Source organism: Solanum lycopersicum, chromosome 3, assembly GCF_036512215.1.
Source record: "Solanum lycopersicum chromosome 3, SLM_r2.1".
Classification (NCBI taxonomy): Eukaryota; Viridiplantae; Streptophyta; class Magnoliopsida; order Solanales; family Solanaceae; genus Solanum; species Solanum lycopersicum.
The window spans coordinates 65343370-65413518 of record NC_090802.1 but is presented as its reverse complement, the minus strand read 5'-3'; the positions used below and the strand labels follow the sequence as shown (position 1 = coordinate 65413518).

Below are 70149 nucleotides of genomic sequence, written 5' to 3'. Positions count from 1 at the left end.
CACGTAATTTTGTTTATTTACGCATTTTTTTCTAGCAAAAATTGTTGCTAAATGTGAATTTGATTCTCAGACAAAATAGATCAATGATTAAAGTTGACGAAGTTAAAGACAAGCTAAACTATTATTAGTGGGATCTCTGGTCAGGTTCAAGATAAGTCAATAACTCTATCCTATTTGCCGGGACTCAATTATTGTAACATTTCCGTGCAATATTATTCATAGATTAAAGTCATCATATAATTTTTATGTTTCTATCATTAAGCAGCTTATATTCTGTTTACTAGAAGCGAACCTAAAATTTAAAGATTTCAGGTGCAGAAATTTAGCTGCATTTAAATTTCGATCTCAAAGATGATTTCTATAGCTTACACCAATAACACAATGACATTCCTATGTTTTTCATTTGTGCATTGTTAACTACATTGTACTTTTTGTCAGTTTTTCAAAATATATATACATAATTTTCTCAAAGTTAACGGATGTATATGCACCCCTCCTGTGGGTCCGCCTCTGATTGAGGGGTAGAGACTATTTTAGAGTAGTCTAAATAGTCTTGGCCTGGATTGATCCTTTTTTATCGCTCTACAGAATACTAGTAGAGTAGGGGCTCTCTTGTTGTTCCATATATATGTGGGACGATTTGGGCCTACTATTTGAGGGATGGAGACTCTGACACTGTAAAATAATTGAACTACTATAGTTTACTAAGAAAAGAAATTTGTATTGTAGACACAAAACATTTTTGATCTGGAAAATTTTGTTTTGTACAAGCATGCACATACTATGATATATATTATATATATAAGGATGCATGTCTATCTCTACAACTTTTGGAATATAATAGGAGCACCATATTGTGGACATAAGAGCATCAAAATAGTAGGAGCATGTCGGTAATTTGGAGAAAGATCAAAAGAAAACCGCTGCAAGATCATAGCTATTGCTAATTTAGCTTGTAACACTGCTAAATTTTGGCCGACGCATCGCCGCGCGCCGAGGCCAAAAGGCATGAACGCCATGGGGTGTTTTGCTGCTTGTGCTACTCCTAGACCAAATCTTGCTGGATTAAATTCGTTAGCATCTTGTCCCCATAGTGTTTGATCGTGATGGATTGCTATAATTGGTATAAGGAGTTCAGTCCCTCTAGGTAATGTGAAATCCCCTAGTTGTGTATCAACTTTTGCTCGTCTAATTGCTGCCACTGCTGGTGGATATAGCCGCACAGATTCGTTAATTATCATTCCTAGCTGCATAAATCAAAAGTTTTTTTTATTTTAGTACAACAAACATGAGAAGACATCTCAAGACTAACACAAAAAAAATATTAATCTAATTAATATGTTTAATTTCTATACACAGATCTTTAGTTTTCTTTTATCAATCAATTAATTAAAGATATATTATGTGTCGAGAATATAACTTTAACAGTTTGAGCTTTTGGATGATATGATTACACACTTAAACGTAATAGCAGATAAAGATTTTGATATCAAATTTCACCAACAACGCCCATGCCAAAAAAGAATTTCCCTTCTGATAAGTAATATCTTATGTATAGGATTTATCAATATTAAATGAATGGTACATGATTATTTTTAATCGAGTGAACTTTTGAGGTAATTACTAGCTAGTTAAGTGAATGGTGAAATTTGATCATTCTAATTTTCTTGTACTGTAATAAATATTTAAAGAAAGAATTTACATTACATTTATCTTATAAAATGTTAAATATTTTTACAGTTTTGGTGGTCAGGAATATAAGTATTACCTTGATATAAAGTTCCCTTTATTTAAACTTAAAAGCTTTAATGATTCTGTCTTAACATATAAGACAAAATACAAAAACAAAGTGAAAAAATTATCTGATAGAAACATTCACCATGCTCACGAGGCAACGAGTATTATTAATTATGTTATCAAAGAACAAAATAAAGTTGGTGCCTTTATACCACATGCATTAATTATATTAATGTTTAGTTTGTTTAATAAAATGATAATTAGGGTGAATAAACAAAAATTAATAAACATACCGTCTTAAGCTTTGAAATTTGTTGTTTAGATGGAGGATCACGTGCTCCACAGACAGTTAAAACTTCATCACGTGCTAATTCCTGCCACTTAGGATGCATGGCTAGTAAAATGGTGGTCCACGTCAGCAAATTAGACGTGGTATGTTTGCCGGCAAAGAAAATGGTCTTGCATTCTTCGACAATGTCATTAACTGTGATAGTATTTCTATATTCATCATCACTACCTGCTTTGATCATCACTTCCAATAAATCATTCGGACATTCTTCTGACAAAACCTCTTCTTTTTTTCTTCTTTCTTCAATCAGTTTCATCAGAGATTTACGCACTTGTTTATCCAATCTCCAACATATTCTATTCTTTTTACTAGGCAAAAACCTGTCCAAACACAATACCAAAAAAAAAATAAAATTCAAACATAACGCGTTGTTATTCTCGACGATTGTTACAGAGAGATTTAACGATATAACGATATAGACCTGTATCCAGGGATGAATACTTTTTGATAAGCTTCGGTGGCATAAATCATTTGTTGTGCTTGTAACTCAAAGATGGCTTTACCATCTTCGTAGCTGTTTCCAAACACAATACGCGTAATGACATCTTCTGCTAATGTTGAGAACATTTCTGATACTTCAATCTCTACTTTTCCGCTGGCGTTTGACATTTTTGACCATTTGTCTAACATCTCCTTCATGCTCTTTCCCATCATGGGAATCATTAGCTATTATATGTAGGAAAATGATAGATAAATAGGAGTTGAATTTTTCTTTTTTAAATACAAATTGAGGTGATTGTACATAAATGTAGAATTAGTTATAAGTAAAAAAATAAAGTTAAGTTTTTCAAATGATCACTCAGTTGATATAGTTAAGTGATCATCAGAAAAATCAAGTACACTAAAAAAAAAAACCATAGTATTATTATTAGTTGAAATTTAAGACTTACCCTGAGATTTTCTATGTAGAATGTAGGAGTAATAATCTTCCTATGGTGAGCCCATTTTTCACCTTTGAGACTAAGCAAACCATCACCTTCAAGCTTCTTGACAAGGGCTGGTGACTCATTTTTCTCAAAATTATCTGATTTCAGGACGAATATATCCCTAATTAAAGCTGGATCAGAAATGGTGACACGAGCCGTTGGTCCAAACCATATAACAAATATTGAACCTGATACACACCAAAAATAAGTTATTTTAAACTAAAAAAGATGTTAAGTACTTGACAAAAGTCTATTTTAAGTTAGAAAACAAACAACGTAAAACGTTATTGGCGTGAATATATACTCCAAAACTCAGCCAATTTGAATATATCAATCCAAACAAAGGATTGCCAACAGTTAGTTAATTAGCTTCCAAAATATGCATAGAGTGATAGAAACGGAAAGAAAAGTTGAGATAAAGGAAGCGTTAAAGTTTGAATCTAACCTCTCACATTTTCCAATTCAGATGATCTGATCGTGTAAATATTTATACTGGCGATATAAATTTGAAAAAGAATAGGTACGTACCATAGATTTTCTTCCAATGATGGTAGAAGGGGAGAACATTGGGAAGAATGTCATGAGAGGTAAAAGTGGAAGGCCAAGATGGAGTAGTGAAACTTGCAATTTCTTTGAGGTTACCAAAGAGAAAATGGTATTTAGGACCTGTGATACCTTGCTTCTTGAAGTGTTTTTGAATTATTTTTGGTGTCCACCAAAGATGAACAAATGCTTTCTGTATACACAACAGTAACACATACAAAAATAGAATAACACATAACCATTGAAAGCAAAATCCTTCCATATGAACCACTGCTTGATAACTATCAGCTAGCAATTGCCTCCTCTTTTGGCTGGCTACAGCTTTTCCTAGAGAGAGAGAGAGAGAGAGAGGGCTCTTTAATTTGTCTCTCTTTGTTTATAAGATTACAAAGTGAAATATTGAGGTTGTCCAGTTTTATAGCTCAATATTCCAAATCAATTAAAAATTTAGTTATATATGGAGTTTAGTGAGGGTACGTCGTAGTATGTCCAAATTACGGAGGTTGTTCACAATAGACCTTTCACTCGGTTAAAGCATATAAAATAATATAAAAATAAAATAATAGTATTAATATTAAATAATACGATACATAAAATACAAAAAAAAAATGAGTAATTGAATTTAAAGTATATATCTACGAGTAATATATAATATATAAAATTTTGAAATTAAAAAATTGCTTACTATGATAAACAAAAATTATCTAAATATATAAAATATTCTTATAGTAAAAATGTATATAACTTAAATTTAAACTTAAAACAATATGTCTGTCCCAATCGCATGCGGGAAGCCGGGTGCAATTTACAACATTATAAATGATCTGAGAAAACGTAAATTTTAGCGTAAGAAAGACAATAAGGAATGCGAAAATAAACCGATGGAAAATTTGATTTTAATGACTCGTTTATTTATTAAATCAATTTGTTTTGATCTATTCATATTTCATTCGATAGTGTGAACTAAGTGCAGCTCAAATCGTTTTTAAAAAATACTTAAGTGAAATTTTAATTTCATTTATTTTTATAAAGAAGATTCTTAAAAATTGAATTAACGTGATAGTTAACTAGTTTATGAGAAAATCAAATTTGGTTAAAGTAAGAACAAATTCAACTCAATTAACTTTTGTGAAAACATTGAGTAATAGATCAAAACTGTTCAAATTCAGTCTAAGTCGTTTTAACAAATTTAGGATGTAATCCCAAATTTAAGCAATGTTAACAAGGGGCACGCATTGACCCTAGTTCCAATAGGGGGTTACGTTCCGCATTTTCAGAAAGATCATGTGATTCTTCATCCTTATGCGTGCTAGTAACACAGTAAACAACTTTTTATGAATCATTTCATTTTTTTAATAAAAATATATGATCAAAAAGGATATATATAGACAATAGATATATACGAAATATAACTCAATTAGTAACTAGGGGGTACTCCACATATATATCTCTCAATCATTTTCATTTCATTCAAACTATTACGATGACTTTAGACCTAACTTATTATCCCCCACATATATTATTGATCACCAATAAAAAATAATCCCTCGAATAAATTCTTTACCTACCTAATTAATTAAAAGGTTTTGAACCCTGTTCCTAGAATATAATAGAAGGCAATGTTTCAAGTACCGTAAACAAGAAAAATATACTACTAATACTAGCTATCACAATTATTGATCAAAAGAGATATCACTTGCATTTATGCACGCAAAAGCAACTGACATCTACTACTACTATACAGTTCACTTTCACTTGTAATTTATCAACTTTTATATAATTTGGAATTTGGATGGTATAGTGTGGGGTTACATGGAGGTAATATCAAATTTATAGTCAAAATGCGGGACCATTCATGTGGATATATATACCAAAGTTTCACGTGGATAAATAAATCTTTCACCAATATGGGTTTTGGTGTAGTGGTAAAATTGTTTCATCATTAATCAAAAATTTTGAGTTTAAGTCCGAAATATATAAAGAAAATCTTATTTGAAGCGTTACTCTTTAATGGACTCTGCGATGTACGATCCAAATTTGATCAAAAATTCAATATGAGCTCCGAACATCGAAGAAACCATGAATTCCAGTGACATTATGTTTTTTTCTCCCCTTTTTTACGTTTGAGGCAACACACCCTCTTTTCTTCCCTGTCTCCCCAAAATCCATAGAGCCAATGCTGCTATAAGTAATAAGCCTCAGGGGCGGATTAAACTCTTTCACGAACGAATTTTCGGGAATTTAATAGCTTTTGCTTAATTTTTTATTTTGTTATATAAATTTAATTATTAATATGAATTAATTTGAGATTATTTTAGAAACATAAGAACTTCAAATTCTAAATTTGTCTATAATAATTAAGTCTCACAGGAAACTACAATTATTACGTGTATCCATTCTAAATAATTTTCATTGATCAATTATTTCATTTAATAAGCCTCACAGGAAACTACAATTATTACGAGTATCAATTCCAATTAATTTTGATTGATCAATTATTACATTTAATCTCATTTGAAACCCGCAACAATAATACTTAGTATCAACACAATTCTCCTACTATTTCGTTCTTCAATTTTTTGTTACCACATGTGTTGCTTACGTAGCGGTTATCATATTATTTTATTATTATCATTTTTTTCCTTTCTAAATTAATGGTATTGCTTTCTATATCACATCATTTCATTCTTGTTGTTATTTCTAACTTTGCATACCTTTTTCAAACTTCTTTAAAATGATTTACTCAATCTAAAGTCTATTAAAAATAACTTTTCTATCTTAATAAGCTAGATAATAATAAGATTGCATATGCATACTCTATCCTCTTCATACGTCATATCTACAAAGTTACATTGCACTAAATATGTTATTGTTCTACATATTTTCTACCGCGATAAATTTCAAATAGGACTAATTAAAGTATCTAGATAACGTATAAGACCTACACTAAATGTACAAACATGATATGATCAAAACATAATTAATCTCAACTAAATGTACTAACATGATCTCAAAAACTTAATGTCAAGTTGTTTTTCGATTAATTTAAATGCATTCATAGTGATTAATTTGGTTGGGAGGAAGAATGGGTTTTTGGTTTTGGAAGTTTGCACATAAATTTGGGCACATGGAAAAGAAAAAAAAGGCTGTATTTTTTTTAATTAGCACTCGATGTTAGCGGGGGGGATATGCCTTGATTGTAACAAAGCATAGGTGTCCCACTCTATAACGTTTCCCTTAATCTTGTCTTGGTAGTAGCAAGCCATGTTGGGTCCATTTACTTCTCATTGGTCCAACTCTCCATAATGTTCTTTTTATCTCCTACATCTCATAACTATTCTATACTTCCCTAACGAACTATGTATCTTCCTTTTGGTTTCTTTCTAGTACTAGTACTACTAGTAGTTGGAGATTAGATCCTTTCAACTAATAAGATAATAGTATATGGCAAGATTGGGAGAGAAGAGATTATTTCTCCTTTTTCCCTATCTTTTGGTAGAGTTTGTTAAAAGATGACTAAATTGAGATATAATCTATTAAAGCCACTTTAATGCTTCGAATGAATTACCATTCAAAAGAAGTTGTTACTTGTTGGGATCGTATATTATATTGCTCAAGAAATACAAAGATAATTCTTGTTTCATCATAAGATTAATAGTTTTAATAATTAGGTTATGAGTGATCATAGTAAAAGTTAGTCACGACTGATAAATGACAAAACTATAGGTTCAGTACATAATATTACGTCATATCTCTTTTGGGGTACAGAGGTGATCACAATGGGTGCTAAGAAAAACCACCCAATCCAACGAGTCCAGTCATTAGTTGATTTTTCATATAGTTATTCAACTCAACATGTCATACTTAAAGTAACTCTTTTTGTACAAATTAATTGAAATCAAGAAGAAAATTGATAACTTTTTGAGATATTAGAGTGACCAACGATTTAAGAAATCAACCCTTATCGTAGCAAATAATTCACTTAATTAATAACTTAACTTAAGTACTCTAAGATTATTTAAGACATAATAAATATAATTCAATGAATAAAATTGTGGTTTCTCTACATTTTCAAATTCTAATTAATATGCAATTGTGTTGAGTGGAAATGAAACAATGCATATAATACATGAAAGTGAGTTGTAGACAATGTAATAAGTAGCAATTCCTCCTCTGTTGGTTTGACCTGAGCCTATTCAAATTTTGGACCGTCAATACGTTGTTTTGGAATGTGATGTCACATGCTAATTTCTAAGCATTTGGAGATGTCACCTTTGTCAAATGGAAGTGGTTACTACATTAAACATGTGAAAACTATACCTATTTGCTCTTTTTGGGTACTTTTTCTAAATTGAGACCTTGCAAGGAAACAGTTGTTACTTTGAGTTCAATTTGTAAAAACAACGTTAAAAATAGCATAGGACTTGGTCGATCTCTAGTTTTGTATCTGCCAATTTCCACCTTTTCTTTTTGTAACTCTGACCCACTAAGTTTCGACAGGCCAATGATCAATGTTCCCTATTCTAAAATTAAACTAATATATGCAATATCTTTTCATACCAAAAAAAAAAGTAAAATGCGGAAGAAGATGAATCTAGTTCAATAGAATAGTTATTGCAACAATTAAAATTGTTGGGTTGCTTACTTGATAAACGAAAAATTAAAAAAAAAAACACATAAAACATGTTGTGTATAGGAATACGTTGTGTTATTTTTTATTAACTTAACGTGTGTCTATGAAATTTAACTAAAAACACATTGACAATAATACGTACAAGTTAAAACAATGTGAACTTTATATATTGTCACTTGCATCATTAACGTTATTTTGGGGTGACATATGTGTAAATTGGACCAAGTTATCCCTTTTTGGGGGGTACAGTATCCTCTCGAGATACACTTTTGAGATTTCGCTAAGTATAATATCATTATTGATTAATTTAAATTTATAACTCCATATATATCTATAAGCAGGGGGGAAGTTTTTATAGGCAAAGCTAGAATATAAAATATATAGATTTGGAATTCTAGTCCAGTGGATTTTAGATTTATGATTTGTTGTATGTACAATATATAATTAAGTTATTAAGATAAAATATATGATCTAAATGAAAGTTATTAAATTCGACAAAATATGTAGATTGGAATGTACATTCTACTTATAATATTTCATTTTTCAGATTCGAAATTATCAGAATTCTATCTATTTCATCGTATTATCCCGCGACGGTGGAATTACTTTAGTGAAAGAATGACACACATGATGTGTATGAGACGCAAAACATACGTTAATTAGGCATGTAAAGAATATAGTGCTTGTTCCTTTCATATGAGCAGGAGAAAGCTGGGAGCTCAACCTAATAACCTAACACATTCTACAGCTGTACTTGACGAGACGTGCAGACTATAAAAAATTTCTAGAAAATCCAGGAATTTCAATTTATCAAACAAGTAATATTTCAGGTACAAACTAGTCAAGAATATGCACAATTAAATTTTTTTGAAAATCATTTGTCACTTTATTTTTTTCTTATTCGATGTTCGAAACTTACATTAAAATCTTAATTACAGAATTCAATCTGAACTGAACGCGCACGGTGGAATCCTCATAAAAAGTAATAACCCTACTAATGCACTATAGCATTATTAAGTGAAAATTATTATGCATGTTGGCCACAAACCAACAAGAACATAACAAAGGACAGCATGGATAACCTATAGGAGTGTACGTGAGAAATCAAACAACGAAAAAAATTAAATTAACACAACAATTAAAAATTTAATAACGTTAAGGGTAAGGTTATTGTTAAAAAATTTAAAAATTTGGAATAAAGTTGGAATATTTGTCTGTTTCTACCGACCAGGGTAACAACTTTGTTTTTGCATCATGTTGTCCCAATTTCTATGTTGCCTTTTAATTATCACCTTTCTCAAGATGTCTAAAAGTATTTATTTTTCTAAAAAAATATTTTAAAATCTTTTACATTTAGGACCCTTTTACTTATTTCTAGGCAGAAAATTTGATAATTAAAAGAAAAAATGCAAAGAAAGCTGCTGTATATCTGAATGTTTTGTCTCATGTAAACCATCCTTGCTGTAATGTCTCTTTATTTTAGGCCGTGTCTTCTGGCCTGGAGAATTTAAATAGTTTTAAATTTCTCAATTAGTTTGTAATTTTGCATGAAGCAATAAATTAATATTGATGTTCATTTCTTGTCTATGCTATAATTTCACTTGTTTAGATACGTACGTTAATAAAGATAATTCACTTCACGGACTAAATTAAAATACTTTTTCTAGATACGTATACTAAAGATATCTGTTTTCACGGATAAAAATAAAATAATTAAAACAGTGCAAATTTGATTAAACTGATTAATCAATTATTCTAAGGAGCGTGGAAATTATAAGTTAATGGAAAATCTTTGTGAAAGCATCAATATTATATTTGTCAAATAATTAAATAATTGAATTTGGTGGATGTTTTTTTTTTTTTAGCCTTAGGGGATGAATTTGACCTAATCATAGGGTCAAATAGAATTTGAAAGGGTGTAACCAATTAATAACAGTCCACAAAAGACTCAATTGTCCCTTGTTGACAAGAATTAATAAGAAATATTTTATGGCGATTTAACACAAAAACTATTAAAGGTTGCTTCGAAATACAGATAAACATTTTTTCATCTAGTTTCTTGTCAGCGTGTAATCTTTTTCCTTATGAAACGATATATTAAATATATTTATGTGAATTTAAACTTTAATCAAATTTTAAAATGAATATCGAAACGAGAAAAGAGGTAGAGGGACAAAAAGAAGGAATGTAAGTGGTTTGGAATTTGGAATGTCAAATATTGCGTGTTATTATTCCCTTTAGTCCCCGCGTTTCCGGGAAGCCCACTTTTTATCCTTGAACATGCTATTGAGTAGTATTTTAGTATGACTTTTTTTTTAATTGTTATTATCTTTTATATTTGCTATATATACATATTTTGAAACAGCAATAAAAAGTTCTTTTTCTTTTCCAATTCGTTATGATTAAAATAGGGGTCACATAGTGGGGATTTTATATGAGAAACCATACCCCAAATTGTCAAAAGTGGAGCAGTATTTCCACAAACTTTGATCTATAGATACTTTCCCCTTTGGCATTTTTTGGAGTCGGAAAGCAAAAGTTGCGTATGTAGCTATAGGAGTTGACGTTTTAAAGACACAATATTGTGCCTTATCACTTCTTTCTATACTTTTAATAAATTACCATTGAATTTGAGCGAGACAGATTCAGAAGGGTATATTCATATAAATTCAAATACATTTCCTAATTCGTTATAATTAATGTTCTCTTATGGAAGGTGTAAAACAAATACTATAAATATTTTGAAATAGAGAAAGTAATGCTTTAAAGGCTGGAAGTCATCTTAGCTTGTGCGGAAACTAATTTCCGATTATTAATGGGTGAATTGTTGAAAATATTTCTTAATAAATAGTATAGATTAATAATATGAGATTACAAAGTTACATTAATTATTTAAAAATTTACTTGTGATGGTTCTTTTGTAAATGATCTTTTTTTAAAAAAAAAATATGGCAAGTTATTATAATAATAATTTAAATTTGTATGAGAAAATGTTGAAAGTCATTTTAATTGAATGATATTTAAAATATAGACAAAATTTAAATAATAACTATAAATTGCGTAAATTAGCCATATGAAAATGTTGCAAGGCCCATAGGTTTGGTTGGAATTGGGATGGTCTTTAATATAAATAGTTCATGGACACATAACAATTGGACCGAGTGTAACCATTCGGCCCATGTTTAAGGACTTCGCGGGCTATTAAATTGACCCGAGTCTGAATAGAGAGTCCAGGTTTCACTTTAGGCAAAACTTGAATGGTTTGATTCTCTTTATTTTTCAGTCAAGGATTTGGATGGATCAACTCTGTAGCTGCCGAAGCAACATGCCGGAGAGACGACTTCAGCTTTGGAACACGGTAAACTGACCGCCATTCAGCCTTTATATTTTTTCATTTTCCCGGTGATTCTCGAAATCGCAACTTTCCAAAAGTAGTTTGTTTCCATGTCTCGGAAGTTTAGCTTATAATTTTTGCTTCTCGTCAAAATGAATTGTTTCAGTTCATTGTAAATTTTTCCGGTCGATGTTCGTATGCAGTTATTTTGCAAACTGAACACTTCGCTCAGTAGGCTAAATGCATATCGAAATCAGTAATACTTTTTGTTAGTAGAAAATGAGATTATGTAGTGCTAGACGACTAATTTGTTCCTACAAGATATTGAATGGAAGATGTCCAATTAGAGCAATATGCATATTGAATTTTCAAATAGCTAATCCAACTAGTTTAATGTTAAGATGTAATTGTTGTCGCTGTAACAGGTTTTAATCAATTGTTTGTTATATTTTTCTTTTTATCGAGGGAATAATGCTTGAGTGTCTAAATTATATAAAAACTAGCTCTGCATTGTTCTGGTTCAGAGTCATTAAATGTTTAATCACCATTAACATGTGTATATTGTTGGATTGTTTTGGCCGTGTGGCTACAGAGTTTTTAAACTATACGTTCTAACTAGATAAATCGAAAAATTTCTATTCCCTTCCTAAGAGTGAAATGGTGAGGATCCTTGTTTGATTTTTTTGAATATCTCCTTCCTTGGATTAGTACTATGACACATATATAGGAAGCTCAGTTTGAAATTTGAATGAGATTTATCTTTTCTTTTTTTTTCAAATTCAAAATTTTAGTAATCCCTTTAGATACGTAGCAGGAGTAGCTTGTTAAGAAGAGTAAGTGCTATTGTGTTGCTAATATATAGAGAGTGTACATTCCATTCATCATTTAAAGCAGCGTGATAGTTCTGGCTTCTACTTAGGTAGTGCTGTTGTTGTCCTTTAAATTGGCATTGCTGCTTTGCAAATTATATTGCTATTGAAATATGCATGGCCCAACTAGATTGTTCTATGATTTTTTAGAGAGCGTAAACCTATATCCTTTCTTAGATCTACCAGGCTTAAAGACTTTCAGAGCATTTGCAGTATAGCCTTATAGGTGCTGGAGTCCTTGGGCTTAGTAGCTTTGCAAACATTGCTTAAACGGGATAGGATGCGTCATGGTCACCAAGAGCATGGATATTTCCACTGAGAGTCGCTAATTTCTGTTGTTATCTTGTTGAAATGGCATATGCATTGGGGAATTGAAGAAGAAACTAAGGCCATGGTGGCAGAAATTGACGATGAGGCTAATGATGAAGGTTAGATGTTCACTCGACCTGGAAAACTGAGTGGATCGAGTTCCACAGCCTTATGCTAATGAAGCAGCTTCCGGCTTTGATAATGACGGAGCCTATCCTCCTGATCTACGTCTTATGACTTAGGTAATCTATAGAAACAAGTACTTCAATTTCTTCTCTTAGTGAATTTTGGACCAGATCAAGTGAGTTTCAGTTTTAGATGGCTGAACATATCAATAAGAAAAGAAATTTGAATTAACTTGCATTATCAGACCACATATATCAGACTGGAATAGCAGTTTAGAATGGATAAAGCATAAGGAAAAATGTGTGCACCCGTTGCTTGATATTTTAACTGTACTTTGTTAAGTATGTGGCAATGATTTGTTTGGAGTCGTCTCTTCTTTGGAGTCTATGATAGAGTTTGCCAGTTTGAATTACCTGTATATTAGAAAATAAGGAAGATAGAGTTTTGATTGATCTAATTTAATATTGACAGCGGGAGCAGATTCATGAAGGTAATTTTATTTGATTTCTTGAAATTTTGTAGGTACATGTAAGATATGAAACCGAAGACTAAATGATTTAAACCTTCTAATTTCTTTTGCAATATGGAGAAAGGATCATCTCTGCTATAGCAAACATTACATGGAATAATAACTGATTCCCTCGCATAAGCAATGCTGTAAGAAGAAAAGAAAAGGTGATGCAAATTAAGTAATAACCATCAAAGCTTCTATATTACTAGTAATTAATTGATCTATGTAATTTATGGATGGCGAACCCCAACTAATCTCATATCATCAACCACAGGACCACACAAGGAGCCAGAATGATCATTCTTCATGTGGTAGTATGTGCTCAAGAACCTGACTCTGGTGCGCTCAGTTACTGCGGTGAACCGAAGCTTGGCCCGTTTGAATCCTCCTTTACCTGCAGATTCATAGGGGACTCGCAAAGTGATCTTTCCAGCAAATGCCTCTATAAGCATAGACCCTTGGCAGGAATTGCTTGCATCTCCAACTGAGAACATAAGGTCATACACTTTTCCCTTTTGAGTCCTCACTATTTGTGCTATTGCGCTTTCTCTTCCAGCCACAAGCTCGATGGCGCGTTTGCCCTCTGGCACGGTGAAGTGTTCAGCATCAATGTATTTTACTGCCTTGAGAGATTCAATCATCCATCCAGGCAAAGGTGAGTGATCATCCTCGATGTTTGGAGGAATTAGAACACCCCAGCTTGTGTTGGGGAAGATATATGGACCCTCTTCAAAGTTTCCGTTCTTCAACATGTTGCCTACTTTCAATTTTATGCATTAGAATTTAAAGTTTAACTTTTAGACACATAGTATAAAAGTTTTACATGGCCCTCCAACTTAAATGCACATTGACGAGAGAGGAGGGGAAATTACCTCTTTGTCTATGTGGGTTTTTTAGAGCTTTGAGAGCGATGAAATCAATGAGTGGGCCACAAGCTGGGTCCTTCTCAACTGCTGGATTGTGTAAAGTGATTTCAATCTCATTAGCTTGAGCCAAGAAACCCCATGAATAGGAGTCCCAACCATCACTACTATACATAGTCTGCATAGGAAGCATTCCCCAGTCATTAGGTTCAGTGTTAGGCGACACCGACACATTGAGTTTCTCTTCTTGAGCACAAGTCCTAGCAAAGTTGAAAGACAGAGAGTAGAAAGACCCACTAGTGACATTCGTGACTCTGGTCTTGATGGAGGCGTCTTCCCCAAGCCTAACAGCGAAAGCTCCTTCAGGCACGGGAAGCAACATATCACCTTGTGTTTGTCCTGATCTAATGTATTCTACATAGCCTGATATTTCCCAGTGAGGTATTGCGTGTGGGTCTGTCACTTTTGTGCCCTTCATTTGTGATGCTTTTGGACCTTGCTCGAAGTTTCCATTAGGCAATAATCCTGATCAATCACAAGGTCGAAAGGTTACATATATAACCAATTTCAAGTAAGTGTGGATTTATAACTTGCAAGACATGATAAATGACCTATTACAGCAGGTATAGCTACACTAATATGTGAATTTTTTTGTGTTACCTGTGTATATAAGTTTAAGATTATATCATCAAATGTTCTTTAACATATCAAGTAGACCTTGCTAGGTCGTTAATTGCCATTGGATGATCACATCACATGTCGTGTTTCAGTAATCACGTGAACAAAGTAAGAGCAGATCATTAGGTACTTTTGTTTTCTCATTTTTGTGCCCTATTAACTTCATGTAACATGGCTTGAATGAGGAATAAACCTAAATTGGTAAAGCTTACCAGCTATGTTTTTCAGCTTGGGCTACTGCATATCAATTAGAATACTATTTTTTATGTTGAAAAAAATCGAAAGTGGGGTAGAGAATATTGATGTGACAACTTGGTGTCGGGAGATCGGTAGCAACTGGCAAGGCTCGGATCTTCTAATTAAATAAGGGAAACTTACATAAATATACCCTATTAAGAAAATATTTATCATTTATAGTAATAACAATTTTTCCACTTAATCACTTTTAATATATTTATAATACAATTTTAATTCATATTACAGAGAACAGTTTATAAAACACATATAATATAAAATTTAATACATATATATTGCATAATTCACTTTTAATACAAATCTTTCCTATTTATCCCTATTTAGATAAGTAATATTTGAAATTTTTATGTAATCAAGAAGCTATATTAAATAGGTACTCTCTCTATTCCATTCTAGTTAGACTTTTTTATTTACATGCTCTTAAGACATGGTAAATAAAAAGGACGGGTTTACCAATTTACTCCTTGAAGAAATATTTTTGGAATTCCACAAACTTGCTTACAATATAAAAAATACATAAGAGTAAATAGTAATGGTAAAATGAGAAAAATTTATTGCCCCAATCCTCTAGAGCAGTTATTATTCCGATTCCCAATTCTGGAGCAGTTATTGCCCCAATCCTCTTAAAGATTCATGTGCAAAGAGCTGAAACTTATTCACGAAAACAGTACCTCGTATGAATATATAACCCCTACATCTATCTTATCTTTGAAGTAAGTAGGATTGTCCATAGAAAATTGACTTTAAAGTAAGTAGGATGGTCCATGTTTATTTATTTAAATTTCACCACCCATCATACTATTCTTTTCTTCTTCGTACAAGCTTTTACCATAGATCTTCTAATAGACAGCTCAACTATATATATGCCACTCATTTTTACAGTAGATCATAAGTTGATTCAGAATTGAATAGACTTTTTTCTGAATGAATGGCTTAAGATTTTCTCATGGCTATAGAACTTAGCTCACACCTAAAGTTTAGCAAACACAAAAGTCCAAACGACTAATAAGCGAGTAAATGAAGAAATGCAAGCAAATTTGCATGTAACAAATACTTCAAACACACAGTGACAGGAATATAAATTAGTGAACAAGGGATTCAAAATTTTTTTATCATACATAGCAATATTTGTTTTTACCATCTCACTAGTATGTTAAAGAGGTTACTCAGCTTATATTAAACGGGATTCTTTTTCTTCCTATTTTCAAAATATAATTTCTTACTATCAAGTTAAAGTAAAAACATACCGTCTTGTACAGATAAAGCAACATTTATGGTGGCAAAGAGCAGCACTATATTCAGTATTCCCATTTTCTTCATTTTCATATACTTTGAAAAAAAGAGAGGAAAAAGGATATGTCTGATGAAAATTCACATATGCTCGACTGCCTTTTATGAATTTCTGTTAGTTAAATGGCCCTTTAGATTGGAAGAATTTACAGTATCTGCCACCAGCATGTTGCTATTTCGTAGCAGGTCCAAGGAAGCTAACAGATTGCACGTGCACTTCCCATGCTGAGGAACAAAGACAATTAAGAAAAACATAAATTAATTAAATAAAACTAATCAATATCCTTAATAATCGTAAAATGTTGGAATATATTATGTCTCTATTCATTTTTTTTTAAAGGAATATATTATATTATGAAGGTATAAAGGTTTCTGATTTCCGTTAATATTTTTAATTATAAAATTCTTTCATTTAAATAACAATAAGATGTCCAATAATGTTTGATTTAAGCTGAAAGCAATCTAGGGAGATAATTTTTTGGTCAAGCATCTTGCACGTTTAATGACAGCCGTGATTTGATCTTAGGCAAATGGAATATCTTGAATTAAGTGATACTACTATTATTGTTGCGCGCTTATATATAATTTTATTTTACCTTTAATTTATTCGTACATTTCTCGTTTCAATTTATTTATTTATTTTCTCTTTTAACAATTCTTATATAACATGGTTATTACACAAGATAAAAAGAATCATTTCAATATATTCTATATATATATTTTTTTAAGATCACAAAATCTAAAAATAACTTTTAGTTTTTAAAATTTGATATCAATTAAATCCAGATGAATTAAGAAAAATGAAAGGAGTATTACGGAACTAGAGTCTTATCTGATGGTCACCTAGAGGGTACCCTTGGCATTTTAATTCTTCTTTTGCTTTTTTAATGTAATAGTAAATTCATAAAATTCCCGTCCAAGTAACATTACCCCTTTACATACCGACTTTCACTTGATTGAAATTAAATTTTATCATATTTTGATTGCAAAATTATTGACTCTATAAAGTGTTGGTATCTTATGTTTCTCCTACAAGTAGACAGAAATTATTAATATACAAGGTTCTGAATCATGATTTTTTTTTGTTTATTAAATTTGGATAGAGTATTTATGATATCGTATTTCTATTTGAATAAAATGACGCTACAGAAGTCTCATATATTTTATTTACAATTTTTTCATGAAAAAAGATGATATAATGAAATAGTGTTGTAATGGCAATATTGCAAACGAAGCTGATGAATTACAGAAGGATACAAAGGACCTCAAAGATGGCATCCTACCTTGAGCACATGGCTTGTGGCAGCTGGAACCTAGTAAAATAAATAAATAAAATAAGTAATAATGAAAATGAAGAGAGTAAAATACTAGGCGAAAGAGAGTTACTCAAATAGTAAGTATTCTTTATTTTCAATTCAAAAATTGTGAGTTCGAATCACAAAAAAACTAAAAATAAAAAGAAAAAAGAGTAAAATACTAAGCACATACTATAATCAATATTACAATCTTTCACTACCTATTACCATTCTATATATGCTACAAAAAATAATGATACTAAAACACAGAACTGAGTATTATATATTTGATGATAGAATTGGGATTGCAATGTCAGTCAAAATTCACATTCTACTTGGGTAACATAATTTGAATTTCAACAAAAAAAATTACTATTTTTCTCTTCCCATTATTCACGGATTTATACTCATTTTTTTAAAAAAAAATAAAATAAAATAACTGTTTACAATGGACGTGGCAATCAGAGAACATAACAAGGGACGTGACATTTAAGATCTGATACTGAGGCAAAACCCATGTGCAGCCTCCGGATTGAATATTTTTAGAATTATTCGCCTCGTATCACCATTTTTCATGACGCTATTAAAAAAAATAAAAAATAAAAAATAAAAAAAAAAAATAAATATTACATTTAAAAGTTGTTATATAAATAATTTTTATGTGATTTGTGGATTATTATATAGTAGGAGATTTGTCTAGTACCATAACATATTCACCATGCTCATTTAAAGAACTGAAGGTTGTGATTGAGATTATTTAGAAATTGACAAATATTTTTTCTTTTTCCAATAATAAATTTATCATAAATTTTAATGATAAATATAATTAATAAAAATTTATATAGTAAAGTCATTTTATTGTGATTGATGCATAGTCATTGAGTTTTCACATCGATAGATGATGAATGATTATTGATTTGTTTGTATGATATTTGTGCGATTATTATATCATATATTATCTTTGAAATAAATTAGGTCAAATCATTAATTATTTTTATACTATTAGAATCATGCTAATTCCAAATTTTGATAGGAGAACAACCTTCCCCGGCCCTCAGCGCCCCCACTTCCAATGTTGTTATAACATGATTAACGTCCAATTAGTGATTTCAATTATCTTAATTAATTATTTGTCTCCCTGTCTCTCCCTTCAAAATGACACTTAGTTTTGGTCGGCAATAATCGAAAAATGTTTAATCTCCAAGACATGTGCAATTGATGATTACACAAAGGAGTTAGGTGGCGCGATCGAGAATTATGATATTTCAAATTTAAATTTGAACAAAGATTAAACATAAAATTAAGTAATTTTTAATTTAAATTTCATAAATAGAGTTAATTTATACTTATATCGGTAAAATATAGCTCAAAACAGAGTTAAAGTATGGCTTATGAGATTGACTAGAGAGCCCACTAATATGTATAATTTATTAATTTTAAACCAATTACTTAAGAAAAATAAAAATGTCAAATCTATAAGATTCAATTTGCCTGTAATATCAAGTATCTTGTAGAATCAATTAAAATATATGTTAGCAAGCTTAAAATAGCGCGGTTATTACAAAATAAGAAAGGTGGGCATAGATGTGTAGTATTAAGTATGTAAGCAATTTTCCATCTTTAGTAAGTATGACAGGACTTAGAACTTAAAATTTTGTCATGTAGGGCATTTTGCAAGAAATTCAGGGATGAAACGTTGTTCTGTTTTGTCTATTCAAATCTCAAACAAAAGAAGCACCTTAAATTAGGACAATATTGTTGAAGTCAATGCGCAGGAGATGTTTGCTTACTTTTTTTTCGTTCATAATATTTTGTCTTTTTAATCTGATGAATTATTAGCATTGAAAATATATACTTGATCAACATAGAAAAATTGAGTGAATAATTCATGTTCATTGGTCAAATAAATAAATTTATATTCATAGATTGAAAAATTGACTTAAAAAATAATTCTAAAAAAAGTAAAATAGTAAATTTAATTTCTTAATGCATGTGAAATAAAAATAAGGATATATACATTGAAATGGAGGGAGTGTCATCGTTGTCATATAACATATTCACTTGCGAATACTACTGGAGTACATAATTTGAAATGTACAATCTATATGCAAGTATAGGTAATTTGAAACATGAAATCTATATAAAAGTATCAGTTCTATTTGAATTGTATCTTTTTATATTAAGTTTTTTTATTAAATACTTTCACTTTACACTTGATGACACTACCTTATAGGAATAACTTAAAAATTAAAACTACAAAATCCAACGAGTATTTTTTATTTAATAGTCCTTTGTGAATAATACTTGAGCTCCGTTTAAATATATAATATGGAATCATGATATTAGATCAAATGATATAGAGTTAAAGTTTTGTTAACTTGGACTTGTAATTTGAATTTCTTTAAGTTGTCTTTATATATATATATATATATATATATATATATATATATATATATATATATATATAAACGAAAATTGTGAAGACTAGTAAAATTTCGATAATTCATACATGATCTTACTAAATGAACAAATCATACTTCATAATTAAGATATCGAAATATCCTAAGGCATCACATCAATAATCATATAACTCTGTGTTTCTCTAATAAATATATATCTTGTAATTACAAGCTCTTAAATATGAACAATTTTATATAAAAAAACACTTGTCAACATTCAATAATAGTAATAACTAGTTATTCTTCTTTGTCTTTCTTCAAACAATCTCTTTATAGATTAGTGAGTATGAATCTTTCTTTTCGTAAAATAAAAAATAATGGACTTATTTTTCAAAATATACACTGATGGTAAAGTTCTACTAATTTTTTCTGAAATCATGATTTGAAATCCCCAATGCTTTTGGGAGAATGTAAGATTTGAAAATTATGATTCCAAATCACATATTTATATGTAAAGCTTAAATCATGTGTCCCATCAAACTAAAAATAAATGTAAAATGAAACTAATGTACATTTATGAAGTTAGTTGCCACCCCGCTATTCATTATTGGGCTCTATGAAATTGCGGGAAGCGGCCCAAATAATAGATCAACTTTTGAGATCTGCAAAAGCCCAATATAATCATGCAACCAAAACATTAGAAATTTAGAAAGAATTACCCAAAACATGTTTAAGGTAATGCTTTCAATTAAGGGCAACTTTCACGTATAGCAAACAAAAAATTCATATTTATATGCTATAGCAAACTTTGCATAATTGCGCTCCATAGCAAACATAAAACTGTATAATTTGCTATACATATACAATTGTATAATTCGCTGGCCTAAATTGTATAATTCGCTGGCCTATCGCTGCAATTGTATAATTTGTTTTGTATATAGTTGAATCGAATTAAAATGTATGTATATTGCATAATTATAAGTGTATAGCAAGAAGATATATGTTTTTCTCGCTTTATACAAAAACAGAAACACAATATATACACTTCTGTTGTATAAAACTAGAGAAAATTGTATTTCACTGCAATTGTATAATTCACAATTGTATAATTCGTTGGCCTTTTTCTCTACAATATTTGAAGTAAAATGTTTGTAAATTGTATAATTAAGTGTATAACACAAAGATATATGTTTTTGCATGTGTATATACAATTTTCTCTCGCTTTATACAAAACAGAAATAGAAATTATACACTTCTGTGTATAAAGCGAGAGAGGCGAGAATGAGAGAGTAGCGAGCGAGACTTTAAGGAGAGAGGCACCTGGCAAATTTTGGCCAACGTTTGCTATGGAGCACAATTAAATCAAACCCTAGCTACTCCATTTTTTTAGGTTATTAGTTTGCTATTATATACAATTTTCCTTTCAATTAAGTGCATTATATATCTGATCAGTAAACAACAAATACTTTGAAATCTAATAAATAAAATATTGCACAAACAATACAAATTACGCTGTTTTTAGTGTGCCTTCTTATGAGTTTTAAAAATTACTATTTGTATTAGATTTATACTTGACGCATCCAAATTACGTGTATCTAGTAAATATTAAGTTCAAAATAGGTGTAATCTATTCAAAATACAATGTGTTCAAGTTGATTTATATATATCTAGACTACACTGACTCTCTCACTCACTTCTATCCTCTCTTGCTCGCCTCTCTCTCCTGTGTCCCTCATTTCTTTCTCTACATATTTGTATTTCATAGTGTACCTGATTACAAAATGTCTCTGGATGTATCTAATATGCAATTTTTAATTAGTAAAACAATACATAATTATTTCAAATTAGAGAAAATATTTATAATATAGTTGAAATGTTTTTGAAATTAAATAGTTTCTCCTAAAATATTTTCAGTTTGGTCCACGTAGAATGTACTATAAAGTTCTAAATCTACCGCCCATAACTCCACTTACATGGGCCTATTACAACCGTTGTTTAGGGAAGTTGAACAAATTAGGCAAAACATTAGTATTATTTGCACAAATTATTTTTTACAGTTTCTTAAATAAAAAAACGCGCACTGACAAATTATAGAAACAAAATAAACAGAACCGTATTTCCAATTCCTAATCACTTGAGGAAATCAATTTTTTTTTCTCCTATAAATTCATTAGTAACGCCTCATTAGTTTTCATCATTCAACTAAACAAATCAATCTCTTTTTTTTTCTCTCTGTTAATCACAATTATGGCATCCAATTTTGAGAAATCTCACTGCTTCATTGACAACTTAAAGGCAAGAATTAAGAAATTGGCATTCAAGACACAAGACACAACAAAATTGTTTCAAAGGGGTGATCAAGTTGAAGTTGCAAGTCAAGAATGGGGTTACATTGGTGCATATTATACCGCGACTATAGTTTCTCCAATCGGAAATTCTCTCTATAGAGTTCGATACAAGAATTTAGTAAACGACGATAAGTCTGATTTACTAGTGGAAATTGTCAATGCTTCTGAGATCCGTCCTGTACCACCTAAACACGAAACGTTATTAGTGCCTGAAGATATTCATATGTACGATATAGTTGATGTGTTCGATAATGATGGATGGTGGATCGGGTTTATCTCTGGAAGACATGAAGAAAATTACAAGGTTTATTTTCCTACTACTGGGGAGAATGTTGCATATCCTCCTCATCTCTTGAGGTTTCATCAAGAATGGAATAAGGGCAATTGGATTTCTTCAAACTAAACTCAAGATTTAATGTCATGTAATTATTTTAGTTTCGATGTATTGAAAATTTTCAATTAGTAGCAGAGTCATTATTGTAGTAATTATCTAGATCTTTTCTATTTAAGGTTCTTAAAAACGAACATCAGAATTTATCTTTCAAATTCTTTTATCTTATATCACTAAATCATACTTAAAAATGGTTTCATTACAGTTTTATCTTCTAATTATACTGTAATTTAGTTGAAGCAACCTTGCAGAAGTTCAGCAGAGTGAAACATAGTACATCCTGTTTAAGGTTTCGGGTTCGAATCCTGGAATAAAAACAATCTTGTTTCAAACAGTTTTTACATTTTCAACACGACGTTTGCTTACAATTGTAAAATACTTGTATAAAGTACATATCTTATATCATAGTAGAGTACTAACTAGACCTACAATTTGTAGTGTTATACATTCTACATGTATGGATACATACAAATACCAACTCTAAGATTCAATACACTCTAGAGCCATGTAAATATTGTTCACTCAGATTCTGTGTCTGCAGTTGGATAAATAACCTGCAAATAGGCATCAATAACATCCGTCAACAACTAAGACTTTAACAATTTTTTTATAATATTGAGCATTAGTACTAGTAATTGTGAAATGAATTGTCAAGAGGTACCTGTGGGCGCTTATCCTCACTAAAGCTAATAGTCCGGACTTTGAACTCTCCTCTGCTTGTTGTAAGTTCATCCAAAATCTCAGCATCACAAATTTCTATCTCGCCTTCAGTTCTAGGAAGAGTTATCTCCGTTTCCTAATCACATTATTTGATTAGCTAAGTGCGCGTTATGGACTTGACTAATGAAAGAAATTAAAAATGGAGTAGAATAATGACAATGTTATGATTACCCTGAAAGAGAAGCTAAGTGCGCGTTGTGGAGCACCAGCTATTTCCTCATATTCGGCTGCATCAAGCTCTTGTAAATGACGAGGGTGTAAAAATTTGGGAAGCAAATGTTGTCTTATGCTTATGAGGAGAAAAAATGGCAAGGGGAAGAGAATGCCAGCTATAGGAATCCAAGTAACTCCAAAGACAACAAGTAAGTACACAAATTGGAATATTGTGAAGATTGCAATGCATCTGAATGGTACTGATTCCACAAAAGATGCATGAACCCCTTCAAGGACCCTGCAATCATGATCATTCTGGTTAGTTGAACAAGTCACATGTTTGCGTATATTAATTTGAGATCGAATTTGTAAAAGCTGGTGGCTGTACTGTGTAAAGATATGGCACTTGGCCGAATTCAACCCAAGTGTCATATCTTTACATGGTATCAAAGCAAGGTTTATCCCTGTTTGGGCTCCCAGTCCACGCTCCAATTGGGACTGAGCGTGAAAGGGAGTGACTGGATGGGTAAGAGTCCCATATGTAAATGCTAGTCAAAAGGAACAAGGCTTGATGATCTATTAACTTAATAACTTCAATGATCCTATGCCAATGATGTAACTTACTTAAATCTCCTGCCAGGGGATATGAATAGAAGCAGCATTCTTTCCCACAGCTGATTTCCTGGAAGGCTGTCAATAGCCATGTAGGCGAAATATCCCCAAAGAACTGAAGTTGGTATCTTTTTTATCACTGGCATAGCACCCGCTGATGCTGCTACCAGTAGTGACTGCAATAGATTGCTGACTCTTTGTTCATTTACTCGAACGGGCAAGTAAGCATCAATGTACTTCTCAGGATCAAATATACCACTAGACTTTTCGTCATTTGCATTATCACTTTCACATTTCATTATTGCCTCTTTCAAGTGTTCCAACTCTTTAGCTACTGCACTCTGCGTACCAAGAAAGTTCGGTTTTATAAAGCTCAATATTACTCTAGATATCTCCATAACGACACATAAGATGTTCAGTTTCGATGGTTTGATTCAGAGTTTAGATTTATCTTTTGGAAGTGCTAAAGAAACTAATAAGATGGACTTACAATAGGAGAACTATCTATCTCAATGAATACAGCTTGCATGTTGCCATAGATTTCAGAGTTGCTAGCTTTTTGCCTGATACTCTCTTTTGCACTTTCAACCATCTTCTTCCGAATCAGCTGATTAGCAATACACAAGTGTTTAGAATTCCATGTAGCAGCACCAGAGGCAACATAGTAATAAGTTTTGCAACAATCATCGACCAGTAAATTATATTTACCTGTTTCTTAAGAATAGCCAAACTTTTAGTATGCATTGGGGACTGTGGCAGAACACCATTTGAAGGAGGCAATCCAAGTAAACCACATAGCAAAGTCTGTCGACAGAAGTATCAACCCTTGTCATTGGTCTTGATCGTAGAAACATCGACATATATAAGTAGAAAAAGTTGAAATCTAGACATGATAGGATAACATACCATAAATCCCAAGAGTAAGATATCATAATGATAAGCAGAAGGATTCTTTAAATTGAACTCTTTTTGTTGTGCCATCTGCGAAGCAACACTGTGATCGAAGAAGTAGAGTCCGGCTATCATCACAGCTGGTATTATGGCAGCAAAAATGTATACTGGAGGAACCTTCACCATGTCCTGCAGTTTATGTATACATTTAAAGCTCAACATTTCTCATTAACTAATTAAAGAAGAAACATTTCACCAGTTTTTCACACCTTCATTACAGTCCAGTGATATAAAGATGCAGATTCCCAAGGAAGGGGACTATAGAGAGTTCTAGGAACTCCAGACGGAACATTGCTTGGCACGATAAATGACAGAGATGACCACATGAGAACCATTAAAGGAACTCCATAGTCAGCGATGAAGCTTCTCATCCAGCCTGATTTAATGTAAAAAGGAAGTTGTGAGACATGTACTTTGATCAAGTGACAACATATCGACACCATCAAAATGTTTGGACTACAAACCTGTGCCGTACCACCATGACCTTGCTTTCCTGCTCTTTAAGGCTGTGTAGAGAAGACCAAAGGTGAATATGATTCCAAGTAGTCCGTTCATGTAAAGCCAATGAAATTGATATTTCTCCGAACTTGGGTCCTCAGCTTTAGGGATGCTGAACTCACTTACCAATCCCTACAAAGTTACAATAAAAAAATTCATTCTGATCAAGCCTTCCTTCAGATGTCACCAAAAGATGCAGAGGCAGGATCACAATTATGTTTTGCTTACTAGGTTATTGATAAGGATTATTTGTACATAGAGAATGAGTTCTGTAACACAAATACGTACAGAGTTTGAAGCTGAGTTACCCATAACTACTATCAAATGAATTCTTGTTTCTGCAGCTAAAGTGTACCTTAATTGCTTCTTGAATGAAAAGCACAGCGATAAGCATTCCAAAAGTTTCCCCAGCAATCCTTGTAAATTTACTTATGACAGAACAGGCATTGAATATTGCTAGAAGAAACAACATGAGAGCTGTCCAGACACACACCCTGCAGAAAGATTTCATCTCAGACATGAGAAATCATGTACATCATCTATCATCAAACAAACTTATATGAAAATCGAACATATTCTAACATACCATCCGGCCCAAGCCAAGTAAAGGGTCTGTCCTAAATCTTCTCTACCTTTAGCAAACTTGTACAAGTAACTGTACATAATAATAGTAGGTTCTGCAACTCCTAGTATCATAAGTGGTTGGCCCCCGAGTATCGAGTGAATGATACCACAAATTGCTGTAGAAGCTAAAGTTTCCACAGTGCTGAGGCTCCCATCTAAAATACAAATTCAATTTATATAATACGAAAACTAATGATCACAAATGCATCCGATTACCTTTAGAATGCTTTCATCAAAAGTTTGAAATGTAAAAGAACCTGTTTCTCTGCTCAATTGTTCTCCAAAAGCTATCACTGGTAGAGCAGATGCAAAAAATATGTAGGTAGTTGGAGCTAATATCCTGGCATATACATACAAAGTAGCAGTTAGATTACATTCAAAGAACATAATCGTTTACATTAACTTGACCTAAACTGGCAAGTAAACACTCCAACTTTGATGATGCACATCTAAACACCTCAATTTGTCTCCACTTTGTTAGTTGAACACTCCAACTTACAAATGATTCATCTACACACCTCCAAAATTTATGTGCCATGTCAGCATCAGGGACGAGTTGAGATGTGTATTCTCAAAGTTGCGAGTGTTTAACTGACAGTTGAGGCCAAATTAAGATGACTATCCATGTATTATGCCAAGAAAATTTATGTTACCCTATCCCGGATCTAATTCCAGCAATCCAATCCTGCTTGTAGCAAGATACTCGTCCTCGAATATCCTCTGAAATGCCTTTGAATGGAACTCCAAGACGACTCTTCATATCTGGTGTATCACAAAAAACTATAATTATTCATGAATCAAAATACAAAAACTGTATAATTTTTGAACTGTTACTACACACTTTTAGTAGTATTCATTTATCATGGTATTTTTTAACACTATACAGGGCATGTATTACTTACTTAACTCTAGTTCTCTACAAGAATCGAAGACGCAACATGCATTAAATAATCTTGTTCTTCACAAAAGACTTGCTTTTGTTGTTTCGGACCAGAATTTAAATTTGATGGATTCAATCCTTATGCTCAACTAACAAATTAAGTTAGACAAGTTCAACATTTATGTTCTTACCATTGTTGAAAATGTGTATACAAAAGGAAATTAGCAGAACAAGATGAATAAGTGTCCTAGGGGTATGTATCTCAATAATTTGTAGTTCTATGCAGGATTCAATGCATTCTCAATTTTCGATCATATTTTCTGCTTATGTATCAAACTCACACGAAAAAATGTCACTTATTTTTCAGAGGAAAACATTTTTCTTTGCACCAAACAGTATAAACGATGAGTTGATGCCATATGAAAGAACCATTAATTACCTTATATTTGTCTCACTTTCTCAAGAAAATAGCTTGAAATTATATAGGGCATATAAGTTCTTCAAGAGACTTATATTTGTGAGAACTAAAACAAAGTTGTTATATAGGCTAGCCAGGATTTGTTACTTGCACCTAATCAAAACTTGTACTCTTGTGCCTGAGCTTTTCTAGGACAGAAAATCTATGTATCAATTGGCTAGCTGGCCACGTCTCTTAGAAGAAGACAATTACATTAGTTTAGAACAAAATAAAAAATTATAGTGGTACATATTTCAAAGGTCAGACATGACGATCTGAGCTAATTATTTTATGATTTCACAGATTTAAGACTGTTATTTATTTCTTTAATCTAATGTAATTGTTTGATCCGATTTCACTGCCCGAGGACAAAAATTCTGCAAAATCATGGTCATCTGCATAACAACACAAGGCATGTAAATGTATGGAACCTTGTCCATCCATATGTATTAAGAAACTCAACAATATGTTACGGTGTAAGTCTAAAACTGATACATAGCTGAAAAGATAAAAGAATCTATATATAATGTTTAGATATACTAGAAAAAAATCTTACAGGTTTTGGTCAAATAAGATAATATCGTATTCACAGTATCTTTGAATTGACTTATTATTACAATAAAATTATTTTTTGCGGTAATAAATAGACAAATTAATAAAGAGTGATAAAATTATAACCGATATTAGTTAAGTGTCATTAGATTCAATATCAATACAGTCTTTTGGAACATACATACAAATAGTATTAATTGCCGCTAGTAATATATATTTTAAAATTTAATTACTTGCCACTAAAGATAATTTAATATAATATTAACCGAACAATTAATATCATAGCCAATGATTAAGGTGACAGCGGAGACTATTTTACCATGCTTTAAGTAGCTTGGAGTTAGAGACTAACGTACACAAGAAGAAGCTAGTTTTGGGCTTTAATGGCAATTAATGCTCTGATACGTGGGTGAATCTCAAAAATTAACTCGTGAATCAGTGATAATAGGTCATGTGAAACATAGCTCAGGTTTGTGAAAACATTAAAAAAATCATACTCATTACATAGTATTTTTTAAGGTATATATGTATAAATAATGTTGAAGTATTACTACAATTTTTCAGTGACAAGACCACCATGACATTTGGATCACGTTGAATGATAAATACTATACTATTTTTTATTTATAAGTATATAAATTGAAGCTGTGTAAAGAAAATGTTATTTGAATATATGATTGGCTGGTTATAAATTCTAGAGCCTTCTAAATATCGCATGTATACACCATTTTAATACACTTATATTATCCCAAATGATGACGAACAAGATCTTATTTATATCTCTATGGATGTTCCATTCATTTGTTATGTATTATTTGTACGTACATGAAATTTATTTGTAACTACTTGTGACTATCACAACCCTACACATTTTGCCAGATAATATATGTTCCTGTACAGCTTCTTCAAGACAAAAAAAAAAAATTATATTATTACACAATTTTTTATAAATTATTTTCTGGCTAGGAATGGAGTATTTCCCACACCAACTTTTTTACCTGCTCTATTTTGAGTTTTGATTATCACATATCAATACCAATATCTTGAAAAAATATAGATTTAGATGAGTTCGGTGGCGGATACAGAATTTTTATTTAGAGGGTTTGAAAAATAAAAATATAAACGTATTAATAAATAAATAATTTCTTTTCAAGAAATGTGATCCTTAATTTTTTTGGATTTAAAATCACATTGTTGACATGTTTTATTTTTAAAAAAACGTGAAAATGGAACTGGAACTTAAAAAGAATAATAACTAAGGGATTTGGACCCTGGACATCATGCATAGTTTCAAAAGGAACTTACCACCAGACTATCTTATTTTCCTTGTCATTGAGGGGGTTCAAAATATATATATTCACATAAATGACATAATACATAAATAGGTCCTTTAACTTAATTTCGAATCACATTTATACCCTTCAGCTTTGAGTGTGCACAAGTAAACACTTAAATTTGTATAAAGATGAACAAACTGACACACATGTCCTATGTGTCATCTTACATGTCATTTTTTGTCCTACGTGTATTGTGTCATGTAGTACTCATGTGTTTATTTATTTAAAAGTTGGATAGTTTAAGTGCTTGTTTGTGCATTATGAAAGCTGGAGGTCAAAGTTAAAATTTGAAGTCAAGTTTAGGGTCCAATATATATATTATGCCCACATAAACATTGAAATTTTACCTCACATACACGATGTAATTTTTTACCGAGGAAATTCGAATGAACCCCTAACTTCTCGTGGGTCCGCCCCTGGATGAGTCTAGAACAAACTCATAGTATACTGATGAATTATTTAGTGGTATTTTTTCTAGTAAATCTATCATTGGTTCATTTTTTAAAAATGAAAAGAAGTTGTCAAGAAGAGAAGTAATCAAATTTCAAATATATAAATGAAATAAAAAGAGAATCAAAAAATGTGAGCAACTTGAATATTGATCGATTGAGGGACCATTTTCCATTTTCAACTTTAAGTCAAAAAACAAATTAATTTAGGAGGGACCTGTTGATTTTTGTTCGAGACAATTAAGGTTTTTTATCATTATTATTATTATTATTATTTTAAGAGACTCTAAGGTTTGATACTTGTTCTCTATTATGCCAACCAAATAATTGGATGACTAATTGGTGTGGATGGGAATATTAGTTCTACATATTATTCTCCAGTTATGGTTACGAAGGCACAAGCATTTGCTTCCTCTTGTTCATCTTATTTATCATTATTGATCAAGACGAAAATTGAGTTATGACGAATGAAAACAAAGAGTATGTACTCATCATTCTAAAGTTAATTTTATTAAGAGGCCTTACTTTATTTTTCTAAATTGATAAATAACATATCAGGGAGTTTGAGGAAAGTAAGGTGTATGCATAATTTTATAAAAATATAAATAATATAATTTTTCATCAAAAAATATGATATAAAATTACATGATAAAATCTAATTTAAAAAATTGAGAAATTGATATAATGATATTGAAATAATGTTGTTGGCATTTTGATTTGAATTATTGAAATTTAAAATTCAAGAAAAAAAAAGATATATCATCGAATAGAGGATTAATTAGTGTTGTTTAAAATCTAGTACATGTTCTAACCAAAGCAAATTTAAATATTGAGGAGGATATCATCAATTCGTTAAATTTGTTAAACAACACGAATATATTAAGTATAAATTATTGTTCAAAATTAATGTTACTAACAGAATTTGTGATTTTTTATACAAAGTTTACAGCTTAATTGGTTGATTGTTGTCTGTTGTGTTGTATCGTATTGTTTCAAATATAATATTTATTTTGATCGTTATTTATTATTATTATATTATAACTCATATTATTAAATATTTATTCGATATCATCACGTCATTACCACCATCTTTTCTTTTCTCAAGTTTGACTTTGCTTGTTATCTATTTCTAATCATATTTTATTCTTTTTACCCACCTTTTTATAATACCTTTGACTCATATTCTCTCTCTGTATATATTAAGTTTATTCCTCGTATAATTTATGAGTGTCATTAGATAATGAAGTGAAATAATTGATACAATCATCAAATCTATTCAAATATTATGTTAGTCAAAATAATATAATACAATACATTATAAAATTATATGAGGTAAAATTCACAAATGTCCAGTTTTTCGTTCTTATAACTATAATATACTGCTTTTGTTTTTATTTATACGTCCTTATTAAAATAGATGTTTTTTAATATTTGTCATTTTACAAAATCAATGTAAATGATATTATCCTTTTCATTTTACCCTTCAGAATTATTAGTCTTAAAAGTATAAATTTGATGAACGTAGCAAAACTAAATAATTTATTTATATTCATAAGTCAAATTAATGAGTCAAAATAAATTAATTTATGTTCATTGCATTCATATTATATTTGTCTAATTTCTTAAGAAACATGAAATCTAAAATAATGACACATAAATAGAAACAAAAAATAGTTATTATCATGATGTTTCATATTTTACGGCTGAAATCAACAAATTATGTATGAAATTTTACTTATGAAACTTTGAAACTCCAAAATGTAGCTATTTCATTAAGTTATGAATAAAAGTTGCCAATCAACGCTATTTGTATCAATATATGTATTTGCTTATGAAACTCCCCAAAAGGCAATACTAATGGCCCGGCCCATATGTAGAATGCTTGTTGATGAAAGCCCAAAGTACCAACTCCATAAAGTTTTTTGAAGTGCAGAATTTTAAATGGACAACTTCCATATATAGCAAACATAAAATTCATATTTGTATGCTATAGCAAAGTTTGCATAATTGCATTTCAGAGCAAATATATAAATGTATAATTCTCTATACATATACAATTGAGGCGAATTGTATAAAACGAAGTGTATAAAACGAGAAAGAGAAAGTGATTTGGACAGAGAATTGTATAAAAACGAAGTGTATAAAACGAATTGTATAATTATAAGTGCATAGAACGATTATATACAATTTGAATTTGTATAAAATGAGAAAGAGAGAAAGGCAAAAGAGTCTTAAACAGAGAATATACAATTGAACCGAATTGTATAAAACGAGAAAGAGAGAAATTATACATAATTTAAATTTGTATAAAGCGAGAAAGAGAGAAAGGTAAAAGAAACTGGGCATGGAGTATTTTTATTGTATAATTATAAGTGTATATGACGAAAATATATGTATTTGCACATGTATATACAATTTTCTCTCCCTTTATACAAATAGAAACACAATTTATACATTTTGCTTCTATTTATATAAGCGAGAGAGGCGAGGGTGGCGAGCGAGATTAGGGAGAGTTGCAAGCGAGATCTGGAAGAGGGGAGAGAGGGGAACAAAAATATATGTATTTATACAATTTTCTTTGTTTTATACAAATAGAAACAATTTGTATACACTTGTGTTTTCATAAAAGTGAGAGGCAGCGAGCGAGAGATGAAGCGAGAGAGGAGAGTGGTGAGTGAGATTTTGAGGTAGAGAGGTGACTGATAAACAGTTTGCTACGGGACACAATTAAATCAAAGGGTGATTATAGCAATTAATTTAATTTATTAGTTTGTCATTATATACAAATTTCCCATTTTAAATTGTTCAATTTTAAGTTAATAATTTTTACGTGTTAAATAATTTTTATAAAGACATATATATTGATTAGATCAAGATTATTGGATTGATTGAACTTATACCTGATCTGACCGTCATTTGAATCAATCAACTCTCATCTTACTTTCAAATATTAGACTTTAATATCAAAACGAAAATTATATTATTCATATTGAAGCCTAATATCCATAAGCATATAAAAATTCACACAGTTTGTCACGACTGGAATCTAGACTCCAGACGAGACCGGCGTCGTTGACCTCTCAGAGGTCGCAAATAAGCCTACTTACGTCATTCTTACTTTACATAGGTTAATTTTAGCAGAAAATTTGAAATTTTTGATTTCCTTAATCATACTTGTTAAACATTTTTTATATTTCGTAATCGTTCATCATCAACCATCTAACATTTAAGAGATAAGCAATTGAAAGAAATAATTCATTAAGTATTAATTGTATATCGGCCAAAATAACACAAATACAAAGTCTGAACCAAAACAGGAAAGAAACGCTAGTGGAACATGCTCCACTAGCTCAACTCTAAAACTACGCTAGAATGTAAAACAGTAGAATCCTCGAAAGCATGAGGACCTACCAAACTCCGGATGAATGCTGACGTCCGGATAGTTGCAACAACGAACCTGTAGTTCTACCGTCCACCTGTGCCTGCACCTAAAAGTAGATGTTTGTATGGAATTAGTACACACTTGTACTAAGTATGGGTATATGCAAGCACACACTAGGGACATGCATGAGGAAGAAGAGCTCTTTCCTAACAACATGATGTTTGGAAGACAAGTCAGTGGACTTGCTAAATTGAGATTGGGAAAGTTATGCCATGAGAGTGACATGCATCATTATAATTATTGTATGGAACACAACACATAACATCTTCATATAGCACATAACATATAACACATAGTTTCTTTCATATTATTCATTCATATACCATGAGACCTTATTATCATAGATTTAACCTTAAGACTTTCCAAAATGAGGGCTCATCATATGGGACCTTAACTAGGGAGCCTTCTTTAGCAAACACAGAGTCTGCTTCATTTCTTTATACGTATTTCATTTCAATTCATTCATAGGCCAGTGCGAACATCAGCTATACCTAGGATGTAGTTTAAGACATTCATCGGGTTTGTTGTGCAATGATCAGGAATAACCTAATGTCATTACCTGAATCTAGCTCACCTTTTGATTATCCTATCCCAACACATTCGGTATCATTCATTTCTTTATATGATTCATTTGAGGCTGGCCTCATTCATTCATTGGGAACTTTAACTTTAACCGACATAGATCATGTGAGCATCATGAAATCCAGTGTCTCCTCCACACCGAAAAGAGGTGGAATCACCGGCCAAAGTGATTCAATAACATGCTAGCGTATATGGGAATTTAACCCCGCCAGATCCTTATAGTGGCAATATAGGTTCAAAGACTAGGAGATGTATGGAGACCCATACCCGGCAAGCCGGACAGTCTCATCTCATTAGAGTTACGTGAACCTCCGCCCTTCCCGAAAGAAGGCATCACCGCTCATAGCTAGTCTATCAGTGCTCGGTATAAAGTTCCATTACATTCAACTCATACATCATGGAAATTGGCTTCTAGTATGAGGACATCCTAGCTCAATAGATGACCTCTCATCTCATCATTAGTATTAAGTGTTTTAAACTCAATATTTTCATTAGAGTGTTCATAGAGACTGGTCTCTTCATTATATTACACTCTCATTGGTAAGTACGTATTGGTAATATTTACTTAGGCTAATTTGAGATTGCTCTCATCATATACATTATCCTCACATCATGATTATCACCACATTCTTCATTTCATTATGTATATCTTAGGTTCACTTATTCTTGAATGTATGTTAAACTTATGTGTCTATACATACAAGCCATGAGGCTTCATTTATAATTCGTTAAGTGATTCTTATTTTCCTAAGATTATGTATTACAAGACTTATGTATCTTATATATATATACCAAGATCTTGATTTGTGATCTAAGTAGATGGCATTATTCTTGAATATTTTTACTCACGTATGATTTATGTATCAATACGGAGGTTTGGGCACAGGAACCCAAATCTTGAATTATTTGGATAACACTTATATTTTTCATTGATTTTATTTCTAATATTTATAACTTTAGAACTCTAAATTAAATTTCAACATTTTCATGACATAATAAATTTTCTATTTTAATTAGAATTCTAAATTAAATTTCAATCATTTATATGAAAGAATTAATTTTCTATTTTAATTAGAATTCTAATTTAAATCTCAATATTTACATGAAAGAATTAATTTTCCACTTTAATTAGAATTTTAATTTAAAATCTTTTTTTTTAATCAAATTCGCTTGAATAGGAAGGTTGTGGGTTCGAACCCCCACAGCCCTCCTAATTTTTCAATTATTTTCACTGGGATGGAGGCTGTGAGGTGGTGGGTTCGAACCCCCACAGCCTCACCTTTATTCCCTTAATATTTTTTTCCCCCTTTAGCTCTGAGGTCGTGGGTTCGATCCCCACGCCTCGCATCTCCTTTTATTTTTTGTTTTTTTCTTTCGCTAACGGGGGTTGTGGGTTCGATCCCCGCCCCCATAATTCCTTTTTGATTCTTTTTTTTTCTTTCGCGAACGGGGGTCGTGGGTTCGATCCCCGCCCCCAGCATCCCCTTTATTTTTATTTTTTTTTGTTAAGGCAGCTGCAGGGAGGTCCTGGGTTCGATCCCTGCAGGCCTCATCAAATTTCACATTAGTTCTTAGAGAGATTTCATGGTTCATTCAATTCACTATACTATCATAATGAACATCACATTATACACCCATTACACACATAAAATACATGATAAATACACAACTTATACACCCCATACATCAACTTTTCCGGTCATATTTTTATGATCATTATCGTGATTTTCCGCACATAAATACATTCATATTTAATTTAAACACATCATTCATGCAAAAATCTAGCAGCACAACATACCCATCCTACAAATTCGTTAGGGAGCTAAGGACAAGGACATACGAAGGGGAACAACCTTAGTTTCAAGAGTTTAAAAAACGTTTGAAAGAAAGTACTCTTGGAGAAAGAATTCCATGAGAGAAACCCATACCTTTATTGATGTTCAAACGAAGAATTCGCTACCCAAAATTCTCTCCAAAATCAGTCCAAGTTACTTCAACGTCCACACCACTTAACGAACAACTCCTCTTCGCCTTAATATTTTTTTGATTGCTTTGTTTTTCTTAAAATTTTATGTGAGTTCTTCAAGCATGAAGAACTGTTGATATTTGGCAGAAATAATGTGAGGAAGATGGAGAACGTGAGAGAGTTAAGAAGCGTGAGAGAGAACTATTAGGATTAGGAGACTAATTCAAGAATTAGTCAAATAAAATTTAAAATAAATAAATACAAATCTGTTTTAATTTATTTATTTATTTATTCATTTAAAACGTGAAAGGACCATTATGCCCTTAAATACCTATTTATTCTTATTTATATAATTTTTTTTTTGAATCGTTACACAGTTGACCTGCATAACAATCTCAATAGAGAATATGTAAAATTGTGGAGTCCGGAGCCTAAAGGGTATAAAATGTTAATAAAAATTCTAAAGCAGTATATGAATATTTATTTTAACCAAAAGGGCAAAATCGCTGGAAGGGCAGCGACTTTGCTTGCCGGAAAAAGTAAAATCGCTGTCTTGGCAGCGATTTCTAAAATATTTTTAAAAAAATAAATCGCTCCCTAAGGAGCGATTTTCTTAATTTTTTATTTGAAATTAAAAAAATTAAAAAAAATAGGAGCAAATCGCTCCAATTTTCTTTTATATTCTTTGAAATCAATCTTTTAGAAAAATTATAATTGCTACTTGTTTTAAAAAATTATTTAAAAAAAATTATTATAAAAATAATTATTTTGGAATAAGTAGTAGAAAAATTTAAAATTAAAATTTCTTTAAAAAAATTTAAAATTTAATTTTAAAAATTGTAAAAAAAAATTAAAAAAATTGATTGGAAAAAAAAAAATTTGGAGACAAATCGCTGCCCTTGCAACGATTTGCTCTTAGTTTATCTCCAATTTTTTTTTTTAATTTTGTCCAATCAATTTTTTTAATTTTTTTTTACAATTTTTAAAATTAAAATTTAATTTTTTTAAAGAAATTTTAATTTTCTACTACTTATTCCAAAATAATTTTTTTAAAATAATTTTTTAAAATAAGTAGCAATTACAATTTTTCTAAAAAATTGATTTAGAAAAATATAAAAGAAAATTGGAGACAAATCGCTGCACTTGCAGCGATTTGCTCCTATTTTTTTTATTTTTTTTAATTTCAAATAAAATATTAAGAAAATCGCTCCTTGGGGAGCGATTTATTAAAAAATTATTTTTTAAAAAAAAATTTAGAAATCGCTGTCAAGGCAGCGATCTTACTTTTTTCGGCAAGCAAAGTCGCTGCCCTTCCAGCGATTTTGCCCTTTTGGTCAAAATAAATATTCATATACCATTTTGGAATTTTTATTAACATTTTATACCGTTTAGGCTCCGGACTCTAAAATTGTGGATCATATTTGTTTGACAAGCATGTGATATAATTTACGCGATTTAATCATTTCACAACATTTGATCAGAGATGGATTTTAGGTTACAAATGCACCAACTTTAATCGAGTGTGTATGAAATTTTTATTATTAAGAAATAATGCTGAATTATTTCATCTGATTTTCTTTTTTTTTTAAAAAACTGAATATGTAATTTATAAAAATACGGAGGGCTGTAAGACTTTATAATCCTAATTAATAAGATTTCTAATACATCAAAAAGTCTAGAATATTATCTTAATGTAGTGATCTTAAGAATAACATATTTTTGTTTAAAATAAAATAGAACTAAAAAGTGTAATGGTCGCAAAATAAATTTGAAATAACAAGTATTTTCAGAACAATTTTCAAGTAACCGATAACTAACTTAAAATACAAGCTAAGCTTATAACGAAATAACTTAAAATGAGAAAATTGAACAGTAACTTCTAAGCTCATAACAAAAATGTTTAACAAAATAGCTTAGAAGCTAATAACAAAAATAACCAGTTAATTCTTCACTCAATAGACTTGCATAAAAAAATTTAGAGTTTCTAGGCTTTGCTAGTTAATCGTGTATTGTATAATCAAATTGAATGAATTGATAAAGCATAAATTTCAAATTTAGGAGCAGAATAACTCGCCATTAATATCAACTTTTCATGTGATAACTATTGTAACTTAATTTTGAACAACTCCTATCTCATTATATACCAAAATTAACAACTCTTTGTCGACAAATAACTTTCAAGGTGAAATAACAAATCATACAATATGATAAAATGTATATTTACATGATTACTTTAAAATAGTATGAATTAATTATATTCAAATGATAAATTAAAACTAAAATCAATATGATTTTTATGATTTTATAGAAATGATGTATGATGCATTATAAGCCTAAAAATAGTTGTTCAATTTAGTGATCTCAACAATGACATATAAAGTATATTTTAATTAAAGAATTATTAAATATTGGAAGATACATTAATCTAAAAAAAATTATAAAGAAAAGTGTAACGATCTCAAAATAAATTTTGAATAAAAATAGTTATTTTGGGGCAAATGTTAGTTATATCAATAATAATGGAATTAAAAAATGTGTTAAGTTAATAACAAAAACAATTGAAAATGGAAAACTGAAATGATATCTCTTAAGCTAGCAACGAAAAAATTGTAATTAGGAAAAATGAGTCGTAACTCCTAATAAGCTAATTAGAAATAATATAAAATATGAAAACTAAAAATTTAACTTATAAGTAAAGAATACAATTAAAACTGCCAAAAAAAAATAAATAGTAACTCAATAACTAAGGAAGATAGGAAATTTATAAGAGATCGTAAAGGGAGAATTTGAGCAAAAGGAGAAAAATATACTAGTGCAAATTCCTATGTTTGCATGTAGATTTAATATATAATTATTTTAAATCATATTTATTTAGTAAAGTTTAAACTAATCTTTTAATATACTGATTTTAATGATATGTCAATATTTTAATTAGCAAATTATTAAATATAAAAAAATATTTTTATCTAAAAATAAATTAGAAAGAGTAGTGTAATAATTTCAAATAAATTTTGAAGTAGCATGTATTTTTCGACATAATTTTCATTTATATTATATATTTAATTGAAAGATGAGCCAAACTAATAACAAAAATAGTAAATGAAAATTTAAATAATGATCATTTCAAAGATAATAACGAAAACAATTGAAAATGTGACAAACTAATAATATAAATAATCGAAAATAGAAAAATTGAACAATAACTCTTAAACTCGATAGATTTACATACACAAAAGAAGAAAGAGACGAATTTGAAGAAGTATGAGAATAAGAAATGGGGTATTATCTAATGAGATAAATTATTGCTCACTTTTTAATTTACCGTTATTATTGATAATTGAATTGGAATATAATTAAGCTAATAACTGAAAACTGAAAACTTGAATAGTAACTCCAAAATAATAACGAAAATAACTAAAAATGTGAAATTTATACAGTAACACCTAAGCTAATAACATAAAAAATGAAAGTGAAAAATTGATCAGTAACTCGTAATCTTGATAGATCTACAAAAACAGAAGTAGATGATACATCTGAAATAGATTAAGAAAGAAAAATGAAAAGAATTTTTTAAAAAAAATATCAGTATAGATTTGATATTTCATCTGTCGTGTTACTCTGTTATATTGCCATGTAACTGAAGTGAATTAACTAGCAAAATTGTATTGCTAAAACCAACAATAACTAACTAATCTCGAACCCTAGATTGACAAAAACATATTAACAAAATAAAAGATTTGAAATAGATTGATAATAAGAAATTGTGAAGAAGAGATGATATAGGGTATTGTTCATTTTTTCCCCTTCTATTTATCGTTATATTGTTAACTGAATTGAATATAAGTCAAGCTAATAACGAAAATAACTAAAAACTGGAAACTTGAACAGTAACTCCAAAGCTAATAACGAAAATAACTGAAATTGTGAAAGTTTAAACAGTAACGCCTAACCTAATAACAGAAAAAACTGAAAGTGGAAAATTGATCAGTGGCTCGTAATCTCGATAGATCTATAAAAACGGAAGTAGATGATACAATATTTGAAATAGGTAAAGATAGAAAAATTCAAGAAGAATACTTTCGAGAAAAAGATATCAATGCAGATACGATGTCTCCTCTGCCCTGTTAATCTGTTACATTATCATGTAACCGAAGGGAATGAACCAGCAAAACTAACTAATTTCAAACCCTGGAAGATCACTCACTCGTCATAAATCTGAATTTTTCACATAATAATTACTGTAATTAAATTTCAAATAAACCTTTAACTCACTACATATCTAAATTAACGAAACTTTCTCAACAAATAACTTTCAAAAATAAAATAAATAAGACGTATTTCTTACCTAATTACTTTAAATCATATTTATTTACTATATATATATATATCCAAGTGGTAAATTAAGATTAAAATCAATATTAATGTATATAAAACTTACATTAGACACGAGGAGGTGGGTAGGTGGGGGTGGGGGTGGGGGTGGGGTGTGATGAGACTATATTAGATCTTGTTGCCGCAGTGTCTTCCCTGCGCCAAGCCCTATAGTTTCAGTATATTTTTATTTTTTCTTTTCTGTGGTTTTTGTATTAGTTATTTTTCTATATATTTTGTTTCTTAATTTGGTAATAATTCGGAGTTGTGATCTATCCTTAGGGCTTTTTATATGAGTTGATAGGGTTAGAAAGGTGTGGATCCATCAAAGAAACATCAAATCTCAAAATTAGGGTTTCCCACCTTTTACAGTCGCGCCAGTTCCCCATCTATCTATACATACATACATATCTGATTGTGATTTTGTAGATCTTTTCAAATTTATGTTTTAATTCTATGTTTCTTTGATCTCACAACTTGGCAAAAGCAATTCTGCTTAATTTTTTTGTTCATCGGTCAATTGTCTGTTTTCTTTCATTTGGGGACTTTTTTTTTTTGATCAATTTCGATTCTTATCATATCGGCGCTGGGTTGGGTTTCTCGTAGATATCATAATCTTTGTGGTTTGATTTGATTTAATTAGAATTGGCAGTAATGGATAAGAAGAAAGTTGTGGCACCGCTTGTTTGCCATGGGCATTCTCGTCCTGTTGTTGATCTGTCCTACAGTCCAATCACTCCTGATGGATTCTTCCTCATCAGTGCCAGCAAGGGTAATTTTTTTTTCCGTTGATGAATGTTATGTCATTTTGATAGTTTTGATAATCTATTGAAGTGTCGAGTGTGGCATTCCGATTATCAAGAAGGATCGACTACATTCTAAATTATGGAACTTTCTTTTGGTAACCCTTGCTCCAGTATTTAAAGGTTGTGCTAATTACTTCTTTGAAAGTTCCATGTTTATGGTATTTACGTCCTTAGAACCCCCAGTACACCCCATTTATAGCATTTGACTTTTTACCATATAAGTATGAGCTAGTCACAACCTTGATTGTGAACGTTCTTGGCATTGTATTGGTAACATTTACTATAGCTAACCATTGGCTCTGTGCTGTCGCGTCTAATTTGTAGCAAATAGAGTAGCATGTTAGTTTCAATTGTAGGTTTGCTGTTGAACTTTAGGATTTCATGCATTTGTTTAGAGATTGTGGAAAATACTAAAAAGCATCAATAAGAAAGCCAAAGAAGATTATTTTTCAACTTGACGAAAATTGAAAAATGTTTCTGTATTTTCAGTGTTTAGGCATTGATGTGAAATGCACACTTCATTTATGTGCTGCAGATGTTATCAGACCTTGTTATAGTAAACCTTAATTCTTTTATCTGCATTCTATTCCATCAAATAATTTACCACGTTTAATGCATTCCATGGTAGGTATGTGCATATATTATCATCTTCAGTATTAGTTTTGCCTAGTGTTCTCACCAAACGTGGTGGTAAATAAAATGATTGGCTTGCTGCGGCACATGGTATCTTTGTTGTCAGTAGCCATTGAGATTTTATTACTACGTTGTCAGTGTTCATGCAAGTCATCACATGTATGCTAACTGTCTCTCCTTATTCTCTAGCTTACAGTGTCCAGAAAGATAGATAAAATCTCATCAGCCTCAGGTTTTTCACCACCATATCACAGGAGTCTGGTAAAGCAGAAACTGATATAAATGAAGATGTTCTTTAGTGTATTTATACCATCGTCAAAAAATTCCCAGTTCTTTTCTTCTGATATTTGTTGATTTAATGCTTTTGTTTTTTCGTCAATCAGATTTGGTGAAAGATAATGCTCAATTAAAGAAATAGACTTGTACAGGAAAGATACCATTTGGTCCTGAATATGTTTTAGTCATGTTAATATATATATTTTAGATTTTATGCCCTATGCTTCATAGGAGTTGGACTTATCAAACATTTTTATTCAAATAGAGAATAAAGAGAACTTTTAGTACTTCTATTTTTGTTTTGTATAATGTTGAATCGAGATGAATTTAATGGAGAAACATGGTCAATCATGATTTGTATTTGTTCACAATTTGTTTGGGACCTGTGTGTAGTAGTTGTTGTATTTGTTCATTTGCTGCAGTAGGTTTTCATGTTGTATTTGTTTATTTGCTGCAATAAGTTTTAATGTTGTATTTGTTCATATGCTGCAATAAGTTTTCATGTTGTTGTGTGTTCTTAATTTCTGAATTGTTTCATTTTGTAGATTCTACGCCAATGCTGAGAAATGGAGAAACTGGAGATTGGATTGGAACATTTGAAGGGCATAAAGGAGCCGTGTGGAGTTGTTGTCTGGATAAACATGCTCTTCGTGCTGCATCTGCATCTGCCGATTTCAGCGCGTATGTTATCTAGTGGCTTCACTTCAGTACTTTGAAAAGTAACATTTAAGTGACATTTATATGGTACATTAGTCTATAATAAGTGATGTAGAACAAAATAAATACTTTTGTGCCATGTCTATCGTTGATCTACCTTGCATGTCATTATATACTTATATTTATTAAAATAATATCTTATAGAATATGGTAGAATCTTTTTCATCCTTCTTTTAAATTTTCCATGGCTCAATATTGTCCTCTTTTTACCTTTCTATATTGTCATTTCTGTTGGTTGTTTTCAGGAAATTGTGGGATGCATTGACTGGGGATGTATTACACTCATTTGACCACAAGCACATAGTTCGAGCATGTGCCTTTTCAGAGGTACCTCCTGCTTTACTTCTATTAAAGTTCCTTCAGGTTAGAGCTCCTTAGAGCTCTTTATATCTTCACTTAAGTTGTAGAATACTGTTGCACTTTGTTTGACACATTATAAGGGGGTTAAAAAATGCACTTCTGTTCTTTTACAGCTTTGCATCTCCTTGATGCCTTAAAGAGAAATACCTTCACAAAACAATAGAATGCTGTGAATATATATGCCCATCAAGTCTTATGTATATTGGCAGAACCAGTAGGCGACGCTCTTGGGTGGTTATGTCAATTCCCCTTGTGTAGGTTGAAAACCTAACTGCTATTGCAAGGAAAACATCTTTCTTTATTAAAAGTAATATACATTGTTCAGGCTTTGATATAAATTCTCCAGTCAATCCTATTTGATGGGAACTTTCTTTCTCTCTCCCCCCCCCCCCCCCCCCACACACACACACACAAAATCTCTTAATTGGTACCACATGTCAAAGGGACTTCAATTCATTTTTATCTTTTCCATTTATAAACCTTTACATTCTGCTAATTTGTATGAACTATGGTGTGATGACTTTGTAGGATACAAATCTGCTACTCACTGGTGGTTTTGAAAAAATTCTTCGAATATTTGATTTAAACCGACCTGATGCACCTCCAAGGGAAATTGACAGCTCTCCTGGTTCAGTACGGACAGTTGCTTGGCTGCACAGCGATCAAACTATCTTGAGTTCCTCTGGAGATGCTGGTGGATTGAGGTAGGCTTTCAAAAGTCTGCTGAATCTAGTTGTATATTTTGTTCATTTTTTTCTCACTGGTTGCATTAGTAATAGGCTAGTGTTCATGGCCACTTAGACTTTGCAATTAATTGATCTACTATTCAACCGTAAACTTGATCTACCATACCCTTAACCAAGTCATGTACAATACTTGCTAAATACTATTGGATACTTGATACAATGGCCATATGTGTGGTTCATATATCCGTATGAACATTCACTCCCCAGTTCTCTTCACTACCTTAAATTGGTTTTGATTTAATTGTTGTAAACTAGGTTATGGGACGTGAGGACCGGCAAAGTTGTTCAAATCCTTGAAACTAAGTTTCCTGTAACCAGTGCTGAAGTAAGTCAGGATGGTCGTTACATAACAACTGCTGATGGTTCCTCTGTCAAGTTTTGGGATGCTAACCAGTATGTATTGTTTTTTTTACTTCATTGGAACAAAAATGTTTTCAATTCAGTATCTTGCCATAGTTTACATTGCATTTTAACTTATTTCTTTACAAGCAGCTTTGGATTGGTGAAGAGTCACGAATTGCCTTGCAAAGTTGAATCTGCTTCCCTGGAACCAAAGTTCGGTAATAGGTTCATTGCTGGAGGAGAAGATATGTGGGTTCATGTCTTTGATTTTCACACTGGAGAGGAAATTGGTAAGTTGTGTGGGGCTCTGTAAATATTTAGAAATTAATTCTAGTTAGTCTAATCAATGCCCCTCTTTATTTGTGTTCCTTTTTCTGGTATTTGCATTTTCTTAAATTAAGTAGGGGTTTATGCTTCTATTTTCGTTCAAGTAGCTTCAAGCTTTAACCACATGCTATATTCTATTTTTTGTACAACATAGGATGCAACAAGGGACACCACGGACCTGTGCACTGTTTGCGGTTCTCTCCTGGAGGTGAATCCTATGCCTCAGGATCTGAAGATGGGACTATTAGAATATGGCAGCTGGGTCCTCTTGGTCAGATTGAGGACAACTCCACAGCAAACGGGTCTACTACTGCAAATGCCAATGATGGTATGGGTGAGGTGACCCAAAAGATTGACGAGTTGGCTGTTTCAGAAACAAAGAAGAAGGAAGAGACACAGGTCGATGGTGTGGAGCAGAAGGTAGTTGATGCCTGATTAGGAGTTTAAGGGTTCTGTATGGTTTCTCCTTTTGGAAAGCTGTAACTGGCTTGACTTTCGGAGGTTTTTGCTTATGAAATAAGACTTAAGCTTTTGAGAGTGTTGGATATTCTTTTCTGGCCCGTGATCGTAATCATCAGTTATATAGTCTTTGGAGTAGTTTTTTCTGTAGAACTGAGAGAAGTACCTTACTCTCTTGTCAGGTTCATATTGTCCTTGGATTTGCAATTGCTTTTACAAACCAGTAGGATGTCCAAACCTAGAGATATAATAGTATGAAAAAAGTGAACTCTGTAACAAGGCTTAATATAATGAAATAGTACTGAGTTTTGAAAACTTTAGCTTTGAGAATTTGTTGGAAATTTTTAATGCTGTTGGTCGACCTTAGGATCAGGATAGCTTCTGGATGTCATGGAGCTGCTTTAGTTTAAAATTATGCTCCTCTTAAATAGAACTAAGGAATGTTTTGATTTCCAGCCAGTATTTGGTGATTATGTAACAATTTGGTTGAGAGTAATTAAACTTGTTTAGAGGAATGCCTGTAGATTTTGCAGTTCGAAACAATGATAAATAAATGTGCAAATTGCATAATGAGGATAGTAAATAACAGCATAAGCTCTTGCGGGATCAATAAGAAAATCGAACACTGGATAACATTAACAATGGAGCATAACGTGGTCTGTTGCTCAACGAATGGAACAAGAATAAGACATATCTGAAATGTACAACATCTCCAATAATTTTAAAAGATTTTGTAGTTTGTCGTTATAAAAAATTACTCATAATGTTTGAGATGACTCCCCTTTAATACGAGAGAGCTAATAGTGTAAAGAAATTTTTTAAATAATATCTATAGACCATAAGTAAATGTCACTTAATCTCACCGACCAAATGACCTCTAAAGTTGAATGGCAAGTTAATGTTAGACAAATATTAATAATATATAATTAGTTAAGTAGAATTTAATTATACATGATTTACTTTTTCATATATTACTAATTTATGTATCATTTATTTAATTTTTACAACACACGAATAATGATATATTATTAAGCTTGTAACTTAGACATATTTTGTTCACGTGAGATTGTAAATTAATAATCTAATTTAAGTTTTATATAAATCAATGGAATGATGCACGAGTAACCCTTAACATATGCCCGTAATCTCAGTGAAAAATAATTGTGCATTTTCCTAAATCAATTAACGAAATACTCTCTCTGCTTTAGTAGTCTAATAAAAACGAATTATTGACCTTTTCTATGATCCAAATGAATTTTATAAAGTTCAAAAATGTATTAGCGATCCACTTTTTGGACTCCTATTAAATATGATAAAAGAGTATAAATTACTTACACTTGACATCTCAAAAAATTGATCGTCTTCCATACAAGAGAAATTATAGCCAGAATCAATTTCAATACGTAGCGTGGGCGTGGAGGAGCTAATCCGGGCAGAAATCGTGATGGATTCTTCAACGTCCATGTGTAATTTGACTGAGGTGTTCTATTTTTCTTCTGGAAACCCTCGCATCGAAGAAACTAGAGGCGTCATGCATCTCTTCTCCAACGATGTTGCTTCTCACTTACCTGTAAGTAAGCATTCCGATTCCAATCCTTCAATTCCTTCCTTGATTGTTTGATTTTTTTTCCTAAAACCTAGGTTTTCTTCCATCCGACTAGTTTGTGGTTGTTGATTCGTATTTATTCTCTTTTGCGCTTCATCTGATAATGATACGTACAATTATGTTGCCTTTTAGTATATCTGAGAATTACTGTGGAAGATGACTGCAGTTTTGCTTTACCATATGTTGGTGGTGCTAAAGATTCTGAATTAACAATTCTGTTGATAATTCTATACTTCCAAACCAACTTGAATCGTGAGAGACTTGTTTTATTACGGCACTTGGACGTGTTAGTAAGAAAATAGAATACAACCAGATAAACCTAATAGTTTTTCATGCTCTAAGGCTCCAATTCAGTAACATTTTGACTTTACATTCAAATTCTAGTAGCTATGAATATTCTTGTTGCGCTTAGTATACATCATTTTATCTTATGCTGTTTTTCAAAACTGTAGATCAATAATAGGTCTAAGTTTTGTAATTAACGAATGGTCAATATCTGTGAGAAATGAAAACTACAAAAACGCCTTAGGATTGACTTTATGAATTCCCACCATCCATGTTGATCCTCTAGGAATGAAGTTCAACAACTTATCTGGTGTCATTGTTATTGTCTCTAGGTGGAAAGAAAACCTCTCCTCTGTGTTCTATGTGTTCCGAATCACATGACATATTCAGACTTTTGTCAGTTTTGTGGTTCATTTGTTCAACATATGTTGGAAATGCGAATTGTCAGGTACTCTCTCCTAGAATTTATGAGGACATTATTTAACTGGTTGCTTGTGATTCCTTCTGAACTTTGGTATCTTATGTGTACTCCTCTAGGAATGATGGTATGGAAGATTGTTACAGTATATTGATCAGGTTTGATGAGCAGAAAGCTGCAGATACTTTTCACAAGCATTTTAGTGGTAGAAGATTTTCATCTCTTGAGGTATTGTTGGTCAAAAGTTCTCTCTTGCTGTGACATCAATTAGGTATCTCATAACATCTGTTACCAGCTTCTTTTCATACTCCACTCTTTCTTATTTTTTTCTTTGCTTGCAGGAGGAGACGTGCGATGTGCTATTTGCTGCTGATGTGCATTACACCGGCTCAATTGAGCACACTCAGTCATTACCTGCAAGCTCTACAGAGCAACCATTCTGTCCTGTTTGTCTCGGTATTTTACCTAATCTAGTTTCAAAATGCTTTATATTTTGGAAATGCCTTCATCTTGGAGTTTACTTTTTCAACAACTGAGCACATCTACTGTGCGATTCGCTTCAACATGTTAGAGATTTTCATCTTCATTCATTTTCCTCCAAAATGTTTGTAACTTCCATTTTAACATATAAAAGTAAAAGTTTACCATTTGCTATCAATTATAGCATGTGGTGATTAAGGCCATGAGAATATCATATATTAGCTTTCATATAGCTGGTTAGTATGATCTTAGAGATAAGTTTTTCTTTTTGGGTTGATTGTATCTTCTTAGTTAAATAGAGAGTTCTAGTAGGTTTTAAGAGTTCTAATACCAGGTCATCATTGAGTTCTCCACTAGAGCAAGGATTCAAGACCAGTATCAATGAGGGATGTTTTTAGGAGTTCTATTTTATTATAGTTTTTTGAGCACCCAAGGGTGTGACCTAGTGGTCAATAAAGTTGATTGATAATCATGATATCTCGGGTTCAAATCCCAATAGAGACAAGAACACTAGGTGATTTTTTTTTGTATCTTATGAAATTAAACAAAATGGTTTTCCACTCATATGTATCTTAATTCCTGTGCATTTTCCAGAGAGATTGGACCAGGATACAAGTGGAATTCTCACAACCATTTGTAATCATTCCTTTCATTGTTCATGTATTTCAAAATGGACAGATTCTTCATGCCCCGTAAGTAATACCGTACTTTTATCTTTCCACCATATGTTTGATATATTCTTCATATAACTTTTTGTTTGATAAAGATGGTGTTTGGGAAAGTTTGCATACACCAAGACTATTTCGCTGGTACCGGCTACCTTCCACTCTCACAGGTTTTGGGTAACGCTGCCCTCCAAGGCTTAGGCAGATGGGACAAAATAATCTAGCTTTTTTTTTTTTTGTTGTTGATATTTGAACCCCGCCTCCAGGTTTTTCACCCACATCTTGACTACTTGGTACACCCTTTGGTGCTTCTTCAGAATTCAGATAGCTATTAGCTTAGAGAATGATTTTCAACATTCCCACTATATCTAATATCAATAATTTTCAACATGAGTAGTTTCTTTCTCTTTTCTTAATGATGAACTTTGAATCAGATGTGGCTAATAGTGTAGGGTTGAATTTTGATTATATATATATTTTTTTTATGACAAAGGAAACATGCAGCCGCTACCCTTTGGTTGATTTTGATTATATTGGCACTACAAGGTTTTAAAGTTCCAAGAGTTTTGATTCTATTGCAAGTTTTGATAAGTTGCTTATCCGAAAGTTATTTGGTTAATTAGCAGTCAGATAATCAGGTTAAGTTAGACTGTTTGATGAATGTATATAACCCTGGTTCCTAGTGAAGAAAACTCTCATATACTTGAGAGGACGTATGCATCCAATCGCCGAAAACAGTATAAATAGGGTCATGCCACTTGATTAACAGTGAGGGGAGAATTTTTTTTTCCTGTAGTTAAGCTGGTTTTTAGATATCATATACCAGCATTGGTTAGAAAATATGTATCTCATTTGAAGACTGAAGTATTAAAAGAAATTAGCTGACTCAACTAAAACAAATTCTCTCAGGTATGCCGATATTGTCAGCAGCAGCCTGGAAACTCAACATGTTCTATCTGTCAATCACCAGAAAATCTATGGATGTGTGTTATTTGTGGTTTTGTTGGGTGTGGAAGGTAATAATGCTATCTCTCTTGTTATTTGACCATTCTATTTGAAGTTTGATCTTCTTATACCAAAATAACTTTGCGAGTGAATCAAACTCCTATAAGTTTGAAAATTCCTTTAAGAATCAAAGTCCTCCAAGTTTGAACAGTAGACATTTCTTTTTAAGTATATACACCCTCTATATTATCAACATACTCTCTTTTCTTTTGGTTCTTTTGGTTTTAATTATCATGATGTTTTTCTCGTTTCTAAATTTAATTTTATGGACTTACCTATATCATAAACACCTTCCTCTTTTTTTCCCTCAAGGGGAATTTTTCACTTTCGCAGTGAAGAAAACAAAAGTAGTAAATAACAACAATATACCCGATTAAATCCCACTAGGTGGGGTCTGGGAGGTTAGACTGTACGTAGACCTTAGCACTAGCTCGGGGAGGTAGAGAGGCTATTTCCAAAAGGAACAGAAGTAGTAATCAAGCATATAAATTATTACTTTGAATAATAAAATAATTGAGCGGAATAAAAAAGATAGAATGATATACTTTATTTGTATCAGTACTTTTAATAAATAGCAATCAAAACTAGAAAATTTATTACACAATTGAAAGAGGGTGAAATATTTGTAAGCATATACTCATGCAAGTAATACAAAAACATAATTATTAAAAATGGAGGTAGATTTTATATCAAATTCGTAAAATATTATCTAGTTATTCTTAAAATGAGTTTTAAATGATAACTTGCAAAATATTTTTAATGACAACCAAAACTCAATTTCTATATACATGTTGGAGGTCTCAAGCTCCTGTGGTATCGGCTTGGAACTTCCAGGTTGGAGGTCTCAAGTTCGAAACCCCTTGCCAATGAAAGTAAGGGGTTTGCCTTCCGGGTCGAGCTTGTCATACCGGACTTACCTAGTGTGGGTTACCTCCTATATGGTTTGCGAGCTATTGCATAGGAGCGGGGTTCTTACCTTGTGCGCACCCAAGGTGTAGCGGCTGCGGGTTTCCCTTGTCATTAAAAAAATTAAAAATATACATAATAGAGAATTTAAGAGAGAAGTGCTTGGTGGAGCTATATAAATAATTTTGAAGACCTAAAAGACAATATCATCTTTTTGACTGCCAGATAAGTACTGGAGTTGGTTATGAATGTTCTTCATGCTTATTTTTCTATAGATATAAAGAGGCTCATGCTACAAGGCACTGGAAGGAGACACAACATTGCTATGCACTTGAATTAGAAACACGGCGTGTCTGGGACTACGCAGGGGATAACTATGTTCACCGTTTGATTCAGTCTAAAACTGATGGGAAGCTGGTTGAGCTCAACCACCATGGTCATCATGATAGTGATGGCTGCTGCAGCTGCGAGTGTGGTACAGATCCTGGGTTCAGCGAGACTATTTTAAACAGCAAAGTTGAAGCTGTATGTGTCTCTTAACTTGTATTTTTTTTCTCGTGTACACTTTTTCATCTAGTCAAATGCTTAATTTTGGATTGCTTTGGTCATTCTCCTACTTTACTTGGAATCCTCGCTAATCTTCAAATTTTGTTTCTGCAGATTGTGAACGAGTACAATGATCTCCTGACTTCCCAACTGGAGGATCAAAAAATGGTTAAGTTTTCCCTTGTTTATTGATCTGACTGTCACGAATATTTTCGATTCTGGCTACTCATTTGAATGTAGAGATACTGATGATAGTTTAGAACAACTGCATTCTATTTACTGTGTAGTTTAGAACAACTGCATTCTATTTACTGTGTAGTTTAGAACAACTGCATTCTATTTACTGTATTAATAGCTTCTGCTTTTGATTGCAGTACTTTGAGTCCTTATTGCAAGAGGCTGAAGAAGAAATTGAAAGGGAAACTAAGGAAGCTGTTGAGAAAGTTCTATGCCAGAATCCAAGGTTAATGAAGTTAAAAGTTCGTTTGGACAAATGCGTTGAAGAGAAGAAATTCCATGATGACGTGAGTACTTTTGAAGTCTATTAATCACCATTTGATTTCTGCGGATTTTAAACCTGAATCTTTTGGCTTTGAACCTCTAGATCAATGACAATCTTACGAGGAACAAGGAGATATGGGAAGCCAAGATATTGGAAATTGAAGAAAGGTATTATCTTTCCTTGTTGTCATGTGTCCTCTTCTGAGGCAATGGCAGGAAATATATCTGTCAGAACTCTTTCACCCATCAACCCACTTTTCTTCAAATGTTTGTTCTTTTATTTTCTACATAACTGATAGTATTTTCACAATTTCCACATAGGTGGATCACAAGAACTGCAATTTTGTACTGATTGACATCAACTTTCTTTTTGCATGTTGTGCTTCGTTATGGTTTTTAGAAGGATTCATTCACTGTAACTTCTCTGACTAGGATATGAAATAGCAACATCACGTCATATATATAATAAGAAATAAACTCCAGGAAACACTGGGAGTTTCTCTTTCTCATCAGATAATCATATTTTCTCAAGGTTCCAAATTCCACATAGGTATATATTGTTTTCTTTTAAAAAAATTCACCTCTTGACATTAAACGAGGCTTCTAATAAATTTTAGAATTGCTTCTTTCAGATATGTATTGGTTTGGGAACTCGTTTTTGTTGCTTTGTGATAACTGCTTCTCAAAGATCTGGTTCTAAGAGAAGAATATGCCGCTAGTGCAAAATTCTAGACTCGGTTGGTTTTCTTACAAAGTTGATATACTCTATGAGGAAATAGCTGGACTCAGCATAAGGCAGAGTTTTTTTTTTTTTTCTTGTAATGAATGATCAAGTACTTCAGACCAACTTCATGTGCATTCATCCAGAAATGCTATTATTGCTTCCCAATTTTGTCATGTACTTGCCTATTTTATCTTCTAACATTTAACTTTCAGGGAGAAGGCGGCTTTGAAAATGAAGGATGAGGAGATATCCGAATTGGAGGAACAGGTAAGTTGATATCGCCTATAGTCAACTGGAGTTGCATACTTTAGTTGTTGTCTATGCGTAAATGTGATTGCTCTTATGTTTGAGCTGCAGATTGCCACTTTGATGGAGTCCATCGATACATAGAATGAATTTAAAGGGATGTCATAGCAAATCATGAAATGAAGGACGAAGATAACCTTTAACATCAAACAATTCCATCGGATTGACAGCCTACCTGGAGTGTAGATGCATCTGCAAAGCGCAGTGACAAAGAGACCTTGAAGTCGAGTGTCAAGGGAAAACAGCCTGGGATCTTACACCAGTATTGATCAAAGTGCTAAAGTGAAAATACATTTTCCCTCCTCCACAGTACAATATTACTAGTCTATAGAGTAACCTTGTGTAAATTGTTTTGACAGTGCTTCAAACAACTATAAACTTTATTGCAAACAAAAGGTGAATCATAATGCTGCAATGTGAAATTTACTTTTAGTTGGACAGTAGTTGCAAGATTGAAGTTCACACGCCAATTAGTTCAAGGATTATAATGGGGATGGACGAAGATTCTTGCAACTTCTTTTTCCTCGAGAAAAATATCCTCCCTGGAAACGTGGCAAATCACAGAAAGTATCATCGTAATAAGTGTTCCATCTTCTTGATGTAACAAATGAAAGTCAATACGCTGATCAAAAGAAAGATTCAAAAATTTAATGTGCATTTCTATATTATCTAAGTGGGCAAAAATATTCTTATACTATTCAAGTAATAACAAGAATCATTTTTTCACTCTGTCTTTTTTATTAAGAAACTGATTGACCACGACGATAAAATCAAAGTTAACTAAAATGATTAAGAATATGGATAGAAAATGTATTCCCGGAATTTAATTTTTGTGTGTTGTTAGTCTAAAGGAAGAGAGATGGAAACAGATTCACCTTAGGGAAATACGCTGCACTTTTTTGCTGAAAGAATATGTACATAAAAAAGTTATCTCCACTCCTTATGTGGGGATAACATGACCAATGATGAAAGAAGAAACTAGGAAACAAGCTCAAGGATCGGTGAAACTAAAACTAAAAGCTCTAAAGCAGAGCCTCAAGCTACCTAAAGATTGGCTACCTTCTGAGTAAATTTTATAGAAGAACAATACAATCCACAGGATGCTGCTGCTTGACTTGACATAGAGAACCCTATTGGTGTAGCAGTTGCTCAGCTAAAATTCTATTGATGAAGGGTGACATAGCCGCTAACAATACCTTGGGACACTCCTCATGCGGCAGATGACCACATCCCGATATAGCAACCAGTCTCTGTACGTTAAATAGACACCACAGTTAATAGCCTGAGACTAATAACTTTATGCTTTTATCCTGAAGAAAGCTCATAAAATGCAGTTTCCATGAATATAAAGAGATCGAAACAACTCACAGAATTTACAAGTTTTGAAGCCATAGCTTGAACAGACTTTAAAGGTACCACTGCATCTTCAGCTCCCCCAATCACCAAAACTGGTAAACTTTCAACTGCTTTTAGCAGTGCTGCTGCCCTTTCTGGGGAGAGGACTGTCTCATATGATTGTTTTCCTATCTCATGGAGTGCTTCATCCCAACCTTCCACACATAATGGTGCCTGATTAAATAAACAAGCAGAAGCGATTAAGATTGGAATATGATATCTATGGAAAGTGTAAAGATGCTGAAAAGAAGGGACCTGAAACCATTTAGTAAGAAAAACTGTTGGCATCTTCTATGCCCAGAAGTGGTAAGTACTTCCATATTGACGATGGCAATCTATTACACATATATAAGAGAATACTGTACTGTTTAGGGAGTGTGATCTTCTAAAACTTATCCATAATGGTTTCTGTTCATCCATATCAAAAGTTGAACCCTCACAAATATTATTTTTTTTATCATATATTGTTAAGTGGAGGTTAGGAAGAAAAAGGGAAGAGGTCTATATTAAAAGGGCTATAATATCATGCATCCCAGATACACAAAATGAAGATATGAAATTTATAGACAACAGATTAGATGTTTCTTGTCAATCAAACAAAAAATTAGCACACTCAACATTTCAAGAATAAGAACACATACCTTGTATAAGCTCAAAACCTCAGTTGTCAACTTTGTTGTGTCATACCATGCTCGTCTATTAACAACTTGAGTAATTTCTGTTCGCAAAAGAGGCCGCACCAAGTGCTTTTTTCCAAGTGAAGTGCGTAATAATACTCTTGCGAAGGCAGGAACCAGTTCTCTTGACAGGCTAACACCCAATAATACAATCCCCTTGATCTTAACCTATTATAGAAGGCAAAAGTAGTAAAATCGTCAAAGCAATGAACAATTTTATAATAGATACCATAGTTCATCAGCAATTGATATTCAAAACTAAGGGTACCCAAGATTTCACACTCTTCTTCAACGAGGATATTAAATGGATAAGCATATACAAAAAAGCGGCCCTACTGACATATTTTCTCAAGACTGAATCATAATTTACCAGGTTACCAATTCATCCAGTGACAATAACACTCATGCCAATTAAAACATGTTAAAACACACACCCCGACCACTCACATTAACAAAATTTGTGGATGACTGGACTCTTTGTGCAGCCTTTAGTGCAAGTAATCCACCATCATCATGGCCAACAAGTACAACTGAAGTAAAACCCATCTCTGAACAGAAGGACAGAAGCATATCAACCTGACAAGTGAAATTTCAACTGTCAAAAAACAAAAGACAGGACATATAAAATGAAAATAATAGCCACTAAGATCATTACAAGTATTTGTCCGAATGAAGGACAAACTATAGCCCAACAGTCAGACTCTCTAATACTAATTGAAAAAGGATATGTTCACAGTCATCTGTTCTCAAAGTTAAAGGAAATTCCCCAAGTGTACTACGTATACAAGCATATAGATTACACACATATACATAAACTCCTGGAATTAGAGCCTTGACCACTCTGTTTAACATATGTGCTAAAGTTTACAGACTCGTTCTTCCGGTACTTGCAGCTTAATGGGTAATTCAGTCATCATCCCCCCACCCCTAACAATGATCGGTAATTCCGCTGTTATATATTTTCAATTCTTTACTGTCACCTCTCTTGTTTGATTTCATGCTGACAATGGTCCCTTGAAGCAAAAAATTGAAAAGTGAGCCATTACCTGAGCATCAATCGTGTAGGGATTGGGCAAATGATTCTCCTCCCAGTCTGTTCGGAAAGGCCTAGATGTCAATCCCCATCCTGGCCTGTCAAAGGCAGTGACTGCACAACCTACCTGCTGAGCTAGTACTCCCATCACATTTCTCCAAGAGAAGACCCCACCACCGAAACCATGTATCAGAACAATTCCAAACTGACCATTACCTTCCAGATCTTGAATAGGACGAGGAGAACCTGAACTATTAACTGGATCGCCATCACCAACTTCATCGAGGTTGAGACTAGGAATTTCTTCAGACAGGATGGGGGAAGTTTGAAAACCATCTAATAAAGGTGTGGAGAGACAGTTTGCAGGATATTGACTACTGTAGCTCCTCCGAATACAATAATCCACATTTGATGTAAGATTTAGTGATCTGTTTACATGGGCTGTGGAGGACAAGGAACGGCAAGGTGATCCAGGCAACCTAAGTTTGTAATGAAGAGTAAGCCCTAAGCAAGAAATAAATAAGCTGTCAACATCAGCAAGCAGTTTAGCAGGGATTTCCCCGTCATTGCGAGCTGATCCTGCAAGTTTCCTCCTCATTTCAATATCACATTTTGATGATACTTTCCCAGCGGAAGGAGTTGGAGATCGTGGTACTTTATTGTATGCAGAGAAAACAACTTTACAAGGAAGGACCTGACATTTCCAATAAATCAATTGTTACAAACTTATAGGTTCCATTAAATTGCTTCTTCAGTCAATGAGTAAATCAATAAACCAACACCAGCGATTATCTTCACATAGTTAACATTTTCTTGGACAAATCACAAGTATCACACTTAGATAAATATCTTTTAATCAGACCCCATTCAGTTGGAAAAGTTGTTAGCTTCTTTCAAAAAATATGCAAATTAGAACAGTCCAGTCGGTGTCACCGATGATTAGCATGTGTCTTTAAGAAAACTAGAAGGGGGAAAACATAACAACTTACAGCTTCGGGGTCAATTCGGTGAAACAAGAGTTTCCTCCTGGCTCGACAGCTTGTTCTATAGGCAACAACAACATGTCCAACAGCAAAGACTATAGATGATAGAAACAACACAGGCATCCCCCATGACTTGTTCAAATGAAGCTTTTGCTTTGAGATAGCAGATGAAGCTTCAGCCTCCAAGTATGAGCCAGAGAAAACACTAGCCTTTACGGAAAGAAGAACAATGGATATCATGGAACAAAATGTAGCAGTTCCGAGATATGGTCCATGTGAGAGAGCAGGTCCATCACACATAGAATAAACACCTATCATCAAAACTAATATGGATTAGTTCTGGAGGCAAAAATAACCAAGAAACACAACCAATAAAAAGTACCACTTCCCTAAGAAACAATTCCAATTTGAATCATAAACATCAAGACATTTTGAACTAATACACAAAATAGAATGAAGTCTTTTTTTATTAAATCTCCATAGAAGAAGAAGGGAATGACTGGGCGAAAATGATCTAACCTTAGAGTTGACTTCTTAGATTATCACTCAGCTAATTGTTAGTATCTCAAAAACTCAACTTTCTTCTTGGTTCCAACTTTTTCTCAACAAAGAAAGCTACTATCTGAGATAAAAACTATTAGTTGAGTGACCATGCGAGAAATTGACTCTTCTAATTTTCAGCAATATATTTCAGTATGTTGCAATTGGAGTTGCTAATTCGATTTACCAACCTAAAATACAAAGGATACTGACATACCTAAAATCCCATTCCAAAGTGGCAAAACTACAAAAGAACTGGAAAAAACTTACTAAAACGAGAAGGAGCATACTGAACTCGAATGAATGCTCAAAATTATGTAAAATGCACAGTAACTAGAAAAAATTGAATAAGGAATTTGTAAATAAGCACGTACAGGAGATGATAAGAGATCTCAGGATTGAAACGAGAGGAATATCCATCAAGGAAGTTCTGAAGTCATATCTCTGCAAATGCTCTTTAAAACTGTAACACCTTACGCACGTAAAACTAGAAATCAACACACTCGGTAGCAGAACATCCCCTATTACCACCATCACCGGCGCCGATAACATCAACAGCGATACCAACATCACCACCATGAAATATATAGTCCTCAAACATCTCCTTAACTTCTCCAACCCTCCTTTCCCCATGGAAGCCATTCGTAATTCCAAGTCAAACAATGCACATTACCAAAAAAAAAAAAAAATAACAGTTTTCCTCCTGCCTTAACAACTCATCGCATACAATTCAGGTACATTTGGCGAATATTGACAGATCGCAAGCGGAATGAAACCGGAGGTATGATACGGCGGCTCAACGGACATATGTCGCCGGCGAATAAAAAACGGTAACTATGGATTCTTATAGTCTCAGTGTGCTTAGGGTTTCAGTTGTTGAAAGCTTAAAGCGAGGAAATGCAGATTATATAACTGTTTTACTTAGCTATAACGAGCAGATATTTTTAAACAGAGAGAGAGGCGGTCGCCGGAGTTTTTGTTCTCACTCTTTCTAATTTATTTGTGTGTGTTTCCAGTTGTATTTCTCTTTTTTTTTTCCTCTTTACCACCTTTTATTTTATGGAAATTAAATAATTTAAATTTTAGTTTTTTTCATATCTTTTTGGTCCTACTTCGTTTGTATCGATTTTTTTTCTTTTCTAGCGCCGAGTGAATGATCAAGATAAAAGATTAGTAGAAAATTGGGTTATTTTTATTCCTTTTTAGTTTTTGGTATTATTATTGTTTTATTTATTTGTTTGTATATGGTTATTTGATTATGGGTTCTTCGTAAATAATTTATTTAATATTTTTAAAATAAAAATAAGATTTATATACGTAGAATTCTAATAGATTTGTTATCATACAAATCCTATTTTTAAATTTTTAAAATTGTATTAATTTTATATATAAGTTTACAGCAACATGGAAGATAAAAAAGGAACTTCCTTTTTTTTTTTCTTTTGATATTTGAAAGAATTAAGTTTGACACCAGGTTTGAAAAAAAAAAAAAAACTTTTCTTTCCAATATAAAAAAAAATAAAAGTTGAAAGTGCTGGAATTGGTTAACGATGGCCCATTTACCTGCCTGGCAGCTTTTTTTCAATTGAAAATGAGTTGCCATTATCTTTACTCGTATCTTTTCTGAATTTCAAAAACATTCTTCTTTCCCCTTAACGTCCTCCTTTTTTTAAAAAAATCTCTTCTTTCCCCACAACTTTTTAATGATTACAATTTAGTACTATACTTTGAAAAACAAAAAGTTCAAAAATTCATTAAAAAAATGAAAGGTTTGAAGACCAGGTAGTTTTATAAATCTTTGGTGACAATGATATTTGGGTATACGTCTAAGTTTTTCTAGATTTATAAGATTTGTTTATAATGATTTAATCTATAATGTGAGAGAGAAAATAATATTAGTAGTATTTTTATTTAAATTAAAAACAGAAAATAGTATAAGGTGATTTAATGTATGAAAGGACAAAAGAGTAGAAGCAATAAAATCCGTTCCTTACAACGAAATTCAGCTGGTAAAGAACAATCATCTTGTTAGGTGATGAATTTAGTAATCAAATATTGAGATAAACTACTTTTCTAATACTATGTTTAGTGATTTTTGTCTTTTATAAGTTTGAATAACGGCTTAATTAGATGCTTTAATATGTTTTTGGAAGACACTAATTATTGTTTAAGAACGATTAGTACAAGAATGTTTGTTAGTGCTTGTCATTTGCCAGGCTTGCATGGATATATAAATTACATAGACCATGAAGAGAGAGGATGGATACTAATAAAAAACAATTATCCATATCACGTGAGACAAATTCAGAATTTAAAGTTTATATTGCAAATACAATATTAATAAGGATGACAAATAAAATTTATAAATACTTAACATGTTACTTAATACATATAAAAATTAACAAATTATGCATTCATTGTGAAGGTATAATTACTCACCAGTTATGATATCAATTTTTTCAAACTTTAATTTTCTCACACTTATCTTCTCAAATATTTTGATTTCTAATTATCAAACTTAATTCTTTTATATATTTATTATTTTACACATGTATAAAAGCTTTGTAGCTCGAGTTTAAACTAAAATTTAGTATTGTGTTTTGACATTCAAATTATATATACTACTACTAAGCATTGTGTTGTCATGATGTGACGAAACACGTGTATAACAATTGTTTACAAGTGAGTAGTATTCGGCGGCAAATGAATTGAATTTCAAACGTATCCTGTTTATCTTTTGTTTTCGTATGCGAATAATTTAATTATAAACTCAAAATTTTAACTACGATAAAAATCACCGCAGTTTATATAGTAACGAGAGGCCGTTAGTTTCGCAGAAGATAGTGGGCTGTCGGGACCACAAATTTGTATAAGCAAATATACTATATTTTATGAGTCACGTCTGGATCGTGTCCCACTCTCTCTGCCACATTTCAATTTGTCCCGTAATAACACCAAAATTTCTGCACTTGTTTTGTTATTTCAGCCCACAACGTAACGGCCATATCACCTAACTTTAACTTTGCCTTTATTCTCTTTTTTTACCAATTTCCATTTTTGTTTCCTACGACATTATTATAACAAGAACAGGAAACATATTTCTAAGAAATACAATATAATATTGTTCACTTTAAATCTAGTTTATTTTTAAAAATTCAGAATATCTCATACTAATAAAAATATATCATGAGATAATTTTTATACTAGTAACTGTTTAGATAGAGTATTTATGTGTACGCCAAAAACTACAAGTCATGGGGTCTGCATAATCACTGATCACTCCTTCATATCCCTATACTTATTTCTATGAATTTAGATATCAATTGCTAAACTAAAATAACTCGAAAATGCTCTTAATTGTTGTGATATTATCTCCTACTTGTGTCAACTCACAATTCACACGGATACTATTTTTCAAACAATTGAACGTAATCTAATTAAAATTTATCCCTATATTCTATATTAGCTATTAATATGTTTTTTTTTTTGCATACTCTATATTTATAATTTATTCAAACAACAAGCTTTATAGATTTCATCCGTTCTAGTAACTCGAATCTTTTCTGTTACAAGTATTTTGATGTGTGCAATGTTTAAATTACAAATATTTCTTTCCTCGTAACAATTTAAATTTAAAATTCTAATGGTGTCGGGTGAATAACCACTTGTAAGAGGAGATTAATATCAGAGACAGATAAAGGATTTAGCTGGGACCAAATGCCAGCTGATAAATCCATTAAATGGAGAATTTGATAGCTAGGCCCTCTTTAGTCTTTGTATTGCTTCACAAAAGTGAGACCACCAACTCCACAGTAACTCTTTTCGGTTGGTTCCAATGAGAATATTTGTCTAAGTTATTTTTTATTTATTTATCTATAGCGTAATTATATATATGTATCATAGAATTAAGATAGTTTGATATAAGAGATAAAAATAAATAGTTATATGATAAGAAAATAGTGATAAAATAAAATTTTTGAATCTTGGTTGATTGCTATATTTGGGATAACTAATTATCCCAATTGATATCACATAGGGATAAGCTATCCAAGAATAACTAATTCTTAAATAAATAATCCTAAAATAACTTAATCTTAGAATACTAATTTTAAAATAACTTATTTTTAATTAAATAAATAATTTAATTGGTTGACTTATTGGACGTCCATCTGATCCCTCACATTTTTATTTCTTTCTTATTACCCCAACCCCAATTTTTTTTAAAAATATACCGATGAAATTAGCACATGATAGTTCTGGAATTTTGTGATTAAAAGATGCTTCATTACAAAAATATATACTTTTCAATGGATGGAAGTAAATTAATTTTTTATTTAATAAATTTCATATAAGGTTAAATTTGATTCTTTTTGGACAGTATGCCACCAACCACATAATAATAATAATAAAATTTAAAAAAAGGAAGAAGTTAATTGTGTGTGTAACCATCAATTTTTACTGGTTGACTTTTTAAGTGATTAATTAAATATTCTGAAGTTTGTTTCATTGCTTGGCATATTGCTGAGGCGTGAGAGTTTTGTTCAGTGTCCTGTTCCTTTCAAATTTTAAACTTTAACCTCTGATTTTTGAACTTTTTCCCAACAGTTTCTTCTTGACTGTTTCAAGGGAACATTATATTCCTCTACTCTCAACTTCTTTTCTTTCCCTTTTCGCGTTCTTCGAAATTTAAAAAAAAATATTTAAAAATTATATGAAAAGTACTATAAGTAATAAGTTTTTGCATATTAATATGATTAAAAATTACATCACAAAATGACAGTCAAATTTTTTGTAATTTAACTCTAAAAAGAATGTACCGAAGTATTAATTGTTACAATTTATTTAATCAAGATGAAAGTCATTATTTTTATTATATTTTACATTTAATATTAAATATTTTTAAAATACGATTAGCTTAGTATTATTTTCTAAAAATAAAGTGTGAGTTAAAAGATAAATGCAATTGGATAGAGTGAGTAGTAATAGCAATTAACTAAATTCTCCATTCGGCGGTGTATAATATATAACGGCTATCAATTGTATAGGGGACCTAGTCATTAGAATTCAAATGTGATAATAATAATATCATCTTGAGTTAATTTATCATAACCGTGCTTTTAAAATGATGATATTATTAAATAATAAAGCAATGTAAATTTAATGAGTCCTACCTATCACGCATGACACCTTCTTTTCATAATTTTTTGTTGTCTCGAAGATTAAAAGTAGCATATACTCCACTTTAATAGACTGTTAATAAAATTACGCGGCAAATATGCTAAGGCTATTTTTTTTTATAAAAATAATGGAAAATGTATAAATATTCTTTTAGAATATTATCGAAATTTTAAAGATACATCTTAACTAAGTTAAAGTTCTATTACGCTTTTGAATTTTATTTTTTTTAATTTTGTGCATTTTTTGTATTACATGGCACACTCTGTAACTCCTTACAATTGAGACGCGTGAGAGATATTTGGATGTCACGTATGCTAAAAAAGGTATATAAAATTAAAAAAAAAGCTCAAAAATAATAGAACACTTAGTTTAATTAAAATGTGCCACTAAGAAGATATTTATACATTTTCTCGTTAAAAAAAAAGTTAATTTGGTCAAAAAAAGCAGAGGAAACTGCCGAAAGTTCTTACAATTCAGTTGCTATTTTTTAAAAACTATTTCATTAGATCATTTCTTCCGATTATTGTACTTCTCAAAATGAATAATATTTGAAGAGAAATGAATCACGTAAAGCACAAATTTAAATTTAGTTAATTTTAATGTAAGTATGAAAAATTAGGTAAAATAAAGAATAATGGAGACAAAGTAACGAATATAATAAAATTAATAAAACATAAAATTTTATAATTATAATAAATAAAACTGTTAAATTAATACGCCATTCATAGATATCATCTATTTTCCATAATGCATATAATAATATATATCTTTAATCGGCATTGACAAAAACTGGCTAAAATTTGAAATAAAGCAAAAGGAGAGACAAGAGAAATTGTTATAAATTATAATTATATATACTCCTTTATTTATTGTAATAGATAATTAGTCTTAATTTTTTAGTTTCCAAATATCACATTTTTTTGGATATTTTACCTAAAAATAAATATTAAAATGTTTTCATTATATATAATTATTACTAGTTCATAACGAAATATCACGAAAACTTTATAAAGATTGAATCTTTTACATTAATGTACATATATAACAAAAACTCAACCACGTCAATTTTTAGTGAAAATTCTAATTTCACGATTGTTTCTACTGTTGTTCTTCTCGTGAGTGAAAATATCCTCTTGCGGATTTCACTGCCGTTTTCATTTCCACATTTGTCACTGCACCTTTAACTATCCTTCTCAATGTTTCTCTCAAAAGAATGGGAATTAAAACCAATAATTTTGATTCCTTGCAGACTTATGTACAGTCTCTTTTTTTTTGGAACTGCTTTATTATGTTAAATTTTTCTTAAAAATAAAAAAAATATATATTAACCAGGGCAAAATGACAATGAAACCTATAATACTAATTTCAAATATGTTTGGGCATAAAATGAGAATGATTGAGTTTCACTAGAGTATTATTTATGTAGATTACACATTTAATTTAAAATAGACTAGCTAGGTCCAGCGAGCAATGTTCATTATCGACTAACCTCTTTGGGTAATTTGCTGCTAATTATGATGATTAGTAAGGTATAATTCATAATTTACTAAGACTAATTTCACCTACTTACCTAGTGTTTCTCCTTTTTAGACAACTACCTAGTGTTTAGTCACGTAAATCACTGTTTTTAATTTGCCCCAACTTCCCATTCAACTCAATAGTTAATTTTTGCATTGCGTTTAAAGTTCAATTTTTTTTTAATTTAAACGTTTTACTGAATGACAAAAGTTTAGATTTTCTCAAGTTGCTATTGCTTCTTCTTTTCTCCGACCGTTGTATCTGATGTTTCAAACTATCGAAGTTTAGAATCAGAATTTTGAACTGCAAAATATCCTTGGGACCTCAGGTTTAAATAATTTCTAAATTTCGACTCCGTTTGAAGCGATGTTTTAAATAGTGGTTCCACGAACTAAGTGGAAAGTAGATTTTTTCAGATGGTTTAGTATCTGTTAAGTGGGCTGTGCATGTTTTGTTACAGATCTGGTAAAAGATTGGGCCTATTTTGTTCAAGAGACCTACTTCTTTTGGGCCTTATCGCTGTAGTTAGGGCTATAACCAAACAGGTCATTAGAAGGAATACGTTTTAAAGGAAAATTATATAAAACAAATTATTAACTCAAATTAAATGTGATAACCATAATTTTTTTTAATTCTAATCCGTAGCAAACACTGGTCATTCGCCTCTTTCCCCAAAAATCTCATTCGTTAGTCTCCCTGATCTCCCTCGCCTCTCACTTTATACAAATACAAATGTATTGTGTTCGTGTTTGTATAAAGCGAGAGAAAACTGTATATATATATATTTGTCATATACATTTATAACTATACAAATATAGGTCTTCCCCTACCAGTTCTCTTTTGTCTTTCTCACTTTATACAAAAACAAATTATACAAATTACAATGTATAATTTGTGTTGTATAAAGAGAGAGAGAGATTTTGATATACAAATGTTTTATTTCGATTCAATCTTATACAAATTCAACTTTTATGCAGATATACAAACACAATCATTGATACATATACATAGTAGTTACATATATACAATGATCTAACCGATATGTATATACAATTGTTGCGCCTTTATACAAACGAGATGCGGCCTACGATTTATATAAATATGATGCTCTAGAAAAACATAGTTTGCTATGGAGCAGAAATAACACAATTATAGCTATAGAGCGCTAATATAATTTTTATGTTTGATAAATCTAAAATTTACTCTTTATCTGGACTTAAATTTTTGCCCATTCAACGTAACAAAAGATAAAACCACCTCTAATATTTTAAAAAAGAAATCGCAAGGCACAGGTTATGCCCATAAGGCATAAGTTCATTTTAGAAGAATATACCTTAAAGAAATTCAGTTTAAAGTTCCATTTTAGAACAATATAACATAAGAAATTCAACTCACGTTTTATATTTGTTAATATAAAACATAAGTTGATATTTTTTTCTGCCTTAGGCATAAACTGTGCCCTGGGGCACAAGTTCAACAGAATGAACTTCTTAAGACAAGTTGTGGCTTGGGGTATAAGTCCAGTTTTTGAATATTATATTTAAGAAGTTTATTTATTGAACTTATGCCTTAGACATAACTTGTGGGTTGGGGCATAAAGTTAGTAGTATGAACTTGTGCTTTACATGACATAACTTGTGCCTAGCATTCTTTTATATATCAAGGGTAAGTGTGCAAATTAGATAGCATTGAAGCTCTAGAAATGTTTGCCAAGAGAATTAAGTCATAGAGGTAATTCTTGGAAAAACATGTAATCAAATTAACAAAGTCTAGACCATGTTGGGCCACACTTATATGAGCCCAACTTGGATGAAATTTGATACAAATTCTTTGCTTCAACGAGACATCTACTTTCTATTTTAACTGATATATAATTATCTAACTGATATACATATGCAAATTTACCTATTTTCCTCTCTCCTCCTCCCAATCTCGCTCGCCATTCTCCTCTCTATAACATGTAGCCATGAATCGTAATTAACAATCTATAGTTATTGAGCATAATTAAACTATTTTAGAGTGACTATACGCGAAACTTCCCCAATAAACAAAGCCAGACCATGTTGCGCCACACTAACATGAGTCCAACTTGGATGAAATTTAATACAATTCTTTGCTTCAACGAAACATGTATTTTCTATTTTAAAACTCAAAACATGAAAATAGCTTCTTAATTTTACTCCTTAGTTTTGGTACAATTTGAAGGTGAAATTTTGGATAATTATCATTGTGTGATTTATAACTCACGAATGGAATTGTTGGTTTTACCATTCACATTTATCAAGAAAAATCCCTCCATCATATTTTTTTTTAGGTGTGATTCTTCTTTAAATTTTGTATGAATACAAATACTTTGTGTATCGAAATTTTACATGAATACAAAATGTTTTGTGTATCGAACTATTCTTTTCGTGCTCAAATATATTTAAATAGAATAGAGGACCACTTTCGTTATGTGTCTTACCTACTTTTCTTATGTAAAAAGGCATCTTAATGTTCTAACTGCACAATTTAGAAAAGAGATAATAGACTTGTTGAATATGCATTTACATTAGATTACCATATTCCTTGGACTGATGACACGTTTAATGATTTCCATAATTTTCTTACTAAAATGAGTTCTAGAGTTCAAATTGCGGCCGCATGAAAAAACAAAGGGGAATATATAATTATGTAAGAAAATAAATATAATCCTTTATAATTTAAGACATAATTCCATTGCACAACATGTCCATTCTTATCTCAACATCCTACGCTTAAAAAAGGTAAAATGATCAAAGTTTCAAAAAACTCCAATCTGTATAATCTCAAAAACATAATTAGAAAAAGATTTTCTTCACCGTCCCATTGATTTTCTCCTTTTATGCATTGTTTGTTGGTGAATTACGAGATAATAATTTTGAAATAGGAAATTATTATATTATACATTTGATAAATAATGGAATTAGTTATTCCATATAATAACTTTTCTATCCTATTTCGCTAACCAAACAATGCGTTAGTATACGTGAGCCACGTTTTTGTATTTGAAAATTACTTTCTCCTTTTATTTTTTTATTGTCACAATTATTTTTTTTTTAAAAAAATGATCTAAATATTTATATATACATAATTATTTTTTGGAAGAGGAGTAGCCTCTTCACCTACTCCCTTCACCAATCCCTCAAGTGGGGCCACGACTACAATTGAAATTGACGTGTATAAAATAAAATAAAAATAAATTAGAAGTAGTTGGTGAAAGCACTTTGAATAAAAACACCCAATCACCGCAAAATTTTCATACCAACTCCCAATATATCCGTCCGCCACCTACTTCAAGCTACCGGGAAAAATGGCGTCGGAAGCTCCGGCAACAGCAGTTAACTACTGGGGCGATATGCCGGAGGAAGAGTACTATGCTTCTCAAGGAGTGCGCAACTCCAAATCTTACTTCGACACACCCAACGGCAAGCTCTTCACTCAATCATTTCTCCCACTAGACCCAAATGTGTCTCCTAAGGCCACTGTTTACATGACCCATGGATATGGCTCCGATACCGGTTGGCTATTTCAGAAGATATGCATTAGTTACGCAAGTTGGGGTTATGCTGTGTTTGCCGCGGATCTGCTCGGACACGGCCGCTCCGATGGAATCCGATGCTACGCTGGAGACTTGGAAAAGACCGCTGCTACTTCCTTGTGCTTTTTCAAAAGCGTGAGGAATAGCGATGAGTACAAGCATTTGCCGGCGTTTCTGTTCGGGGAATCTATGGGTGGGCTTGCTACATTGCTTATGTACTTACAGTCGGAGCCGGATACTTGGACCGGGTTGATCTTCTCCGCCCCGCTTTTCGTCATTCCCGAGCCTATGAAGCCTTCTAAGGTACTTTTTAGCTACTATTCTGTTTATTTGATTGTTTCTCAGTACGTTCTGTCCTGTTACACCATATTTTTGTGCTAATTTATCAGTGCGATCACTTTTATCTGCCCATACATTGATGACTTATGCTATATAGTAATCCTTCCCGGCAGTGGTGAAGGCAGGATTTTTTGTCGAGCCGATTTATAAAACCAGAGAAACAAACATGCCATAGGCTAAAAACATTCTAGCGTGAATTTAATCTACTTGGTATAGTAAGATATTTTGAACCCGTAACGGTTGAGCTAAACTTTTGGTTCGTGTAATTCTGCAATGAAGGAGAAGGAGGTTCGGTAGATCAGCAATGCTTCCTGAATTGATCATACTCTTCAAATTTTGTTGTTCGATTTTATTAAGCTCTGATGGTGGACCTTGATTTGTTACTCTCTTCGGGTCTAATTTGTTCAAACAAAACAAATTTTATGATAGAGGTTCACCGTTCACAAAGCTTAGCTAGTTAGAACTTAGGACTTAGAATCCTTGCTTCATTGGTTAGAATCCACTTCTAAGCGGATAAAGGGTCTAACGGACGCATTAATGGCAGTGAACTGAATTCTGAATTCAAGAAATGAAAGAGTATTTTAAACATGTAATCCCTGTGATTCATAAGAAATACTTACTGATTTAAGAGAGACCAATCTGTGAAAGGCCAGTAAGATCTCAAATTGACAGCTGATCTTTGTTCTGTAGTGGCTATAAGTCTGTTAATGCTAAACTTGTTCTTTATGCATTTAGTTGAACTCCTGATGAGTTATGTTGATTCTTAAGAGAAAATTCAGGTAATGACTTATTAACAGTGTAAAAATTACAGTAAGTAGTTTTTTAAGTATGAAAGGTATCAATCTTGGTGCGACGGACAAAAGAGATGGAACACTTGAACCCGCCTATAATGTGAATTGATCAAATTGTCAGTCTTAAATTATACTCATACCACGTATTAATTCATAATTTTAATGATGTATTTGGAAATCATGACTAAAGTTACTTCATTCAACTCTTTGGAAAAGAAGGGGACTAGGATTTCTGGTGAAGGAAATATCAATAATGAGAGCTTTACTTTTCAACACATAGGTACATTTATTCATGTACGGACTGCTATTTGGATTTGCCGATACATGGGCTGCCATGCCGGACAACAAGATGGTGGGCAAGGCTATCAGGGACCCTGAGAAGCTGAAAATAATTGCAAGCAATCCCAGGAGATACACCGGGAAACCAAGGGTTGGAACTATGAGGGAGATTGCCAGGCAATGTGAATATGTCCAAAACAATTTCGACAAGGTGACTGCTCCATTTTTGACAGCGCATGGTACCTCGGATGGTCTTGCATGCCCTACGGGCTCTAAATTGCTGTATGAGAAGGCAAGCAGTGAGGACAAGACCCTCAAAATTTATGATGGAATGTATCATTCTTTGATCCAAGGGGAGCCTGACGATGCTGTTGCTATTGTTTTAGCTGATATGAGGGCTTGGATTGATGAGAGGGTTGAGAGGTATGGTCCAAAAATCAATGGCTCTGCATAATACTCTTCAACTTTGAACTCTGCTTAATCCATGTATTCTTTGGTGCTTGACCACAAATTTGATAGTCGAGGGGATCACATATGGCGAACTACATCCTTAACAGAAAGCATAGTAATTTTAATTATTATTCGTCCACAATATTGTCTCAACTTGTTGATTGAATATGCTACTGTTTCAATGTCTGGTAATATATTGTAGTTTGTTGAAAATGTGATGTATCAAGTAAGAGGGTTGGCTATTGGTAGAATTCCTATTTCTGGTACTCCAAAAAGACTCAGTGCAATGTCATTGTCAGTTACCTACTTGTTAGATTTTAGAGTTCAACTAAAGGCATCGTTTGACATTTCTATAACACATGGCAACTACTATTATTTTCTGGTGGAATGGGAAACATAATAATCAATAGGTAGGTAGGTAGAAGCAACATGGGACATTATTTCTTTCTTTAAGCTATTTATTTGAATATTTTAAAATATAATAATTAAAACTCAAAACACTTTAGAGAGGGTAGATATCAAAATATTATAAAAAACATATAGTTCATCAGTGTCGACCCTACTTAACAACAATCATATCGAATATGTGATATTTTTGCATCCTTATATTACGTTGACTTGATAATATGTAAACTATTACTTATTTATTATTATTAATATGAGTTCAAACTAAGTAAGTTTATGAATTTGCATTTAAATAAATTTAAAATACACATTTAAATAATTTTGTAAGTATAATTTAAATATATTTCAATAATGTCAGACAAAACTCAGAAAAAATATCAAAGCATTATAGAAATCATAAAATTATATTACTTATAAGTATCGAACCTAATTCATTTTGTAAGA

At 31.8% G+C, this 70149-nt stretch overlaps 8 protein-coding genes and 1 long non-coding RNA gene across 17 annotated transcripts; 5 read left to right on the top strand and 4 right to left on the bottom strand.

Annotated features, from left to right (window-relative positions):
* Positions 1-729: 729 nt before the first annotated feature.
* Positions 730-3919, bottom strand: CYP734A7 (castasterone 26-hydroxylase). Its single transcript, NM_001247011.2, has 5 exons — positions 3541-3919; positions 2977-3200; positions 2508-2752; positions 2031-2406; positions 730-1247 (listed from the first exon to the last, which is right to left on the bottom strand). The coding sequence occupies exons 1-5, from the start codon at positions 3815-3817 to the stop codon at positions 822-824; spliced, it is 1548 nt and encodes a 515-aa protein (NP_001233940.1). The 5' UTR covers positions 3818-3919; the 3' UTR covers positions 730-821.
* Positions 3920-11420: 7501 nt separating this feature from the next.
* LOC104646551 (uncharacterized) lies at positions 11421-15105 on the top strand. 3 transcript variants are annotated; one of them, XR_011220180.1, is made up of 4 exons: positions 11421-11546; positions 12605-12942; positions 13349-13501; positions 13612-15105. It is a non-coding gene; the product is annotated as an uncharacterized lncRNA (long non-coding RNA). The 3 variants fall into 3 exon arrangements; XR_740647.4 differs by having other exon boundaries at positions 12569-12942; XR_740648.4 differs by having other exon boundaries at positions 11429-11546; positions 12578-12942.
* Positions 13308-16517, bottom strand: LOC101252763 (BIIDXI-like protein At5g11420). The gene is made up of 3 exons (XM_004235669.5): positions 16381-16517; positions 14210-14725; positions 13308-14094 (listed from the first exon to the last, which is right to left on the bottom strand). The coding sequence occupies exons 1-3, from the start codon at positions 16457-16459 to the stop codon at positions 13568-13570; spliced, it is 1122 nt and encodes a 373-aa protein (XP_004235717.1). The 5' UTR covers positions 16460-16517; the 3' UTR covers positions 13308-13567.
* Positions 16518-22364: 5847 nt separating this feature from the next.
* LOC101263599 (protein AGENET DOMAIN (AGD)-CONTAINING P1-like) lies at positions 22365-22868 on the top strand. The gene has a single exon (XM_004236363.3). It carries the CDS (start codon positions 22365-22367, stop codon positions 22866-22868), a length of 504 nt encoding a protein of 167 aa, XP_004236411.1.
* Positions 22869-23178: 310 nt separating this feature from the next.
* Positions 23179-27974, bottom strand: LOC101253069 (boron transporter 4). 2 transcript variants are annotated; one of them, XM_010320279.4, is made up of 14 exons: positions 27734-27974; positions 27068-27176; positions 26672-26754; positions 26377-26569; positions 26146-26284; positions 25757-25922; positions 25502-25668; positions 25248-25421; positions 25050-25145; positions 24832-24948; positions 24354-24682; positions 23748-24027; positions 23518-23652; positions 23179-23410 (listed from the first exon to the last, which is right to left on the bottom strand). In XM_010320279.4, the coding sequence occupies exons 2-14, from the start codon at positions 27172-27174 to the stop codon at positions 23375-23377; spliced, it is 2022 nt and encodes a 673-aa protein (XP_010318581.1). In that variant the 5' UTR covers positions 27175-27176; positions 27734-27974; the 3' UTR covers positions 23179-23374. The 2 variants fall into 2 exon arrangements, with proteins under 2 accessions (XP_010318581.1, XP_069151488.1); XM_069295387.1 differs by lacking the exon at positions 27734-27974 and adding an exon at positions 27317-27543.
* Positions 27975-40533: 12559 nt separating this feature from the next.
* LOC101253366 (uncharacterized) lies at positions 40534-45431 on the top strand. 2 transcript variants are annotated; one of them, XM_019213169.3, is made up of 8 exons: positions 40609-41222; positions 42079-42150; positions 42711-42846; positions 43128-43209; positions 43771-43946; positions 44244-44381; positions 44481-44620; positions 44812-45431. In XM_019213169.3, the coding sequence occupies exons 3-8, from the start codon at positions 42722-42724 to the stop codon at positions 45090-45092; spliced, it is 942 nt and encodes a 313-aa protein (XP_019068714.1). In that variant the 5' UTR covers positions 40609-41222; positions 42079-42150; positions 42711-42721; the 3' UTR covers positions 45093-45431. The 2 variants fall into 2 exon arrangements, with proteins under 2 accessions (XP_004235719.1, XP_019068714.1); XM_004235671.5 differs by lacking the exon at positions 42079-42150 and having other exon boundaries at positions 40534-41222.
* A 903-nt stretch (positions 45432-46334) lies between these two features.
* Positions 46335-52996, top strand: LOC101253672 (BRAP2 RING ZnF UBP domain-containing protein 2). 5 transcript variants are annotated; one of them, XR_003246150.2, is made up of 14 exons: positions 46358-46686; positions 47340-47455; positions 47545-47653; positions 47767-47881; positions 48500-48597; positions 49480-49586; positions 50757-51006; positions 51142-51195; positions 51402-51551; positions 51632-51696; positions 51929-52078; positions 52161-52265; positions 52465-52519; positions 52610-52996. XR_003246150.2 is itself a non-coding variant. In XM_004235672.5 (12 exons), exons 1-12 carry the CDS (start codon positions 46561-46563, stop codon positions 52640-52642), a joined length of 1278 nt encoding a protein of 425 aa, XP_004235720.1. In that variant the 5' UTR covers positions 46358-46560; the 3' UTR covers positions 52643-52996. The 5 variants fall into 5 exon arrangements, 3 of the variants coding, with proteins under 3 accessions (XP_025885983.1, XP_004235720.1, XP_069151493.1); XR_011220182.1 differs by having other exon boundaries at positions 46365-46690; XM_004235672.5 differs by lacking the exons at positions 51929-52078; positions 52161-52265.
* Positions 52997-53434: 438 nt separating this feature from the next.
* On the bottom strand, positions 53435-58276 carry LOC101253985 (uncharacterized). Its single transcript, XM_004235673.5, has 7 exons — positions 57561-58276; positions 56653-56957; positions 55677-56357; positions 55078-55206; positions 54595-54798; positions 53927-54127; positions 53435-53808 (listed from the first exon to the last, which is right to left on the bottom strand). Exons 1-7 carry the CDS (start codon positions 57826-57828, stop codon positions 53689-53691), a joined length of 1908 nt encoding a protein of 635 aa, XP_004235721.2. The 5' UTR covers positions 57829-58276; the 3' UTR covers positions 53435-53688.
* Positions 58277-67110: 8834 nt separating this feature from the next.
* On the top strand, positions 67111-69513 carry LOC101254287 (caffeoylshikimate esterase). Its single transcript, XM_004235674.5, has 2 exons — positions 67111-67744; positions 68852-69513. Exons 1-2 carry the CDS (start codon positions 67214-67216, stop codon positions 69302-69304), a joined length of 984 nt encoding a protein of 327 aa, XP_004235722.1. The 5' UTR covers positions 67111-67213; the 3' UTR covers positions 69305-69513.
* Positions 69514-70149: the final 636 nt, after the last annotated feature.

What these genes read in the sequence shown, in the direction of transcription:
- CYP734A7 (NM_001247011.2), bottom strand. Translation starts at nt 3,817, where the DNA reads ATGGAAGGATTTTGCTTTCAATGGTTATGTGTTATTCTATTTTTGTAT. An exon ending in GTATTCATCCCTGGATACAG is followed by an intron (nt 2,407 to 2,507) that starts GTCTATATCGTT and finishes GTGTTTGGACAG; the next exon opens with GTTTTTGCCTAGTAAAAAGA. An exon ending in AAATTTCAAAGCTTAAGACG is followed by an intron (nt 1,248 to 2,030) that starts GTATGTTTATTA and finishes TGATTTATGCAG; the next exon opens with CTAGGAATGATAATTAACGA.
- LOC101252763 (XM_004235669.5), bottom strand. Translation starts at nt 16,459, where the DNA reads ATGAAAATGAAGAAAATGGGAATACTGAATATAGTGCTGCTCTTTGCC. An exon ending in TGCTTTATCTGTACAAGACG is followed by an intron (nt 14,726 to 16,380) that starts GTATGTTTTTAC and finishes GTGATTGATCAG; the next exon opens with GATTATTGCCTAATGGAAAC. An exon ending in AAACCCACATAGACAAAGAG is followed by an intron (nt 14,095 to 14,209) that starts GTAATTTCCCCT and finishes AATTGAAAGTAG; the next exon opens with GCAACATGTTGAAGAACGGA.
- LOC101263599 (XM_004236363.3), top strand. Translation starts at nt 22,365, where the DNA reads ATGGCATCCAATTTTGAGAAATCTCACTGCTTCATTGACAACTTAAAG.
- LOC101253069 (XM_010320279.4), bottom strand. Translation starts at nt 27,174, where the DNA reads ATGAAGAGTCGTCTTGGAGTTCCATTCAAAGGCATTTCAGAGGATATT. An exon ending in TGGCTATTCTTAAGAAACAG is followed by an intron (nt 24,949 to 25,049) that starts GTAAATATAATT and finishes ATTGCTAATCAG; the next exon opens with CTGATTCGGAAGAAGATGGT. An exon ending in GTGAGGATAAGCGCCCACAG is followed by an intron (nt 23,411 to 23,517) that starts GTACCTCTTGAC and finishes GCCTATTTGCAG; the next exon opens with GTTATTTATCCAACTGCAGA.
- LOC101253366 (XM_004235671.5), top strand. Translation starts at nt 41,105, where the DNA reads ATGGATAAGAAGAAAGTTGTGGCACCGCTTGTTTGCCATGGGCATTCT. An exon ending in GCATCTGCCGATTTCAGCGC is followed by an intron (nt 42,847 to 43,127) that starts GTATGTTATCTA and finishes GGTTGTTTTCAG; the next exon opens with GAAATTGTGGGATGCATTGA. An exon ending in AAGTTTTGGGATGCTAACCA is followed by an intron (nt 44,382 to 44,480) that starts GTATGTATTGTT and finishes CTTTACAAGCAG; the next exon opens with CTTTGGATTGGTGAAGAGTC.
- LOC101253672 (XM_004235672.5), top strand. Translation starts at nt 46,561, where the DNA reads ATGGATTCTTCAACGTCCATGTGTAATTTGACTGAGGTGTTCTATTTT. An exon ending in GAAGATTTTCATCTCTTGAG is followed by an intron (nt 47,654 to 47,766) that starts GTATTGTTGGTC and finishes CTTTGCTTGCAG; the next exon opens with GAGGAGACGTGCGATGTGCT. An exon ending in ATTCTGTCCTGTTTGTCTCG is followed by an intron (nt 47,882 to 48,499) that starts GTATTTTACCTA and finishes TGCATTTTCCAG; the next exon opens with AGAGATTGGACCAGGATACA.
- LOC101253985 (XM_004235673.5), bottom strand. Translation starts at nt 57,828, where the DNA reads ATGGCTTCCATGGGGAAAGGAGGGTTGGAGAAGTTAAGGAGATGTTTG. An exon ending in CCTACACGATTGATGCTCAG is followed by an intron (nt 55,207 to 55,676) that starts GTAATGGCTCAC and finishes TTCACTTGTCAG; the next exon opens with GTTGATATGCTTCTGTCCTT. An exon ending in CATCCACAAATTTTGTTAAT is followed by an intron (nt 54,799 to 55,077) that starts GTGAGTGGTCGG and finishes CTTCTATAATAG; the next exon opens with GTTAAGATCAAGGGGATTGT.
- LOC101254287 (XM_004235674.5), top strand. Translation starts at nt 67,214, where the DNA reads ATGGCGTCGGAAGCTCCGGCAACAGCAGTTAACTACTGGGGCGATATG. An exon ending in AGCCTATGAAGCCTTCTAAG is followed by an intron (nt 67,745 to 68,851) that starts GTACTTTTTAGC and finishes TTCAACACATAG; the next exon opens with GTACATTTATTCATGTACGG.